Raw genomic sequence first — 71643 nt, forward strand, 5'->3', positions numbered from 1 at the left:
GAGTTTTACACAACATCTACATCATTTTTTGTTCAAAATATGTGACAATGGCTCGGACCGAAATGACATCTCGGTCCCAAAAAAAAAAATTCTGACTGAAATGACATCTCGGCTCTTATAATTTTTGTAAAAATCAAAACAATCTAGTTAGTTTGATCAATTTTTATTTTTTATTTATGGTTTTAAAAAAAAATCTTATTTCTATCATGTCAACACATTTTAAATTAATTCCTGTCAAAATTTATAAATTGTGTACGGATCATGTGGAAATACTTTGACCGAGTTTGGGGTTGAACTCTTTTAAAATACTTTGACCAAGTTTGGGGTTGAACACTTCTATCATGTGATATCATAATAGCACGTGAGTCCTGGTAAATGGTCAAAATGGAGACATTGTGCTCTCTTGAACTGGCTGTTCCATATAACCCTCCAATAGAATTCTTAGATTCAGGCAGTGTTGTAAATGACGGTATGTGTTTGAAAGATAAATATAATATTGTTAAACAATTAATTGATATGGAACTGATTAATTAGAATTTTACATATAATTTTATATTTTTATTAAAGTTATGTACATATATGTATACTCATTAAAGTTTGTTAATTAACTCATTAAACTTATTAAATAAATTTAATTGAACTTAGTTTCATTGTTAACTAATAAAATTTTATAAAATTGTCATTTAAAAGAACTCTGATAAAACAAAGCAAAATATAGTATAACGAATAAATGTTGAATAAAGAATAATAAATATGACCAAGTAATTAACAATATAAACGGAAAACGAATGATGCGTAACAGTTTATTCACTGCTAACAACTAATCGGCTGATTAATTGATTTTTACAACACTAGTTTCATATCACCTCAATTCAATTTTCTAATAAAATTCAAATCCATGTACAAATTACATACACTAAATAAAAAATTGTCCACATCATTAAAAAATGATCCTAACCAACAAAATACATGTAGTGTGGCAGATACAGTCACAAAGAATGGGATTAATTGATTACATTTTTCTTTAAGAATTGTGTGTTGATATGTGTAGTTTGTGCAAGAATATTTTAAACAACCTTATTTGACTACAATTTTTTATTTATTAATTTTTCTTGTTTTTGTTTAAATTGAAATATAGCATGCACTATGCATCTTCCTTTTAATTTTACAATTAGAACTCTTCGTTGTGAGATTTTCTTCACACCTTTTCTTTGAAAAAATAAATTAGTCGTTTTGTATTTATATTAACCCCCATAATTCAAAATTCTATCTAAATCCGATGCCCAACATCACATAATTTTGTTTCAGTGAGCAAGTTAATTTAGTCAATGTCACACTTCCGATCTGGAGGTACGACGATTTTATCGCGTCTATTTACCATTCAATATATGTAACATAAGGCATGAATCTTTTTATGCATTGCCAATAACATTCATTATTTTTGCCACATCCCAATTTATTTAACAAGAATTATCTGACATTTATTGTGGATGATGCTAGAGAAATATTCTATACATTATGTCAAATAAAATAAACCCAAATCTCATATATTTAGGTGGCCCTGCTATCAATTATAATCCGGAAGCGTTTCTCTGACTTCGCATAATGAATCTGTAACCCACAAGGGAAAATGAGTGAGAAATAATAAATTATTTTTCAGTGTTGATTGCCACTCAGATTACTGGATTCAAAGGAAATTCATATTCAGAATGAAATCACCGCATGAGAAACAAAAAGTTAATTTCATAGTGACGAATGCAAATGCTCAATAACAGTATCCAATTGAACAACAACAATTACATAAATAAATCAGAATTCTAAGAATTTTATCAGAATAAATAGTTTGGGTCAAAATGCTTAAACCATAAAAATATGGTAACATTTGGGACATAATCTTTACAATCGCTAAGTCTAGTAATGTTTGTTTTCTTAACTTTACAATTTCTAATTTGTAACACTGACAGATACCATAACTTGTATATGTTGTGTTAGGGCTTATACCGTTCTAACTATCCTGACAATTAACAATACAAAAATAATATTACAATACTGTCATTATCGGAAATAAAATCAATGATAAGACAATTACCACAGTTCATCAGTCTTACAGTCACAATTCACATTTACTCAGTATCCCCTACCCATCCGATACTGGGTTCAGATGGGACCATTCACCATATGCGCATAAGGGTCCTGGAGTAAAGTCTAGTAGCTAGCTAGACTTTATGATATAATAATAATTTTTTCTCCACTATATAAAGGTTCAAGGATTACAATATTCAATATTCATTCAATTCAATCACTGTGATCCCAATCAATCATTTGCAATAAAAATCAACCAATCAATAAACAATATCAATATGATAGTCAGCAAACTTATTTGTAATTCAGTTTCAATTGCATTGGGCCATGCATATGATGCAGTTCAATCAATGCAGTCAATCAACTATTCAAAATGCAGAGCGAGTTACGATTTATTTCCTAATCATAAATCTCAGACTAATCCAATAACTTCGCACATGATAACGTAGGACAATAGAGTAACCGATCATTGAATATGAATTGTTTCGAGTTGTCCCATCAAGTCTCGTTCTACAGTATCTATTCCTATAGCATAATAATATTTCCTCGATTAATACTTATAAATTTATCAGTACGAAACAATATATAAATACACTAACAATCAATTCAGGTGTGTGTTTCTTATTCATTGGTAATTAATGACTTTATCTATTAATTATTTCCTTAGTTATTAAACTTTAGCAAACTTCACATGATATTATTTGTTTCGGTTTTATTAAAGGTCCAACAATTCCAATCACCAACGCTTAAAGTACAAATTCAATATTCAAACTCTAAAATCCAATATTCAAAGTCTAATATAAATTTATAATTTTCCAAAATACAAGTCCAGTTCAAACTTATTGAGTCTCACTTTGATTTAATGTTTGAAATAAGTCCAAATCAGTGAATTTATATCCAACTTACTCATGCGTGCAAGTTGAATCAATTTCAAAATTTCAAGTAAGATTTATAATTCAAGTCAAAACAAATAGCACTTGTATGCTCAATTTGTCAAGATTATCAAAATCTTAGATTGGATAAGAAATAAACCAAGTGAGAGAGAGGAATATTGTATATTCGAATTAGATGGAGTTCAAATCTGTTGAAATCCCAACCGAATTTCAGGAACCAGAAATCTCTCTCCTCTGTGTCTATCTCTCTTCTCTTTCTCTCTCTTCAAAGATTTCAAGAGAGAAAAAGAGGAGAGAGGAGAGAGATAGACACAAGAAGAGGGATGATTAGATGTGCTGAGCAAAAGAAAGCACATCACTCAAGTGATTCTATCACAAGCATAACCAACTAGAAAAGGACCATTTTTTTTGTATTTTCTTTTTCTTTCATTTACGGGAGAGGGATGACCCCTTAATTGAGGGTAAAATAAGGTGAGGCTGTATCACTTAGCAGGGTCCGCGTGGCCTTAGTGCCACGTTGCCACGTTGATCATATATATTATTTTTATTTTGCATTTTCACATAATTGTTCTTTAGTTTTACAAATATTGCAAATTAGTCCAACTACTTAAATAAAAATGTACTAGTTCTTTGCATATATCTATATATCTCATATCACTTCTAACATTCAAATATTTATCTCTTAGTATTTAAAAAAAAAAAAAAATTCAATATGTAATATCCATCTTATAGCAATCAGTACATAAATCAAATTCGAGTTAGGACGACTATTTAGAATCAGCGCAACGTAGTCGGAATTCCAATCAAACATATAATCGAATAAAAATTCTTATCAATATATATATATTTTAACAATAGTTTACCTTTTTTACATTTCAAACCTTTAGGTTTCCTTATTTCACATTTAAGTCCAAAATAATTTCAAAAAAAATAAAATATAAAATTTACCGGGTGTTATAGTCAATTGCAAATTTCAGTAACTCATTTGTTGCTAAAAAAATTGGCGATCTCTAAATACTCCATGTTATTTTATATACATAATTTACATATCACAACTATCAAGTTAATTAAAATAGATGCTAACCTTTATATAAGAATGACTAATATAGAAAGAGAACTTCAAGGTAAAAATTATAAAGTAGAAAACAATGATAATTACAAGACGTTTTTTTTTTTTGTTAATTAATAAAAAAATCAAATAGACTACAGGTTACTTTCTTAAAAAGGAATAATTGAAAAACGCTTGTAGGTACATTTGCTTCCGGACAAAATCTACCGCTTTCTTCCTTTTGGGTAAATGTATTGACAGAGCTATTTATTCTTCATGCAGCGAACAGACATAAAATTTAAAAGCACTGCATATAACTCGTATGCTGTATGAAGCAAAAACTACTCCGTCAATATCTTCACCCGAAACTTCAGTGATAGATTAGCTACCTGAAAGCGAACATCTCCATTTTTATCAGACTGGAGAGGAGACGTTCAAAATCTTGAATGGGAATTAGCCAGTCAACAAATTGAAAATATTCCACCTGGGTTGGACTAATCTCTCCAGTCGTAACCTTACAGCACAATTATTTTATAGTACCAAAATTGAATTCCCCTTCAAGAAAAAGATGGAAAAGCCAACCACATAAGGCTATGAACCAAATCAACCAAATCGGACCGAGGTCCTGTCGCTATTCAAACAAATAAAATGTCATCATGTATAGATTTTGTAGGTACGATAATATATGTAATCGGTCAAACGAAAAGGAGCAACAAAAGTTTCTAATCGATACATTGTAACACGTAACCTTTTTCTAGATTAATTCAGAGTATAAAACAATTCAACCTTATTAATAAACATTAAATTAGGAGAGCAAAGTTAGGGTGTGATGTGCTCACTAAAAGATTGGTGAGCACAACTCCAAAAGTATATTGGATCGGCTTTAAATGACAAATTCAAACTGTTTAAATTCATATACTTCATGTGTGATGCATGCACATGTAAAATTTTAAAAGTTTTGAATTTATTTGCTACAAGGCCAAGCGGTTAAAGAAATAAACATTTTATAAGTTATTTTATAAGTTTTTTTATATATTTATTTTTCATCATTTCTTTGACCGCTTGATCTTGCAGCAAATAAATTATAAGTTTTCAAAATTTTGTATGTATCACTCATGAAGTACATGAATTTCAACGGTTCTGATTCGTCATTTGAAACTGATTCGATATACTTTTGAAGTTGTGCTCACCAAATCTTCTTAGTGAGCACATCACACTCTAACTTTGCTCATATAAAGATGAACTTAGACCAGAAAATATATATACTTTTGAGTATTGGGATCAAAAGACAAGACACCTTTGCAATTTGCACCCAAAATTGAACAGGAGCTAATTTAAACGGAAAGCCTGGAAACATGAGTCTTAAAGAAAAAGAAAAGTTCTAAGAACACAACCTCCACGTCCCTGGTAAAAATTGACGGCAGATAAGGGATGTAAATATATGGGGAGCGGTGCCGATCAGTTGCATTTTATTATTAATTGGGCCACGTATTGTATAGTGATCAAATCAGATTTTAATGTGTTTTTTCGTATTGTGATTAAATTTGAAGGAGCGATCACAACATGTTAGTCGCGTTGTGATCATAAGTGTCTTATTTAAACGTGACTGGTAACATGACCACATATGTCGTTTTCAAACTTATTTTTGTAATAGAGGTTACTTTATTTAAGATCCACTATTCGATAAAGATCTAATGATCTTGATCATACGTAACTCATATAGTCACGTTACATGTCGTGGCCGGACCAATTCGCGTTCCATATCATGCTAATTTTTTGAAAGATAATCACATCACACGAATAGTTATAGTAGAGAACACATGCCACGGCACGTGATTCGGCACACTTGCCTTGTCATGACAGAACTGTGCCACGATTATTTATCCGTTTATTTATGAAATTTGATGAATTTTACAATTTATTTGTGAATAATTGCTGAATAATTTTCAAACTTTTCTCTTTTTTTTCTTAATTAATCTTCATAATTATGATATGTTTGTATGCATTACCACAAAATGAACTATTTTCAAATAATTTTCGTATTCTAAAAATAGTCAAAATACAAATTTTTTAGCCTTACTCCAATTATGAATTTGTCACCTTTTTTTTACAGTAAAATCTGTAGGTGATTTTATTAATTTAAAGAGTTATAAATTAGCTGTTGCATAAAATTAGACAAGAAATGTTTTAGAAAGAACTCAGCTGTAAACAAACTATAAACGCGCAATGATATGTGGATCATGTTGACACAATTTTGGTCATTCTTGCTTGATGGAAATGATAGGAGCCTAGTGATAATTTCCTTTGTACGCATAGTTGTCTCGCTGGCAGATTTCAAATCAGACCGAAAACTGAATCAACTAGACCAACCAAATCACCTCTCAGAATTTGTCACTATTGCCTCGACTAATAAATAATTTAACTTGTTGCTAAGAACACAGTCTTGACAACAAGTACCTACTAAAAAAAAAAAAATCAAATATTAAATATGCCTTGAGAGGAGTTACTTGTGACCCAAATTAGAAATTTCCATGGCTACTCATGATTAGTAATCTTAAGATAAAATTTACATGACTCCTCGTGATGGTGTTAAGCAAATTTATAATTATAAGTTTCGTTTGAGTTTTGACGCAAAAGAAATTTTTTTCATACCGCATCATTTTGTTGTAATGCATTATTCATATGACCTTTTTCATGCAAAAGTAAAGTTTACATTGTCTGAAAGCAAACATAGACGGTGCATTTGCTTCTACTCAAACAAAACTTTGCTTTGAATTTTTAAAACTGGTGCTTCAAATGTTTTAATTTCATTATCATTTATATTAATATAAAAATTACATAATAGTTGCAGGTTTATGTTTCTGTTTTGTTGATGTTGATGCTGTTCATTTGGTCCTTAATTGATGTAATTTTTTTTTACTTTGTATGACATTATCAGGGGCTGGTACCAGTTGTTTGATACCAGTTCTCCGTTCAACGGTTTCATATCAATGAAATCGGTGGTATACCTAACACTATTAATACAAAAATTACATAAAACTAACAATTAGCAAGAAGTTATCTCTAACTTTCTCATAATTAACTGTTTTATTTATCATTATATTAAAAATAATAATAATAGGAGCACTTGTTCTAGCAAAATTAAATATATGGACTTACACGAATAAAATATATATTATAGTTGTAAAGACTTAAATATCTTTATATATTTTTTTCCTTCTCTAACATATTAAATTAGATGTCCATTTTGCTAGCAATAGTAACGAGTCCAGTGAATAATTCTTAACAAATCACTAAATTTGTAGATTTCAACAAAAAAAAAAAAAAACATAATACCAGTGGCTGTCAGAAACTGGTACAGTGAACAAATTGATGTACCACTAACAATGAGTTCAATTGATCAAATAATTTGATCATCAGTAAATTGGTGGTGCACATGCAACCATTTTTCTAGTAATATATCATTATTTAAAACTCTTTTGATTCCTCTAAAATTATCATGTACACATGTTAACAGAACAAGTACTATACCTGGGGAAGCTATAAAAAAAAGACTCCACTAATTCTAGAAATCGGTTGAGGTAAAAAAATCATTTTCTCCACCAATCCTATAATCAACACTATCGGTGGTCTGAAAATAGCTCCATCAATTCTAGAGATCGGTGGAGTCTTTTTTTATAACTTTGTCACAAACAGTGCTTGTTCTGTTAAAAAGATTAAAAACATCAACTGGCGCATGCAAAATGTATATATTTTTGTTTGTTTGACCGAAGTTTTTCCTCATCAACAAAAGGCATGCATACTTTGAGAATCCATAAACAATTAGTTATAAGAAATTCGACAATAAACCGAATGAATAAGCAAAGAATAAATATAATGCCAACTACCAGAAGTGCCAAGTAATTACTTGTTACCTGTTCTGAAATCGACATAATAAAAAAGTTGAATTTCTTATGGAATCCAGAAAAGAATCTGGCCTAATTTGTACCCGGGCTCACCGAACTCTGACAGCAGCCCAGTACTTTCGATTTCCACCTCAACAAAAAGCTCAGTCGGCACACACCAAGGCGGCCTTCCTGGAATGCAACGGATTAGATATTTTGATACATCTGCTTTTATCTTTCACATATATGGAGTAGAACTAAGGCTCAAGTTCACGAGAGCAGATCAATGCAGGAAAATCCTGCCCCCTCTATCTCTACGATTGGGACCGGTTACTCTTAAAGGGGTCGGTCATTGTTCATTTTTGTATTTGGGGTCCACTAACAATGACTCTGGGGACAGGAATTTCCTGCCTCCAAGGAAGCAGAGAATTTGATCTCTAAGTTCACCAATTCTCTTGAGTGGCTGTTCAGCAACTCCTTCTTACGTCTCCTTATAAGCTCAATCCGTTTGAATAACCTCTCCTTAGTGAGGATTAACTTTTGCTCCTTTTGCTCAAATTTCTAAGCTTAAGACCCTCTTGTCCCAATTCTTAAGACACCATTTCTCTTGGATTAAGCTTTCTTAGCATCTTTTTTTTGTCAACTTATCACATTTTTCTTAATCTGATTCTACCAAACAAGTGTTGCTTAGCTCCACTTAAAATTTAATCCCTCATGTGGTGCCGAACACGTGAACTCTCAAACCTATCGAATCGGTTTCAAATGACGAATCCGAACTATTAAAACCCGTCTACCTTACAAGTGATGTGTTTACATGTGAAAATTTTAAACATTCAAATTAATTTAGTATAAAGTCAAGCGGTTTAAATTAGAAGGTAAATAAATTAATTTTAATGCATTCATTTTTTGAAACTTTTTTGACCACTTGACTCTATGCAAAATTAAATTTTTTTACATGTAGACGCATCACTCGTAAGGTAGGCTGATTTCAACGATTTAGATTCGTCGTTTGAAGCCGATTCGATGAGTTTTAGACTTGAGTTCACCAAGAGACTTGGTCAACTTCAGAACACCCTAGTTCTACTCCACATATATGATATATATATGAATAGAATATTTAACAGAATAAATACACAATATTTTCTTATATTAAATTTATTATGTCATTACAGAATATATAAATACATAACTCATTAATAAGATTTAATTGTCAATATAGCTATATTTTTTAACAATAAATATTAGTAAATATATTTTTATCTAACTATGTATGATTTTAAAATAAATGTATAAAAAATTACAGATGTAAATAATTATCCAAATTCAAACAAACGAATATTCGAAATTTTTTAAAAATACGGATACAAAAAATTATCCCTATCCACAGAGCTTCCGAATCTAAAACTGTATTTGTATCTTAGAATTGAATGTATTAAAAGGACCACGATAATTTATTTATTAATCCAAAAATGACTTTTGAGCTGAGATCAATAACTCAAATTCAATTTTTTTTCTAGTAACATACAAATAATTTTTTTTATTTTCTTACAACCGCAAAAAATTCTGATTGAAAAAATATTGATCCGGATTATATATTATAGTTTTTCTAGTAAATTAAATTCATTTTATTCCATCTATTCAAAGAAATATAAAAATATTTCTAATATTCAATAGAAAAAAAATCATAAAATTTTGTATATAATTAAAATAGAAAAATCAGAAATCTTACAATTTATTGTTCAACTCTCGAATGATTTCAAATTAGAACAAAACGTTCATATAAAACTGCAAGGATTGTCGGCTTTCCTTTTTCTTTCAGAACCATCAAGGATTCCTGACATTTCAGAAAAAAGAAAATCAGGAATTCTGGCGGTCTGAGCATTTTTAAAAGTCCTAAAAAATCTTGGATATTTTTTTAATTAATTAATTAATTTATGGATATTAATAATAAAATCGGTAATTTTGCTAATGCTTAAGATATATTTGGAGCCGCCGCTAAATATACAGAACTATTCATGTTGGATCTATTAGCCATGTGAACTATTCATGTCTAGCAAACTTGAGCCCATTTAAATTGACATATATAGAAATAGTAAATCGTAAGAGGCCGTATTCTCAAATACAAAACGGGCCGGATACGGGTGTTATGCGGGTTTCAGGCTTATGTTTCTTAATGGGCCGAAGTTTGGTATTTATCCCACCCGCTAGTAAAATAAATGGGATTTCTTTTATGCATTGCTGAGCCAATGTGAAATACTCTGTTAGCGACAGCGTCAAGTAATTGTCCGTCAGTATTTTCTCCCTCTTTCTTTGGTTTTAAAAAGCGCTTCGGGGCCAGAGTTGCACCTCTGCCGTGGAGAATGCAAATTGCGAACTGAGAGAAAAAAATAGAATCAAGATTGAGTAGCTTTTGTGCAAAAATGGTGAGATGCTTTTCCTCTGTTCGAGTTCTTATTTCTAATTAGATATTTGATCGAGTTCTTTGCTTTTCCTCTGTTTCTAGCTCTAAAACCCTAAGCTTAGTTATCGATCTCCAAATTAGAACTAAACTATAATACTTGTGTTTCTTGTGATTGCAACTGGAAAAATATTAGAATATATGTAAAAGCTTTGTTAATTAATTGATTTTATTGTTCTAGGTTAAGAAGCTGTGTACTGAAGATCGTAATGGCAAAGTGAAAATGGATTGGTCGTTCCTTCCTGACGGCATTCTGGCAAAAATCGGCGAGGCATTGGTCGCTGATGATGTGCTCTCCTACATCACCTTTCGTGGCGTGTGTGGTTATTGGAGGAAGGCAACAGAGGATCCCACAATAACCGAGAGGCGCTTCTCCCCAAGCAAATGGATGATGATGTGGGGATCTAACGAGTATGACCCGAACCGTTTTTCTTCTAAGATGGAGTTCGGTAGCAAACTCCAACGCCAATTCCTAAACCCTTCGACTGGCAAGTACATACAGGCCCACATCCCACAGCTTCGCAACACCGTAGTTAATTCTTGCATGGAGGGCCTCCTCTTCGTAACAGGATGGATCAGGGGTCGAGTTACGAGTCGTCTTCTTAACCCGTTTACAGGTTCTATGATAGAGTATCCTGATATCTCCAGATATTTAAACACCCTTGCTAAAAGAGGAACTGATCAGCCACCGTCATTTACCTTTGCAACTTCTTCCTCCCTCACCATTCTGGTGATTGCATCTCATTCTGTGGCATATGCGGATCCCGGTTATGATGAATGGAAGTTCATTTCACTAGGACCTCATCACCACCACTCGCTCGTGTTCTTCCAAGGCCATCCCTATAGTTTTTCAGTTACAGGGGAGCTTGTGCGGTTTGATACTGAGAAAAGCCAGAAAAATCTGGCTGAATGTAGAATGGAAACCCTCATCGTGGGCCCACCAAGTGACATTATACCTATCAGAGGTGGAGGTTTTGAACGCTACTACATCGTCGAGTGTAATGGAGAATTACTTGCAGTCATTTGGTCACCCTGGACCCGAGCAAGCGAATATTTCAGAATTTTTAAAGTAGTGAGTCAGGAGATCAGAGAAGTTGGCAGTGGCTGTGAAAAGATTTCATTAATACCTGTGAGGAATATCGGAAACCATGCCCTATTCATACATCCATAGCACCCTGGCTTCAGTGTCTCTACTGAAAAATTCCCGTGCATTTTAACGAACTCCATTTACTTCTTTAAGAAAGGATTATCAACACCTAGAATTTTCAGTCCTTTTACTGAACAAACCCCGTTCTTGCCAGAGCTGAGCCAATACTATCGGCCTATTGAAGAACTTCACTTAGTTAGCAAACGATTTTCACCCTTCCCCATCCTAGTTTCGAGACATAGGCATCGTGGAGTTCGTGCTGTTGCTGACAGAAGCAAAAGTATTTTTCTTCTTCTTCATTTAGTTATGTCTTTTCTAGTGCTTTTATAATTAATTGCTGTTTCTCTTGCCATATATAGACTTATGTTAACTTTTTGCTTTGATATGGCAGGATTATGTTAATTATGCTGAGCAGCTGCTGTTTTCAGGAGGTGCATCACTGCTGGTTTATTTGCATTTGCTCTTCCTTCTAATTCAATCCCCATGGTCCTGTTAGTATCATTGGCAATGGTTTTTGTTCTTAAACTATCTTTGATATTTATATCTATATAGAATTTTTATTTGCATATTTCTGGGTTGTTTATCTGATAAATTGAAAATCAAGTGATCCCTCTCTTTTTTTTTTGAAAACCTGGCAGTGGCTGCCTAGGTGAAGTGATCCCTCTCTCTCTCTCTCTCTCTCTCTCTCTCTCTCACACACACACACACAACCACACTGATAAACAAACACTACTTAATTTGATTCCATTCATTTATGGCCAAAACTGCAATCCTGGACTTTTTGAGTATGTATCATCTCAATATACTTAAATACTTAATATAGGTTATCACATAACAGACCCCATTACAAAAACACAACCAAATCCGCTTTCGAAAACCATAATCCATCAATTGTGGTAAACTCAAGCAGCTGATATGAAGACTCCGCAAGCCCTACTACTCGAGCAGTGTGTACCGGCCAAATTCCATACCAGCACCTTGCCGCAGATCCACAATACGCATAGGTAAACCTATAGGTACATCCCACTCTCATCCTTTGCCTCTGTCCATTGAAAATTGTGAACTTGAAAAGCTTCACTGCCCACCAGATGATGTGAACACTCTGCAAGCTGCAAGCCATACTACCTGAGCAGTGTGTACCAGCCAAATTACAGACCAGCACCTTGCATCAGATCCACCTATACTCGTAGGTCAACTCGTAGGTACATCCCACTTTCTTCCTTTGACTCTGCCCATTTCTTGAAAGATGATACAACCCCGCCACTTCGTCTCATGCCGAGCTACCGGTGTTGAGCACCAACCGTTAGCTGAATAAATCAAGTCTAAAATAGAAAAGAACAAAGAATCGATTAGAAACATGAACAGTATAATACTTCGACTTGGGCCTAAGTGCTAATATAGGCTCAATTCCTGGGTAAGGCACATCCAACATCAGTTCTTTAAATGGCTCGCACCTCAAAAACTGGGAGTGCCAAAGAAAGAATGTTGGACATAAAGAGAGAGAGAGATCTAGGTTGCAACGTGAGCGCATGAAGTAATATTGGTTTTAATAATGTTATCGAATACCATGGTATTTAATTTCCCTCTCATTTCAAGCAATAGGTTATTCATAAACGGTGAAACAACACTCTCTCTAATCCTCCATAAAGAAGTTTCAGAACAAAGATCAGATTGCAATGCCGAACCTTGGTGGGCAGTGTTGAATCTGTCAGTTTACTCTTCTGAACTGAATATGCTTCTTAAGAAGTTTATTGTGGTCAACACTGTACTGCCTGCTATGTAGCAAGTTAATGTGGGACCTGGTAGCCACTGTGAGTTTGAGAGAGTTGCCATCTGATTATATGAATAAGAATAATAGCAACAATACAGCAACTGAAGTTTACACATTAGAAGTGATTTTTTTTTCCACCATTGAAATAGCTTTATTTACGGGGAATCAATCTGGATAAGCATCCAGAACATTTTTATTTGCCTAGGATTGTTGTTTTCCTTGAAATTTTGTGTGCTCCCTTTTGTAACAGAAAAAAGACAGCTTTTTGTGTTGCCTGAGGGAACTGACCCATCTGACCCACCATGACCGTCTATTGCATCTATTCACTCAAAAACATTGCTCTCGTCTGCCAAAAATGGAATTATAAATAGTTTAACCGACTGCTTAGGCTTAGCTCTAGAAACATTTGATTACTTACCTTAAAGGAGCATGACATTTGGCAGTTGAATCAATCCACAAAACTAACACATCTTGAAAGCCTTGAGCATTTTATCAAACTGAGATCAAATGATACTAACGTAGATAAAACCAACCAAGACTTTTGAATTAATAGTTACTACATCAAATACATCATCAATACAGGTGATGTGCATTGGATTGAGATGAAAATGTGCACAAATAATAGTTATGACATGGCACTATCTTCTGCTTCTTTGTAATAAATGAAGAAAGGTTGAAAATTCTTCCCACCTATATTTACTGTAATGGCTCGGAGTGGAAAAAGCAAAATGATCAATCCAAAAAAAAGGAAATTTTAATAATTAATCACTTATTTTGCTTCTTTCTTGCACTGGTACCAATACTGGTGGCTCAGTAATATCTGGTACTCTCTATTTCCAGGACAGATAATATGTAATACCAGTACTTGGTACCAACCAAAAGACATCCTGTCAAGCTGGTAAAACAATTGGGTCTTTGACATGCTAATTACTACTGTTCATTACCCAGAAAAAAATAATTAATACGACTAAACTGAACTTGCTGCATAAATATGTTAACCACACCATAATATATGATAACACCAACAGAAAATCTATGACTGAGATAACAAGGTCTTACATCATTAGAGAACAAAGATGAACCTGGTCCATACAAATTATCACCAATAAACTACATTATTAATTAGTGCAGATATGAATAGATTCATAATCGAGAACCAGTCTTTGGTCTAGTGGCAAAGGCAATGACCTCCGCGTGGAAGGTCACAGGTTTGGATCCCTTGTGGATATTAAATAGTTGGGTGGCTTGACCTCCAACCTTTACTCAATAATAGACTTATAGTCGGCTCTTCTTAACGGACCCTAATTCCTTGGCCTTGGCCCGAAGCTCATGCTTCTTGATCTTTCCTGTAGCTGTCTTGGGAAGAGCACCAAACACGACTGACTTTGGGACCCAATAACCCGGAAGCCTTTCTTTGCAAAACCACAAAATGTCATTTGCCAGGGATGCCTCATTGGATCTGTTGACACTCTCCTTTAGTGTGATAAATGCGCAAGGTGACTCGCCCCACCGCTCGTCTGCACGTGCGACCACTGAGGCTTCTAATACGGCTGGGTGCATATAGACCACCTTCTCCACCTCCAAACTGCTTATGTTCTCACCACCTGAAATGATTATGTCTTTTGCACGGTCTTTCACTTCAATGTACCTGTTATTTGAAAGATCTCCCTTTGTCATTGCCTCATTGGCATATCACAATTTCCAAGGGGCATATTTTAAAATTATTGAAGTTGGGTTGAATTTGAACCTGAATTTACCATACTGTGTCGTTTGTCAGGGTATTGGACAGTAAGAACTCGTATATCAAAGAGGCAGTTGTGGTACTAGCTTGAAGGGATACTTTTGGCTGGTATGAAGTACAAATATGTACAAGTCATTTGGTCTGGTACCAGGAAGCACCACATTGTACTGAGCCGGCCAGTAAAGGTACCAGTACAAGAAAGACAAAATTGGGACCAATTATAAACTTAAAAGACAACAAAAGAAAAAGAACCAAAAGTATTGATTATTCTCTTTAGTACCCGTCAGGGTGCTTCACTCCTAGGTCACCAGAATGAAACCAACCATTCTCAAAGGCCTCGGCATTCGCTTTTGGATTCCTCAAATACCCCTTCATGACTGCATTACCCCTCATCACAATCTCCCCTAAAGTGGTACCATCTGCTGGTATGGGCTTCATGCTCTTTGGGTCAACCACATCAAGGCATTCCAAACCGATGTACCTAACACCTTGACGAGCATGCAAACTTGCCCTCTCATTAGCCGGCAATTGGTCCCACTCAGGCTTCCATGTACACACAGTAGATGGCCCGTATGTCTCAGAGAGACCATAGGTGTGAGTCACACGAAAACCAAGGTGGGACATTGCAGCAAGGACTGAAGGGGGTGGGGCCGCACCATCACCTCAACGATTCGAGGGAGTGGGAGGATGGTATCAGTTGGAGGTGCATTCACGATCGTATTTAGCACCACAGGGGCCCCACAAAAATGGGTCACCCCTTGGTGAGCTATTGCTGAGAAAATGGCCTTAGCTGTGACCTGAATTAAAATGTAGGATTAAGCATTCCACTTTGAGTTAAGGCAATATACAGTACTTTAGAATCAACAGGGAAATTTTCATGTGTCGCTGTCAAGCCTGAAAAATTCTTGTACCGCACTGTCAATTTAGAGATATCCCATATCAATGTCATATTGCCACCTACCTACACCTAAACCTTTCTCTCCATTTCATTAGAATTAAAAGATGAGAAGGAGGAAGGAGGGGTATGCTTGGCATAACTTGAAAAAAAAATTGTATTCAAGTAAAAAGAAAGATGATATTTCCAAAATCTAAGGTGTGTGATACTTTATTTTTTTTTTCTAGTCTACACGTAAAATTGCTCTTTAAGAATACAATATACCTGTCGAAGACAAACACTGGTGCCACAAAGAGCTGCCAAAGTCCAAGCATAGCACCAACCATTACAATGAAACATTGGCAAGGTCCACAAATAAACCGCGCCTTCATTCATGCCCCACACAAGGGCCCCACTAAGAGCCATTAAATAAGCGCCTCTATGGTGCAGCACTACGCCTTTTGGGTTGCTAGTCGTCCCTGATGTATATCCCAGAGAAATACTCTGCCATTCATCTCTGGGAGGCTTCCACTCAAAACCTGGATCTCCTGTTTCTACAAACTTCTCATACTCCACTGCACCATTTTTTAAGGCATAATGCAACAATTTGGGATCACAAACAGGGTCAGGAATCACAATTAGTAGAGGCGGCTTGTAATTAGATTTCTTCGTTTCAGAGATTATTTTGAGGGAGTCTTCAGCTAAGGAATAGAATTCTTGGTCAACTATTACAACCTCAGCTTCTGAGTGGTCGAGTAAAAATGAGACAGTCGGGGCATTTAAACGAATGTTGACACAGTTTATTACAGCACCTGACATTGGTACACCAAAATGTGCTTCATATATTGCTGGTACATTTGGTGCTATAATTGCCACCTGATTAAATAAAAATTAATACATGACAAAGATACAAGTCCAGACTCAAAACCAAACCAGTTTGTTCTGCCATAAATATAAACCATAAAATATTGGTATTATTTGTAATAATTGTTCTAAATGAACAACTGCATCCTTTCTTTCATTAACATCAATTAATTTAAACATTGCTATCAGTTATTTTCCTATAATAGATAAATATACTACTTATCTAAGCAGTTTGACTTTCACATATTCATAATACCCTGCTAGGATCCTGCCCCAATTTTCTGAGAGTGGGGTTTTTATCCAAATGGCTTTGGACAAAGTCTTATCCAAAGCCGGACTTAAACCGTCCGATTTGTATCAAAATTCGTACAAATATTTAGATTCAAGGAGCCATTTAAATTTATTGAGTTTTAAATATATTTGCACGAATCTCAATGCAAATCCGACTTTTAAACTTAGCTTTGGATGAGGCTTTGTCCAAAGCCCAATCCCATTTTCTGAAGAGAAAAAAAACTACTAATCAACTCCTATAGTCCTATTGATACGTTTTTGCTACTGTTAACTACCAGCTCTAATGTCTGTCGGATATTCAAACCCAAATCTATATTATTTGCATTACTAAACTCAGGAACAAAAAATCCATGGTAATATACTCTCTCATGTTTAATCGCCCTTTTATTAAACTAAACTAAGCCCAAAAAACAAAGAAAATAAGTGGACAACAATATTCAAATTTAAATTAATATTTAATACCGTGCTTCCGGGTCCAATTGAACAGCGGGATAGAGCTGACGCCAGCTGGCGGCATCGACGGTAGGTATCGGACCAGGTGTACCGGACCGGTCCATGGATGATGGACGCTCGGTTCGGGTGAACCAGCGCGGCTCGCTCCAGGAACCAGAGAGGTGTCAGTGCGGTGTAATTCGCTTCGTTCTTCGGCAAATCGTCTATGTCTCTCTGCAACTGGGCCCCACTGGCCATTTTCGAATGCTCAAATTAAGCTCTCTCCACGAATTTAAAGCTCTGGGAGGTGAGGTGAGGTGAAGTAGAGAGCCAGACATTTCTCTGGAGAGAAAAAAGAAAGTCGTTATATACTAAAATGAAGAAATTCTTTGCCAACTCAATTAATTCTACATATCTACAGATCTCCACGAATTGTGCCTCTGTTGGAGGATAGATGAACCAATAATAATTCGCCACGTCAATGGAAAGTAATTGGTAGTGAAAATCTTGGCGTAAATTTGTGCCTCTTGTCCAATAACAGAATAGTTAATAGCTAGTGGAGCCCAGGAGGTCAGAGTCCAAATGGCAAGGTCCGATGCCCTAAAGTAACTCAAAAATTGAGATTAGATTTTAACCGTCCGATCCGAGGTAGAATTCACTGACCTTTTAATGGTCGTGCAGATTCTGATCGGACGGTCCAGATTTAAACTCAAATTTTGAGATACATTAGGGATCCAAATACTCCCAAACGCCGGTCAAAACTCAAAAGCCGATATCTGAAAAAACGGGATTAAATATTTCATCAACCAGGGGTGTTGCTGGCAACCAGGGGTGTTGCTGGTATTTATATTCGCTTATATTCTCCAAGAAAGAAGGGGAAAGCAGTAAAACCATGAATTGATTTCAGTAGTATTTGGAATTTTGGATCAGTTCTAAATAATTAGTTATAGTAAAACAAAAAGCTAAGCTACAGAGTAAAACTGTGCTACAATCACTATAGCGGTAACAGCGGTCTGTCATAGCGTGTAGTGCCAATAGCAGTCCGTTATACTACATGTGTTTATTATTATTATTTTATATTTTAAAGAGGCTTTAAAGTCCAAATCGAAATTAAATTATATGAGATTTTTTTTAAATTGAGAAGCTATATCAATAAATTTGAACATTGTGCGTTGGGCTATATCAATTAAATTATTTATATCATGCATTATGCAATATGCATTGAGTAGGAGCTCTTCAAAAATTAAAACAAAATCCAGTCCCTGTGAAATTGAAACGAACCGAAATCACTTGAAAGTTGAAACATAAACAAAAAAAAGGAAATTAAAGAGAGGTACGAAGCTAACGCGAAGAAGAAAGTAAAAAAGTTAGATTTCTTTTGTGTTTCAATATAAATATTATAACTTCTTAATTAATTTGATTTTTTTTCTTTATGTCACTTTAGATAATGTTTATTATTAGTAGAAATATAAAATATATTTTTGAAAAGAAAAAAACGTTATAGATGATAGTTTCAGTTATAGCTGCGCTATTTGCTAATTTTTTTTTTTTGCTGCTATAAACGCTATTTAGAATTTTGATTTGAATTATTACCCTCGGGGAGGATCTCGGTAGTAGCAACTAATGATTCATTTATAGTAACAAAAAGAAAAAAAACTAATGAATTTAATCTTAATTGATGTAGCTTGTACTCATTTGGACATGCCGACATGTCATATTTTTTAGACTCTGAATTCTCTGCTCTTCTGGATACAGGAATTTCCTGCTCTCTCAGTCACTGCGTGTGAGGTCGGTTACTATTAAAGAAGATCAATCACTTTTAATTTTTGAACTGAAGGCAATCTCGAACGTGACTCTGGTTGCATGAAATTCCTGCCCCAGGCAAGGATTCGGTTCCTATTTTTTTTATCCATAAACATCGGAATATAACACTGAAAGGTCTGCACATGGACACATGGGGAATTGTAAATTGCAAGTTGACTGACATGCATCGAAGTGCTGTTTTTTTAATTGGATTTCATCAGGGGAATTTTTTTTATCTCAATTAAAAGTTCAATTCGAATTTAATATTTAAGGAATCGCATGGTAAAATACTAAAATTTGAACAACAGAATATGGTGCCCTGCTTAAGATTGTTTTCTCCGTCTGAAATTGGGAATTGGTCCCAATTTTTTTTTTCTCAATTCAGTCCTCGATTTTGGATTTGAATTTGCCATTTTTGTTATTATATTTTACTTGTTACATTATTATTTTGTTTGTCAAAATTTCAGCATTATTCGCCAAAGACCTTATAGTTATAAATTTTCATAATACAAGTTCTAATCAATAAATTTTATTTATCTATAAATTTGAGTGTTTTTTTTTCAAAATTTGCATATATTAATTGATAATTTTTTTTTGTGCATTAGGAAAATAATATATCCAGTTGCTTTTAGTGAAAATATTCAATTATTAGACTATGGCATGCATTTATTAATTTTTGTATTTAACAATAATTAATATTGATATTTTACATTAATAATAGAATTCAAGACCTTAGAAAATTTTAAAACGCAATAAAAGTTTGAATGATTGGAGTTAAAATAGGATTAAGACTATTATTGTTTTAGAACAATTGGATGGGTTGTAAATTTTGGACCGATTTCAAAAGGAACTTGTGAGTTTTTAATCAAAATTTATTCTTAATTTAATTCTTTAGAAAGTCTAACGGTAAAATTAGAAAGAAAAAAATCAAACTCTTAAAAGAGATTGGCGTCAAACCCTATAAAGAACTAAAGCTAACGAGAAGTCATGAAGAAAATATTTTTCCAACAAAATTGTAATTTAAGATTATTCAGGGGTGAATCCAAAAAAATTGAATTAGGGAGCTAAAATGTAAAATATAATGTATCGCAAGTAAAATTTGAAACGCAGCTCCTTAAAGAAAAAATAAGGGAAGAAGAGAATGAAATTAGTTCACCTCTACTAGGGGTATAAACGGTCGGAAATAAATTGGTTAGTGATCAAATTGTACACTCAAATTGTATCGTTGTTGTATTAGTTTAGTGTCACCTCTATATTCGAAAAATTATAACGAATAACTATACAATTTGAGTGTCACCCCGGTATCGTTGCTGTAGTTTAGTGTCACCTCTATATCCTAAAAATTATAGTTTAGTGTCACCTAGTTATATAGAGGGTGTACTTTCTAATATGAATAATCAAATTGCTAATTTGTTTTTATGAAAATGGCTTAAATAGGCGTACGAATAAATTCGCCCCTGAGTAGTAGGTTACCCTGATCGTCAGTTCTCTTATTTTGCTACCTTAAGAGGAAGGATTATAGTGGCAATTTTGGCATGAGGCTTTTATACTTGTGTTTGCTTGATTCAATGGAGGCCCAACAACTTGTTAAACTACACCGGTAATTTCTTTCGATGCCAGGTCCAGGTGTGGAACTTGTCCAATTTCTCTAGAATATAAAAACTTGGACTGTAATATCAGGGAATATGCAAACAAGCAGCGAAAACAAAGTCTACAAATAATTTCAAAAGAAGAAAAAAAAATCTAAAGAGGGAAAGGCAATGCCATTTACATGTAGCATTTTTTGATAAATTTCTTATTACTTAAAAGTTAAAATTAACTTTATACCGAAGGAAAAGTGATAATAATTGTCACAACATCCACCCTCTACATCCTTATTATATAGGCTGAGAACTGAGAGATAAAAAAATACATATCTGGGTTGTCTAATTTTGGTTCCTCTTTTATTTGTTACAATTTATCTTTTGATCTCATAATACACCCCAGAGCTCATTATGTAATTAAGATTTTCATTTCCTATTTTTATTTCTTATCACAGCCGACTTTTTCTAATAGGTCCCAACTCCTCGGTCTTCTTACGAAGCTCTTCCTTCTTGATTTTCCCAGTTGCGGTCTTCGGTAATGGGCCGAACAACACTGATTTTGGGACCCAATAACCCGGCATCCTCTCCCTACAAAACCTCATGATGTCTTCCGCCAAGGCCACCTCGTCGGACCCATGCACCCTCTCTTTCAATGTCACAAATGCACATGGTGACTCACCCCACCGTTCATCTTCGCGGGCCACTACCGATACTTCAAGAACCGCAGGATGCATGTATAAAGTCTTCTCCACCTCCAAGCTAGATATGTTCTCTCCTCCTGATATGATAATATCCTTTGATCTATCCTTGATCTCTATGTACCCATCTGGATGCTTCACTCCCAGGTCGCCTGAGTGGTACCATCCATTTGCGAAAGCCTCGGCATTTTCACTAGGATTTTTCAAGTACCCCTTCATGACCACATTTCCGCAAAAAACAACCTCACCCAGAGTGGTACCATCAGCTGGTACAGGGTTCATGGTTTTGGTGTCAAGCACTTCAAGACCTTCAAGGGCAATGTACCGGACGCCTTGACGAGAATGCATGCGGGCTCGCTGATCAAGAGGAAGGCAATCCCATTCAGGTTTCCAGGCGCAGATAGTGGAAGGGCCATATGTCTCAGTGAGGCCATATGTGTGGGTCACTATGAAGCCGCGAGTGGAGAGGTCGGAAAGGAGGGTAGGTGGTGGGGCCGCACCAGCAACCATGACATGGACAGGACGTGGTAGAGGGAGGTATGTCTCACTGCGTGGTGCATTTAGGAGGTTGTTTAGCACAACTGGAGCTGCACAGAAATGTGTCACTCCTTGATCAGCAATGGCGGAGTATATTGCCTTAGTAGAGACCTAAAATAATGATCAAAGGGTGAGAAAGTGAGACTTATTTTGTTTTGTTAATGTTTTTGGTTGGGGAGAAGTAAAATTAGGAGTTCATTCGATAATGTAAACCAAGGTATATCGACAAGTAAATACAAACTGTGTTTAGGTAGGATGATCATGTTTCTTTGTAAAAAAAAAAAAACTTTTATCTACAAATTTCTTAACAAATTGGTGCCAAAATCTGAGGGGTTGTAGGAATAAAGGCCAAAGCTGGAATAATTTTACCAAAAAATTATTCTGCACCAAAATTAATTATATATCTCAAATAATTTGTGCTATTTCATAATAATACAATTTGTTTTCTCAAACAGCACCTACCCAAACTATACTCAATTTACTAACCAGATTTGTCTTAAAATACAATAATTTTTACTGGAGTAATACTGACAACCATAACAACTGACCAAGTAAAGAGAGAAAACTTTGTTCAATTTCAGAACAGTTTGGTCAATGATCCAATGCCAACAAAACTAAATCATTAATTTTTCAGATCACTTGCTGGATGAAAAATTGGTTTCCAAATTGCAATAAAAATTATATATAACCTATCTAAATTATAGAGATATGCAATAGGTCCCGATTTTCACGGATCATACCTGACGGAGGCAAATATTGGTACCACATAAAGCCGCAAGCGACCAAGTGTAACACCATCCATTGCAGTGAAACATCGGCAGTGTCCACAGATAAACGGCTCCCTCATTCATCCCCCAAACCATCGCCACACTAAGAGCCATAAGATATGCACCCCTGTGATGCAACACCACCCCCTTGGGGCTCTTTGTAGTCCCCGAGGTGTACCCAAGCGCAATACTCTGCCACTCATCCTTTGGTGGTTTCCACTGGAATGTGGGATCACCTGTTTCTAGAAACTTCTCATACTCAATCGCCCCTTTATGCAATGCGTCCTCAAGAGATTCATGATGGCAAGTGGGGTCACCGATCACAATCAAAAGCGGTGGATTGAATGAGGATTTCTTTTTGTCGGCGATGATTTTGAGGGAGTCCTCAGCCAAGGAGAAGAATTCTTGGTCAACCATCACCACCTGGGCGTCGCAATGATCTAGAAGAAAAGCAATTGTGGAGGCATTTAAGCGGACATTCACAGCATTTACCACGGCACCAGCCATTGGTACGCCAAAGTGTGCCTCGTACATTGCCGGTACATTTGGTGCTATTACAGCAACCTGATAAATTCAAAGTAAAAGAATTAGTAGTGTAAATTTTTACATTTTGTTCAAACTTCTTGACTGATTTATTTTCCCTCTTTTTTGGCACTATTTTTGACTGATATGGTAAAATACTTATTTTATCCATGTTGGAAAGTACTCAACTTAAACCTCCTCCACTGAAAAAACCAATTATATCTGGTAAGAAGCCCAGAGATCCCACACAATGAGTGATTTTATCTGGTCGGGCTAGGTAAATAATTAATCTTATGTACTATGATACCAAATAACAACTCAACTTAGAAAAATTAAAAATTATTTTCAGCATTTTTTTAAAGGACATTTATTTTGAGCAGTTTTAAAATTAAAATTTAGTAATGCAATTTACTTGTGGATATATGATACCTATAAGACTATAACACTTTGCCCTATGGCTGATTAATATAATTGAGCAGCTTATAATCCGTGTCCAAACCCAATTCCATAGGATCAACTTAGAAGCCACGAAAGTTATATAAATATAGTAATATTTCATTAATTAATCAAGAATTAACCAGCTAAACAAAGGCTAAACGTCCACGAAATTAGGATAGCCACCAATAGCTAGACTTGACAATCATATGGTAAGATAAACTATAATCTAACAACAAATTGACACCCAAAAGATAATTATTTGCATATTAACCTTATAATCCAATACTACTAATTTGCAATTGTATCCTTCTACTCTTCATTTTTGCACTAAGATCCATGTGCTAGCTCATACTATTCACAAATACAGCAGATTAGTACAGTCATAAACACAAATTCTTTTGTCCGACGATGTTCCTTCCCAAAACGAAAAAAAAAGAACGAAATAAGTTGCATGGGTTTAAAGTTAAAATTAGCGTCCGTACCGTGCAACCTGGTCCGATTGACCGGCGGGAGAGAGCTGAGGCCAGCTGGCGACATCGGCGGTAGGTATCGGCCCAGGTGAACTGGACCGGACCATGGATGACGGACGCCCGGTTCGGGTGAACCAGCGCGGCTCGCTCCAGGAACCAGAGAGGTGTCAGTGCGGTGTAGTTCGCATCGTTCTTTGGTAGATCGTCTATGTCTCTCTGCGGCTGGGCCCCCATCGTTTGTAAGAGAATTAATGACCCGAGAGTGCGCAGTGGAAGGGATTGAGATCGGTGCCGTATTTATAGTCGGGAAAATAGGAGCCCAACACGTATACACGATAGATCTTTTGGAGTGCGTATCCTCTGATATATCTCATATTTTGCGTGACTTACGTGTCCAGTGCCTATTCGTGGCTGACGTGGGGCAGTATTATTTTGACCTTTGAGATTCGTGCACAACGTATTGCAACGGTTGTGATTTTCCAAAAAGTCACGCAGAATATGGGATATCTCAGAGGATGTGAATTCGATCTTTTGAGGGTATTCTTTTGTTATTAATTTTATGATGTTACAATTACGACTTATTCTAAACTTATCCATATTTGTAAAAGAATTTTCATAAAAATATTAAAAAGTTTCTCTTTTAAATTTGGCTTGCATTGCTCTATTTTACAACGTTCTTTTAAACCTTCCATGTAAATAGAATTATATTACATTAACTTGTCCAACTTCTTTAATCTTAATTTTTAGTTTCCTCTCTAGCTAAAATATTAAATTAAATGAGAAAAAATTTAAATAAAGTGTAACTTGATAATTGTTTCGGATTATAAAATAATATTGTAATAATCTTAATAATTTTGATATTATTTTAGAAGAGGAATATTTTATTTGATAGTTTTTTAAAAAAGAGATATATTTTAGTCAATCTTTATAGTCGACAAATAGACGTTCCGGTTCACTTGTCGTCACTTGTTGGAAATCCACTTGGCCAGCTGGCAAAATTAGAACCGCATACGAGTTATTGGATTGGATCCAAATATCCAATAAACCCTGAAGCCCATTCTACTGATCTGACAGACTGACACGGTGACACCATCCTGGGTTTTCTTGTTCTCTTTTATTAATATTTAATAATAACAAGTTTAATCCCCTGCTTGATTAGTGTGGATGTAATTTTGCAGCAGTGCCATCGATACTGCTTTTTATTTTTGTTTTTATTTTGCAAGAGATTAATAAGAGAATCCCGGGTTCATTTGGATACCGGATATGGATCCACATGTCATACCAGTACTCTTGACGGGTTAGGCTTCTATTTGGGTACTATAGTCTACCCTGCTTCGAAGTTCAAATTCAATTTGAATAATGATTTCGGTGGATTTCTGGACTGATCCTGATTTCGGATTGTCTGTCTTGTAAGAGCATTCATTTTATTTTTATCAAAGCATCTAATTTATTTCTCAAAGTACATTAACATATATATTCTTGTGAAGAAAATGGATACATCCAGTACAAACCAAAATGGACATCAAGTCACTCCTAGAGCAACGGCACCTACAGCTCATTGTCCTTCATGACAGAGAGTTATGCTTATCAACAAGAATGAATTTAACCTTAGCTAGCTAAAGTTACAATAGTGAAACAGTGAAATTGTAATTAGGGTTTTCCATTCTCACTACTATAAATACACAGCAATTGTAATCTCTGGATAATCAAGTTTACAATGAATGAAATATAATTCAAAACCCTTCTTCTTCTCTAACTTAATAATTCTACTTAACGTAAATTAAAAAATTTAGGTGGTCGTATTCAGAAAAAAAATAAAAATAATTCTAGGATATTTGAAAACTCAGTAGTAGCTATCAAGATTCGTGAGGGAGAATCGAACACTTGACCTTTGGGTATAATAATTCTATGACATTTTTCTAACCAATTGTGCTATCTCCTCTTTCTCAAAAAAAAAATTATTGTGATCGACATAATATCATTTGGTTTCTCGAAATTAGGGACCACCATTTTAGACCCTTTATTATTTAAAAAAAAAAGTAAATTTACAATTGTTTTGTGTATATTATCTTAATTATCTCAACTAATAGAAGAAACTTATGAACCTTTTACTAACTAATTTGCTTATCATTTTCCCGAGGAGGAAATTTAAGCATGTATAATGAGTTTGACTAGTATAACATCAGTGTTATTTTTGCCTATATAACACAAACTCTAAAACCTATCAAATCGACTTTAAACGATGAATCCAAATCGTTCAAACCGATCTACTTCATTAGTTGTGCGTTTACATACAAAATTTATAACTTTTTGAACTTATTTAGTATCAAGTTAATCGGTCAAATGTGTGAGTTTAATTTTAAAGTTAATTTTAATACATTCATTTTTCAACATTTTTGCTGCATGATTTGATACTAAAATAACTCAAAAATATAAAAAAAATTGCATGTAAATGCATCACTCATAAAGTAAATCGGTTTGAATGGTTTGAATTAGTCGTTTGAAGTTTATTTAATCAATTTTGAAGTTAGTGTCACATGACACAGATGTTATACTAGTCGGACTCATGTATAATCTATCAATTATATTTTCCTTTTTATTTAGTATATTAAATGTTGCTGCAAAAACAAAATGCTATCAATAAATGAAAAGGTATTCGTAAGAATGTAAAACGGATGGATAAAATTACCCATAAAACAACCGATTTTTTTTTTTTGTGCTGCTATCCGTTGAAAATGAATAAACAAAGTTAAAATGATTTTAGAGAAATTGAATATATCAGGGATACATATGTGTCTTTTTAAAGGCAGCATAGAAACAACGATTTCTGACTGTTTCTTTCTAAATGGCAGCAGTGGGGGGGACGCATCTTGAAATTCATGGTCAATTCACATGAAATATCTTCTTGAAATATCATATATTACCGATTGGAGTGGCCAGTGGGACCTCCCGGAATCCCAATTTTTTTTAATGCCTTATTTGGTAGCAACTATTCACTCTCACTAACTTGTGTTGCCCCAAATATCACTGATATATTGTGAAAATTCTATAATTGGACATTAAACTCATAAAGTTCATTTCAGCTTAATTCTCAGCCGGATTTTTGTCGATTCATCTACCAAAAAAACGTGCCTAATTTTCTTCAGTTATGAATTTCTGATATTCAGACACTTGTCTATTAGCAATGTACACTATATACAAATTAGAGTGGGCAGTCTCATGAGCATCATATCAAATTTAATTTAATATTTGATTAAAATCGTCTGATTCACATTAATATTTGTGTACACTTGATCTTGTACGAAATTTAAAGTTATCCTTATAAATTTTGATATTGATACAGATCAGATGACTCTAACCTGATATCAGACCAAGTTTAAATAATCTCCAAATTAATTGAGAAAAGCTCAGGAGGCCACTTGAGAAGGAATGGACAATTCCGGTTTAAATTTAAATGGAGGGAGACTATGACAGATTGGATGCATGCATCAAGGCTCAAAACTGATATAAGCACTGACGCACGGATTAAACCCCGGGATGACGTCATCCAAGTGCCGGTGAGGTGGCAACCCGGCAAGTGGTGAGGAAGGCTGTGGAAACTTAACCTGTCCCATTGTACATTGTATCCTCTGCATGAACTCAAAAGGGAATCTTTTGAGTTAATAAATTCTGTATTAATATTAAAAGATCTCTTATGTTATAAGCGGATACTGAATTGGTTCCGTTTAAAATCAGACAGCTCAAATTCATTAACTCAAATAAGATACCATAGTTGATTTTGGAAAAATGATATTTGGAAATATATTTAGAAATTGTTTAGCAAAAATTCAAGATTTCATATATTACAATTTATCACTAATTTATTTGAGATAGTTAATTATTTGATTTGTGAGCCAAATGTTGCTACCCTTAATGTCTGATATGACTCATATGAGTATATGACCTTTTTGTTTAAATATTTACAAATACTTGGACATTGTATCCTCTGCATTAGCTCAAAAGGAATCTTTTGAGTTAATGAATCTCAACCGTTCGATCTATTTTAAGATTCATACAAATTAGATCTGTACTAATATTGAAAGATCCTCTATGTTATAAGCAGATGCCGGATTGGTTCCGTTTAAAATCAGACGGCTCAAATCCATGAACTCAAATAAGAGACCATAGTTGATTTAGTAAAAATGATATTTGGAAATCTATTTAGAAATTGTTTAGCAAAAATTCAAGATTTCATATATTACAATTTATCACTAATTTATTTGAGATAGTTAATTATTTGATTTGTGAGCCAAATGTTGCTACCCTTAATGTCTGATATGAGTATATGACCTTTTTGTTTAAATATTTACAAATACTTGGACATTTATGCTAATTTTGATAGGTACATCAACTTTACTATATAATGAAATGTAGTGCAATAAATTCAAAAACAAGTCACATTATAGAAATACTCACATTTTAGTTAATTAATTATAACCACTATTTTCGAAATATCAACCAAATCAATAAATAATCTTGAAAAATCACTAAAATTGATAACTAATCTCAAAATACCATCAAATACTTTGAAGTGTTGTCCACTTGTCAAGTATGATAATTCAAAACGAGGCATTAACTTTTGTGCCAACAAATCTGAAATACATTTTCTAACTAACTTTTCACGAATTTTTTTTTTATCACAACATGACCAACATCGTTTCACAAACTTCAATTTTATAAATATGATATTTTGATTTTGGAGGGAAATATATGTCATTTTGCTACTTCTAAAAACATGACAATTGTAATATTTTAGAAAGATAAATATGATACTTAAATTCATAAAAAAGAAAGTAAATGTACACTCATTAAATTTTAGCCTTTTGGATATTTCTCCATTAAAATGTAAAATTTGAATATTTGCTCGTTCATATTTAAAGATATTATATATTATTCACGACATGATTAAACCTAATTAGATTGATATTTCTATCTTCTCTCCTTTTCTCTCTGTACAAGAACAAATTTCTTAGAGTGCATTTAAATTGAGAGAGGGATTAATAAGGTTGGTCATTTGTGGCCAATTCACTTGATCGGAATAACCATTAAATTTTTTTACGATTGAAATAGCGAAACAACAGACACCAGTGGCTATTGCGAACAACTATCAGTTAGATATATGTAATTTTTTAATATTTTGTTTGAGTAAATTTGCAAAACATATATTAATTTAATTTAACCATTACATGATTTAGTGAGTTTGTAGGTTCAAAGATTTAATTACATGATTATGAAGAATCAAAGATAGATCCAGAGCTTTAATTATAATATTTATAATGAAGAACCAAGGTTCATCAAGTACTAAATTTTAAAATTATTTTGATGAATCTAAGGAGTTAACAAGACTTTACGAAGCTATAGATTTATATAATAATCACCGAAATTTTTATAAATATCCAAAAAAAAATATAAAATTACAGAATCTACCCACTGTTTGAATGGAATTCGAAAAATGCTCAATCCAGTTATCCAATAACTGGATTTGGAACAAATATCCGGTCAATGGTTTCCCGGACTCAAAGTTGCATATCCGGTTAATCACTAATCGGAAAGTTGTATTTTGCTTCTTCTTTTTTTGTAAACAGAAAATTTTAATTTTTTTTATTTTCTATATTAAAATATTAGAAATGTTGAATATATTTCTTTGAAAATAGATGGAATACAATATAATTTGATTTATTAGAAAGACTACAACAAATAACCTGGATCAATATTTTCCAGGCCGGATTTTTTGCGGCTGTAAGAAAAATTAATATATTTCTTTGTGTTATTGAAAAAAAATAAAAATGCTTAGATTTTGAGTTATTGATCCCGGTTCAAAAGTCACTTCTAGGTAATCTAGAAAATATCGTGATCCTTCTATTATATTTAATTTATAAAAAGTTGTATCTATTTTGAAATTTTTTTTGAATAATAATTGATCCTGGTTCATCACCGTGCAACCTCTGCTCAAACTCACCCCTTTCTAATAATTTAGTCTGTGCAAAGACATGCTAAGATATGTATATTAAGCATTGAACACTGCATAATTTGTCAGGTGCTCAAATTCATCACCGTGCAACCTCTGCTCAAATTCACCCCTTTCTAATAATTTAGTATGTTTAAAGACATGCTAAGATATATATATATATATATATATATATATATATATATATATATATATATATATATATATCTGCATAAATTCCTATGGACTTAAATTAAAAAAAAATATTGAATTCGACATAATTAACAAAAAGATGCAAAAATTAATGTCAGCGTCTGCTCGATCCTTCTTTCTTTGCTGAATTTCTTCTTGACACCTTATCATTTGAACCAACAATTTTGTATTAGAGCCCAGGTTCAGCTTTGATTATTTTAAAAAAAAAAAAATTCTGAACAACTTTGGGTTTAGGGGTGCTTATTATCTAAAAGTTATTGAGAAATCCATGACCAATGATGAATATAATATATAACTTTTCGGAGTCAAGAATTTTGTTTTCAGAACTTTTCTTTTGTCTAGAAATAAAATTAGCAACATTCTCGAATCTAAGAGCTTTGCTAAAAGTAATAACTAATGTGAGCCAGTCTCTAATGGCTGATGGAAGACAAGTGATCTTTATATCCAATCTTCTAGTCCCTTCACTATCGATTTTGGCCTAAAAATCAGATTCATATTTAGACTTTTTTATGTCTATATTATCGTTTTTAAATTAAAAGAAATGAAGAATGAGAGGAAGAACAAAATATAAATACAAACTCTTTTTCTCCTCAGACATTCTTCTTTTGTCATATTAGTTTTCTCCAATATTTTTATTTTAAAACATATATTTATTTGTTAAAACAATTTAATAATGATCTTTATTTTACATGCATTATATAAAAAAAGTAATTGCTGAAATATAAATAATAGACATATCACATAAATAGTATGAATTGTGATTGCTTGTCACACAAAATGTGTTATTATACCAACTCATAGTTTCAATTCATAACAACACAAATTTATATCTCACGTTAATCATGCCATACTCATGTTGCGCAAAAAAAAATCTCACAAATCTTGTAAAAAAGACTCACATAAACCATGCAAAATTATTAAATTATATAGTATTTGAATCCCTATTCATAAGGTTGCAATGTCTATACTTTTGGAAAATATTTAATATTTGTACTTTTGATGGCCATACTTTGTTTTATTATCAATAATTCAAATTTAATTTTAATTAACCATACTTCTCGATCTTATTCATAAACGAAATTAATACATTTTCTTTTCAAATTTTATGTTATTCATAACGAGATCTGCCAACTCTTGATATAATGCTCAAATAATATAAACATAACAAAAGTTTGTTAATGTTGATATATATCAATTTCGTCAGAAGTCACTTCATTTCAATTTTTCTTTGAATCACTTAGCATTAACTTAGTTGCCTCTAATCACTAAATTTTAGTACCTATTCAAATTTAGTCACTTTTATTTATCCCAATAAATTGGACTTTTTCTCTGTTTTTTCAGTTTCTCTCTTTCACTCTATGGACCTCCCTCCAGTCCTCTCCGTTGTCAGGGGCAGACCCACATGATCTTAGGGAGGACAATTGCTTCCGTCATATGAGTTTTAGTGGAGATCAAGATGCTCTGATTGACTTTGCCCCCCTTCCTCCCGAATTTTTTTTTTGTCCCCTTTGGATGTTTGATTTGTAATTTAGGTTATATTTAGGATTAAAATTAAAATAAATTTTATGAATTATGATTGGTAATTGGAATTATAGGTTAGAGAATCAGAAATTACAAGACAGAATATTGGAAATATAAGTTAAAGTATTATTTTTTATCGAGTATCTAATTAGTTAATGGGTTTAAACTCGATTAGCTATTTAAATCCAATTCGACAAATGCTGGATTTCACATCACTAGTGTTTTCTCGATCTTCGATAACTTTTTCTCTCTCACTTGAATCTGAGCTCTTATGTGCTTAAAATGGATGGACTCACAGTAATCCGAAATGATTAAATTTTTATAAGTAACAATCATATACTTTTATTTAATAGATAGATAAATGTAGTTAGCACATAAGAAGATAAACAATTAACCTCTTTTCTTCATTTATAATTAACTCACAAGAAGCTAAATTATCAACAGAGGGATTATAGACCTCCAGAATAAGCTCAAGTCGCTCTGGGAACTAGCAAAGTATGATAATGCAAATTTTTATTTTATTTTATGGATATTTGATTTGGAATTGGTCCAAAGTTTGTCTGGTTATGTATTACTCAACTTTTTTCTGTTCATTTGCCAAACGCTAAACCCTGAAATTGGAACTTTAAACTCCGTGCAAGAGCTTGATGAGGATCATATGAATCGATGCTATATGAATGCTCTCACTGTGATTACTAAAAGAAAGATTTTTTTTTTTTGTAAATAACAATAATTTGAATTTTTCTTGGCATCTTGTTTTACTGAAAACCATCATGGCCTTGCACTCTCTTTTTTAGCAATGGTGAGTGACCCCAAACTCGGTCTCAAATCTCAACTCCGCTAGTGACGGGTTTTGAAATAGTTTAGTGAAATTAGAAATAATTTTGTAAGAGGAGAGATAGGTTGCTCTGATACCACTTGACGACAGCACGTTCCAAACTCTATTCCGCATGTACAGGTTTTGTTTGAAATAGTGAGATATTGAACAATAAAAAAAGAATTTAGACAAAGAAAGATAAATCACAGGAGTGAGAAGATAAGAAAACATTTCATATATTAATCAAAGTCTAAAGAAAAATATGACATGTCACCTCTTCTTATAGGACATGTCACATGGACATCCATCACATAATAAATAACTTAGAAAAACTAAAAGTCCAACTTAGAAGTTAGAAACTAACACCACATAATGAATTTAAAAGTTCTAGCAAACTCTTAAAAATTCTAACATAATTAAAATGACATAGAAAATATAAATAGTCAAACTAAAAAATAGTAACATAATGAAGTCTCATAGAAAACACAACATCATTTAAAATTATAATTATTTATCATAGAAAATAATGAACTAGTGGGGCCCGTGGGATCCATTCATGAAACTTATGCTTCAGTCATAAAAGAAGATTGAAAAATAATTAACTTATACCAAGTTCAAATTTGAATTCGAATCCGAAATTGAGTCCAAACTTTGGTCTTCGTCAGTGAGCTTAACCCGTAAATATTACTAAACAATTGCAAGTTGTTGATTTTCTCACATATCTTGACAAAGGAAAGAACATTTTTGATTATTTGAAGAACTTCTTATCTCATACATACACTTGAAAACAAATGGACCAAATAACTTCTCTGTAAATAGAATTTACAATGGCGTACTAATGCATGCCACAAGATGTGACACCTTCGGATACATTTCATGTGGCCACATTATTTTCATTTGTCACCTAACTGGATTGATACATTCAATTCTCATGGCGTACTAATGCATAACACTAAACACAAGCACTCGCTAAATATTAAAAATTAGTACGCCTAAATTAAGCATGATTCCTATTTAATTTATTATAGTTTTGTTCTTGAAGGGCTGCTACTAATATGTAAGTCTCATCTTGTTGAGTTGTATATACGATTGTTGGGTCTATTTTGTTGTCATTTTTGTTTTTAAATTTATATTTTTAAATACTCAAGAGAAGGTGGTTGCAAGCGCACAATCCAATTGAGTATTATTAGAATTGAATTCAAAGTCAGTGGGAGACAATAATTTTACTAATTTAAACTAAAACTAAAAAGTGCAATTAAAGTAAGGGGTGTTGGTTGCAAATGATTGATTTTGGGTTCAATATTCGAAAGAGGATTGTGTTTTGTGATCAAGTTGGAAAGTCTAAGGGCTATTAGTCAGCCAATCAATTTGCTCAGTTGGGTTCTGATATTCATGTTTGATAATATATGGGTTTCTAGTCCTAATGTGGTAACGATATTCACTTTCGCGAGTTGATACCATGCCTAAACTATTTGAAGATTTATAATTAAGTTCATCACCTTACGGGTCTAGACCATAAATATCGACTAGCCTTATTTACTTGATAAACTAAGAGTCCCAATTAAATGCTAGATTTCACAATTAAGTACTTCACTTAGATTCAAGTTTTGGTTCTTGTGGTTCGGAACTAAATGTTGAATTTGGTTCATATTAAAATGTACTTGAAGATCAAATTTTATGTTTTTTGAAATTTTGTTACTATTCTTTTAGATAGATACATAATCACTGTTTTCAGAAAATTTTGTACCATCCAAAACAGTGATTAGTGTAATAGGCGCAGCTACCGGTACTTGCAGTGATTGGTATAAAACTGAAATTTGATTTATAAGTTAATAACTTTTTATACAAATTGACAATTGATTTTATTGTTACTAAGACTGTGCTATTGTTTCAAATCAGTGTGGTAAAAATGACTGTTTAGGTGGATTAATTAGCTGATTAGTCGTTGGTAGCGATTAAACCGTTACGGATATTTCTGACTGATTAATTATTTCCGATTATTATCAATTATTATAAATTAATTATTTGACGATACTCTATTCATCCAACAAGCATTACAACTTACAACAATGTTTCAGACAATCACTTTACCTGATCAAATTCAATTTCCAATGCATCATTCTTTACTTGATATAGGAAAGGAATAATATAAAAAAGGAATAACATAAAATGAAGTATTAGAGGAAGCACTGACATAAACCTCAAACCATTAGGCATGCCCCTACAAAATTGAGAATTGATATGCATCCAAAGGATAATTTCGTCCATAATGTTTTACCATGGAATTTTAATGTTGATTTAATTAGTTTTAAGCAAGTTGTACGGAAACATATATATTTTCGAAATATTTGCAGAATATGGTTTTCTGTAATTTTCAGAGTTTGATTAATTTACTCATTTACATATTATTTTCATCTGCTCTCATTCTCTACAAGATCAAAACATGGGAAGATCAAATGTCAAGATGCATTTGTATTAAGGCAGGCCCAGTAAACTATTGGGCTTATAAAATAAATATTGGGCTTTGTTTATTGTATGGCGTTGTTTGGGATTATGGGGTTAAAAGATACTAACAGGTTGGCTTCATGCAGCACAATTTTTTTATTTTGTCTCAATTGATTATCCGGAACATGAAGTTAAATTAACTTTGTCAATATAAGTCCAACTATAAAAATGAATAGCTCTTTTATTTTTATTTTTTTTCTAATCAAGATGAAGGTCAAATTTTTTTAAATTTATTTATCCAGATATCAAACTTGAGACCTCTCACATAGACAACTTTGTTATTTGCAACAAGAGGAGGGTTCAAATGCATCCAAATTTTTGTGCACCCAAATGCATCCTATCATTTTTTTTCATTTTCAAAGTCCGAATAGTCAATCCAAATAGTTAGATGCGATCTATATATTAAGATGTGCTTGGAGACCAAATTTTACATTTTTTGGAATTTTTTTACTATTTATTAAGCCACTTTGAAAATCGCTGATCCAATGGTCCAAAAAATATAAAATCAGTGATTTTCAAAATAGCTTAATAAATAGTAAAAAAATTTCAAGAAATGTAAAATTTGGTCTCCAAGCACATCTTAATATATAGATCGCATTTAACGATTCGGATTGACTATTCGGACTTTAAAAACAGAGAAAAAAGATTTAAAAGATAGAGTGCATTTGAGTGCACAAAAATTTGAGTGCATTTGAACCCTCCTCTTGCAACAAATACCTCGTTTAATTGATACTGAATATTTGGCAAATTAGGCTAGGTACAAAGGCAGGCATGTCAGGCCTGCCGAGCACGTTATATTTTGCTTATTCCATCTCATTTAAAATGTTCATGACGTGGCAGTCCGAATTTTTTATTTATATACCATAAAGAAAAAAAAAAAAAAACCAAAACACCATTGTTTCTAGAGAATTTCATATTTATCCAGGTCGCAGAACCAATCTGCAAACTCAAATACCGGAGTTTGCACATACAATCTGCGGCCTCAAATTGAGGTCTGCAGATTCAATTTGCGGTTCCAACAATATACTTTTTTTATAACTATTTTTACAGAATATTTATTAATAAAAAAAATACTTTGGCATTATCTCAGTGACCGCAAATTTCAAATTTTGGTTGATGCTCTGAAAATTGATAAACTTTGGCAGTATGCGAATTAAAAACTTTGGTTGATGCTCTGAATGCGATTTTCAAGAAGAAAAAAAAAGCAAAAGTAAAACTTTTTAGTGCGGATCCCACTCACCCACCAAAAAAAAATGAAAAACTGGAGTCGTAGATTCAATATTTGGATCTTTTAGGACTGCGGATTAATTGTGCGGTCTCCATTAAATAGAATTTTTTCAAAACAAAGATGTTTTGGTTTATTTATTTTTTAATTATGGTATTAAAAAAAAGTCGACATGACAGTCACAACCTCTTAATTCCTTGGTCTCTTTAAAAAAAGATTAACAAGGCAAATTGGAAACATGTCTACCTTCACAGGTTGCTTTTTATTTTTTTTCTCTTGGCTTCTCGGTTCGGCATAGCTATTAGCTAGAGCCAGCTTATCTTGGAAGCAAATGATATAACAAATGGTGACAATCAAACAAACAAATAGATTCTGCTTCTAAGCTAATGCTCCTATAAGTCCTAACTAGAATAAACAAACTAAATGCAAATCACACGCAATCAATTTTAAAAAGCAAACACCTTTTCTTACCAGACCCAATTAATTACCAAATTTCTCCACAGAGATTACTTATCCTATACATTTCAATTTTTTTTTTTTTTACTTTTAGTTAAGAAATATAATAGTTATCTCTGATTCCTATCTCCCAAAATACCCTCCAACGGTTTGGTCAGTATATTGATTCAAAAAATAAAATGAACAGGCTAGTATGCTACAATAGCTAAATGTGTATCATATAATAGTCAAAATATATTTAATTAAGTGCGTATTTTGAAAGTACATAAAAAAACTGAGCGTGAAAGTTCAAAATAAAAGTGCATGTTTTACAGTACCAAAGCATGCATTTTGGTGGGTTTGAATAGGAATTTGAAAGTTGAAGACAAATGTATTTTATTAGTAAAGATTAGAAATCAAACCATGTTCAACCATTTAATATTCATACAAAAAATTTTATTCTTGATTCTGAATATGCGATCTAACTCTCATACGGAGAACAATATCTCTGCTGTTAGACAAAAGGGTAGTTCTTAGTTTAAGTCAAATGCTAAAATGTGTTTTGATTTTGATAATTATCAATAATTGTGTTTACAGTGAAGTAAACAAGTGCACATTATACAAAAACTGAATGTGTGCATTTTAAAATATGCAAATAAATTTATAGGCAGTTAAGTCATGAAATCTTATGTGGATCAAAATTGGTATTGATGATGTAACTAATATTTAGTCTAGTAGCAAAAGTCGACACTTTTTGTATGGAAGGTCATGAGTATAAAATAATATAAAAATATTTTATGGATATTAAATGAAAATTAGTAAACTAGATTTTCACCTTTTATATACAAATATATATATATATATATATATTGATGCAACATACTATTTTTCTTACCCATCGTACTATATATGGAAATTAAACTTGTAATGGTATCAATTACCTATATTATCTAAGATACATCAACTAATGAAATTATTCTAGGATGGTGAAATCACCAATTATAGCCATTAGTATGACATTATCATATATCTCAGCACTACTTTTAATCAAGAAAATTCACTAATTAATTTTAGATCAAATATTGATCAGTAGCAATATTTACTTTTCCTTTTAAGACTAGATATTAGTAAAAAAAATTACTAATCAATATGGATTATAACAAAAATATTTTTATATATATCATTGTCGTTTGATTATAGAAAAAATGAATAACATAGTCTAGTCACTCAATCAAAATAATATGAACCTTAAAAAAATTGTGTAAACAATTTTAATTTTTTTATTACGTTTTGGTAATATCATCATTACCAGCGAGTGCATGTACTAATAATTCCCTAAGATCTAGTATTTTTTAAATAAATTTACATTTAAATTTTTAATTAAATCTCGTAAATTAAGCTCCTACTTTTTAACAAGTAGCATATAGTATAGTATATATACTAATAAAGTATACACACACACCTAACACCTTGTTTGAAAGAGAAATGCAATTATAATTTGTAAATTTATATACCATTAATAAAATTTTACATAAGTACATTTCAACTAAACAACTACTATACAAATTAATACAGCGATGTGCGGCAAGCCAACAAAGTGTTGCAATTGGGTATGACTTTAATTACATGTTACCTATCCTTAAGCCTTTGCAATAAATTCCATCTGCCTGAAATTATAGGTGTTTGCACTTTCTGTTTCTTGTTGCAACAGTTCAGTTTCAGGATCCGTAAGTATCCTCCCAGGTACCTGATTCAACACAATTGAAATGGACGGTCCAGATTTAATTTCAGCCGGTGGGTGCTCGGGATGGCGTTAGGGAGGAGTATTATTTGTGCTTTGAGATTCGTGTCAAGTTAAAAATTCCAATTTCAGACCGTTCAATTCAATTGTAGTCAGTCAGGTAACCTGAGGGGATGTGAATTCTCAGTTTCAGGTATGCGCGCCACCGCAGCTAATATGAACCTCTTGTCACTGACAGCATGGACCCACACACTCCTTTGCTAGCTAGTGACATGCCGCACATCGCCGTTTTTGTTCGCTAGAGAGAACTCGACTGTTTGTCGATTGGATTTGCATTTGCTGGTATTTCCTTTTGGGTAGTATCAGCATGAAATCTAAAGGAATATGTGATATGTCAGATCAAAATTAGATGCTTGAGATAAATCAAGATAATAGCACTGAGAAATCCAGCAATGTATATGTTCTTTTGGATACCAGGTCTGTACTATACAAGAGGGATATCAGCAAATACAAATCACACTCGATTTCGATCAGAACAGCCAATGGGGAACCTTCTTTTGTGATCCAGTTGTCTCGACAATTGTACCGAGAGATGGTTTCCACCCCTTGCAAGACAGTTGTCGACTAACCGTCATAAACTCCGGTACCTCTTCTAACACACCGGCAATCATTGGACTTGTCTCTATTTCTACCACTTCTGGAGATATCGGTGCAGAACATGATCGGGTAAGCCGCTTTGTGGACCGTGCAGAGGCCAGAACCCGCCTGGCCTCCTCAGCTGAAAGCTTGCCACGTGTCACAGGGAGGAGCAAGTACACCTTATTGGGATCTAATACGTGATCTGCCGGTAGCGGGTTAAGTTTGGTACCTTTAGTCGGTACAAGATGCGAGTCGATCACATAATGATTTGGGTGGTTGAGCATGATTTCGGCGACTGTAATCGGCTCAGTGAGGCTATCAGTGGTTCCGTCTGAGAAAATGAGCTTCCCTCCTGTACTGACCCATGACTTGGAAGAAGAGACCAAGTTCCCCATTTTCAGAGAGAGAGAGAGAGAGAGAGAGAGAGCTTGGACCTGCCAAGGTTTCAGAGAAAGAGAGAGAGAGATGTAGGGTGTCTTTTGGCCGGGGTTGTGGGGTTTATATATATATACACGAGCTAGAAATATTGAATTGAGTTTTTATAGAATTAGTCCATAAGTTGATTTGGTTACAGAACTTGAAGAGATACAGTATTATTACAGTTGGAAATAGGAAATAGGAAGCTTCTTGTAAATGCCAAGTCAAAACACAGAACAGTTCATTTGCCAAAAAACATAAAAAACAAAACAAAACACAGAACAGTTTTCTTAGCAAATAAAAACGTGTCACGTATGAACTTGGACTAGTTACACAGTAAGGAGTGGTTTTATCTCCGATCATAGTGGTTGGGAAACGGGTCAAAAATTAAAAAATGATACAACCCAATAAAAATAATAAAAGGGGGTTCATGAAGGGGTTGGACTTGAAAAACTAACTACAATTGGTCACTAAATATTTAAATTTTGATTTTATGTGGTAAAACCCAAAACCTATAATGTGTAGCAGTTTACTGACAAAGGCGATCGATCCGTATTTTTGAAACCCGCTTCCTTAAAAGTTGCTTTGTATCTTCCGCAGAGGATCTCAAGTATATCTTATGGGTTTGTTCAAACTGCTTCGAAATTACGTGATCAAGTCAATGCGAGCAACAAGAGAGCAAGTACAAAACAAAGAAAGAGTATTACGCGTTAGGATAATTCACACTGTCTTTATGAAAAAAAAAAATTCACACTGTCCTATCATGTCGTGCCATGTGTTACACGCTAAGTGGGACCCGGTAATCAGTCTGTCAGTGAATCCAAGAGGTGGAGACGAAGCAGGTTAGGACGTGTAAAGTGTCTATACAATCGGTGTCGGCGATTTCTTTTGTCAGATTTTTATTTACATTCTTTTAAAAATGTTTTCTGAGTTGAGCGTTGACATTAGATTTGACCAACGAGCACCACGGACTTATAGTGAAGCCTTGTCAAGTATTTATATCCCTTGAGAGCTATTAATTTAGCAATGTAAATTGAACCAATGTGAACCATTCAACTTAAAATAATTTCAATTTAAATGAAATTAATATTTATGTAGGATAATTCTAACGTATATCTAACTTTTACGGGACATCAAAATTTAATACTGCATATATTTGAAAATATTATTATATTAAAAATTAAATTATATATTTATGTTGTTTAATGCAAGGCTAAATATTTAAAATCATCTCAGATTTAATACACATTCTTTGTAAATAATTCAAAACACATCTATAGTTTTTAATTTTTTAATTTTAATAGTATTTTCTCATATATATACCAAACCAGTTGGATTTTTACGTTTGGCCGAATATAAAATTGTTTGTTATATTTACTGTATTTTGATATAGCATTCCTTTCTCTCTCTAATTTAAACCGTTTTTCTTTTTTCTTTTTGACCTGATATACTTCATTTTATTTGGATGCTATCAGTTTACCTTTTTTTTAAAGAAAAAAAAAACGCTACACAATCAACTAAATAGTTCATTTTACAGGGACGAGTTAGTAAATTAAGGTCTGGTAGAAGCAATAAGGTAAGAAACTAAAGAATAGCATAAATTGGGCTGTTCTGGAAGGTTAGAAACTTGGAAAAAAAGTTGGCTTTTATAGTTTTATGATTGGGACATGCTAACATTGTTCTGGTCTACTTCTAATAATTGCATTTTGTTTTGACAAAACCAGCGAAAGTTCCTCAATACAAAAGAATTAGAACTAGTATATATAAAATTCAACATCTGGGAACTAATGAGGACTTGACTAGGAGAGGAGAGGATATAAAATTGTCTCCGGAACAACCAAAGAAAACGCTTCTTGTGAAAAATGCATCACATTGGCAATTTAATAAAGTTTTATTTTTAATTTAGCATGTTTTATTCATATCAAATGTTAGTTATGTCATTGACCTATCACACTTTATTTAATTACTTCTTTGCAGGGTTGGCAAAAAAAATTCGTAACTCGTGGCCCGTTCGAGATTGACCTGGAAAAGTTCGTAATTAGTTTGTTCAATTTTGACTCTGTTCATCATTAGCGAGTTCAAGTTTGACTCAGCTCAGCTCATTACTCATCTTATTACAAGAAGATGATAAAATTCTTTGCTAACTCTTTTATAATTTTTCTCTCTGCTCATTATGAGAAGATGAAATTTATTGCAAGAATAAGATAATTATTTTCTTCTTGACTCGTGGTTAAATCGACCAATTTTTTTTTTTTTTTTTTTTTTTATGTGCAACTCACAGTATGAACAAGCTGACTCGACTCAGACTGTGATTGATTTGGCTAAAATCTAGCGATTTGAGACAAGCTGAGTTTAAACTTGGTGTAGCTTGACTTGATCTACTTGTTTGCAAATTTAGAAGTTATTGCTTGGAGTTTCCAGAAAATAATTGAAATGGTAAAAATTAGTGTACAAATTACTGAATAGAGAGGCATGGTAATACTGAGTCAAGGATCGATGCATCATTCTTATTTTCGAACAAAAATTAATGTAAATCATAAATACATTACGAAAGTGTTGAGATGGTCAACTCCTCGGAACATGTTTCATCATTGGATCTCATGCAATGATATATAATCTTCCTATTTTGCGGCATTAGCTTAATTTTGTTTTTAATTTTAATTTTTCGTTAGCAATGATCTAAGATGAGAGAAAATACATCAACTGCCCTCACAAGCGCTGTTTTTTAAATTACAAGTCGTACATTTTGACGGATCAAATTATATATAAATCTTATACAAATTGACAGATCAGATTAAGTTTATACTCTATACAAATTTGAAAATAAAAATAAGATTATGTATGAATCTTAAGCAAATTTTTGTTGCGATTATTAGCTGATCTCATTTATTTATACCATCCATTATTATCTTCTCTTTTTCTTTTTCTTTTTTTTTTTTTTTTTTTTTAAACTTACCAGTTACCACCCTTTCCAGATATAATGTACAATAGCATCTCTTTATTTTATCAAATATATTTATGGGACTCAATTCCTTAATTTGTATATAAAGTTTAGTGTCACCAGCTATTCCAACATCTTTTTTCATAAATTTAAAACAAATAATGAAATCCGAACCGTCAATCTTGTCAAGGAAAGCTTTTATATAAAGTGTTATAATCTTTTAGTTTTTCATACGATGGATAATTTATGAAACAAATGGATCAAGTTGCGTTTATTTTTAAGATTCTTGATCTTGTAAGCCTTGTTTATAAAGGAGAAAATAGCTCGAATTTTATCATTTTAAATTTAAATTTTTATAACATTGATAAAAATAAAAGATTATACAAGATAACATATAAAAAAAATATATATATTAATATCTCCAAGCTGCGAGCCTGCGATAGATCTACGATTAATATATTAATACTTCAGTCGAATCTCGAATGAATTAATGATTGAACCAAATATAAAACTTAAATTTCTCTTCGGGAAAATAAATAAACAAGAGAAATGAACAGGAATTCGAGGCTGAAATCTGTTAGGTTCATCACCCCAATCAAAGCTAGTGAAAAATATACAACTTCTCTGAAATTGGTCGGTAGGCTCGTTAAAATATAAGTCAGCTTACTTCAAGGTTCGTGCATACTTGATTCATATCAATTCGAATCTGACCACTCTGATCTGATATCGGATTGAATTTGATACAATGCTCATCGTTCCATAAATCTTAAGAAATAAAGAAACGGTACTAAATTAGAAGAGACGTTAACTGAATTGGAAGATTTGACTGAAATTGTTGAAGGAAAATATTTCTCAGAAAAGGGTAGTGCCATGTTCTTGAATTAGGGCTGCCAAAAAAGTTCGTAGTTCGTGATTCGATTGACTTCAATTCAAAAAAAAAAATCGCAATTAACTCGTTCAATTGAAGTTCATTATGAAACAAATCAAACAAGTTGGTTCGAATCTTATTCAAACTCAAACTGGGTATAAGTCGTTCGAAATTGGTTCACGAACTATTTAGGTTTAAATCTCAAATTAACATGTACCGTTCAAATTAAAGCAACGCCAGTGACTCAGTGCAAAATCAAGGATTCATTTCAAATATGTACAAATAGGTACCTGATATGATCAGATAAGATCCAATGCAATGCTTAGTTTAAATTATCCAATTTTCAAAAAATAACTAAGAGCAGTAGGGCTGCCAAGAAAAATCAATTTGGTTTGAATCTTATTCAATCTCAAACTCAAACTATGGTAAATTTGATTTGGTTTGATTCGTTTGCAGCCCTACCTTGAATACATCTTTGACAATAATAAATTGAAATATCTTGCATGCTTCTTCCTACTTCAAAGGGCTGTGACTAGTGTGTTGCGAAATCAATGAACTATTTTAGCTGGATGGAGTGTTTTATTGTGTTATTCCATGTGCAAACCTCTCAGAATCTCAGTGTTGTTATCTTCCAATGTTTATGGATAAAATATGACATGTCCAGTGTCCAGAAGATTAAAAGCTGGAACTGGTAATAGGCCGTTCCTGTAATCAAAACTCTGGAGAATGCAAAACTACATCAACTAAGACTAAATGCATCATTAGTTGCTAGTACCGAGATCCTCCATGAGAACAATGAATCCGAATACTACTGAAATCAATTCATGAGTTCCAGCAACACCACTCACTGGTTAATGAAATATTTAATCCCATTTTTCTCATATTGGCTTCTAACCGGCGTTTGGGAGAATTTAAATCCCCAGAGTAAATGTTAATACAATTTATATCAAAAGTCTGAGAGCACAACCATCAAAAGTATATAAAGCAACCTGTACTAACATAAAACATATAGACAAACAACCAAATTTGAAAATTTTCGATAGTTTGGAGGAGAGGATTTCCTTGGAACAACCAATTAACTCGATAAGCTGTCTATAAGATGGGGCAAATGAATGACATCCTGTGTTTTTGGATGTTTCAATATATGGACCAAGTAACCTTTACTTGAATCTCACCAGACGGACTGCTTAGTTTCCCCACATCAGAGTCGCCATAATACTCCGGCGAGAAAAGCAATGCACCACGTACAAGGGGTTCGTTGGTGTTAGAATTCCAAAGATCAACCTTAACAACGAGGGATGAGCCATGATCGCAACAAAACAAAGATCTAGACAAAGAGATGGGCTCCAGAGACTTGATAGTGGAGCAATCATCGATTCTCTTTCTGAAAATAAAGTCTCTTAGGTATGGCATATTGTTAATGTAAGCAACCATATCACCATGAATTCTGAAACCTTCTACTGTTTCATCTTCAGAAGACTTGATTAGTTTCACATCAAGCTCAGCAAGCCAAGCACGATCCATCACAGCAAATGTCAAATGGACAGAACCATTCCCTCCTTTATACTCGTAACACAACCACTTGTCCATGGGATGGCCAACATAACGATTAAATGTCGCAACACCTTTACATAGTAATTTGTCATCTATGTTGAGGTCAAAAAAGATCCAAATCCGATCGTAACCCAAAGGGGCTGTTTCAGGACCCTTTAACGGCAAAGAACCCTACAAGAATGAAAAGAAATAAATGTTGAGAGAGAGTGAGAAAAGGGGGTGTGGGTATGTGATAGGATATTAGTAGTGTACTGTTGTTACCTTTTCATGAATCATCAGTGCACTTTCTTTGTCCCGATCGAAGAGGTCTATAACGGCCGAAGTGCAGTCCATGACGATCGTACCATGGATTTTTCCAGACGTCTTCCCGCATAGGTCCACTTTCACGTCATAAATCTCTATCAAAATATATGCATTCACAAGCCTCTTCCTCCCTTCACCATCTGTCTTCACATTTATTGGTTTCCAAATGCCATTTTCTACAGGCATGGAAGGTCTCCATGATTGTTGTGTATCTACTATCTTAGAAAATTCCTAAAGATATGAAGACGATATCTAACACTATTAAAACTGCATTATGAAAAGATTGAAAAGCACCAAAAAATTAAACACATTAATGCAAACTCCTAATCAAATTTGTTAATCTAAAGGGTAGTATGACAAAAAGGCCCTTGTGCTTTTACTAGCATGCTTGCCAATGCAAAGTAAAGGAGACCCTTTTGGTTCCTAAACAGGCTTTGTTTTAAATCAATTCTTTAGGTTTCTTTGGGAAACATATACTGTCCAATGACGAAACTGCTCTAGCTGGCTTGAAAATACCATATAAGAACATATTTTGAGGGTGACCGCATGAAATTGAGCTCTTGTTGTCAATTGTGTTACCAAAATAAAAGTCTGATTCTAGTAATATAAAGATTAACTCCATTTCTCATTTGATTACTAGACAAATTATTCCCAGCAATCTAGATAACATTATAAAGGACATCAATAGTCTGAAATTTCACACATATGTCATGTTAGTTCTGAATATCCTAAATTCCAACTGAGTAATCTAATTATTTACTTTAAAGCTGTACTCCCCAGCTGGTTCCAAACCCACCCTTGGGACCATACAGTAGTTATCGGAGTTGTCATTGGAATCTGTACTCTTCTCCATTTTGTCCTGCTTACTGTTGGATCTCCGGCTGTCTTTAGCAGGTGCAAAGACCCGAACCCTTTTCCTCCTTCGAAATTCGTGCAGAAAAAAATTCCAAACACCCCTCCTAAAAAACCATAGACGCGGGCCTACACGAAATGCCTTTCGGGGACCAGACACTGAGTCCTTCCTTGTTAATGTCCTACCACTATGGCGGACCAGACACTTATTCTTCTGTGATGGTTGTGTATCTACTCCGTCATAATAATCCTACATATATGAAAAAATTGTCTAACAATGTTAAAAATTGCATCATGAAAAGGTTGAAAAGCAGCAAGAAAAAAAAAACACACACACACATTAATGCAAACTCTTAGACAAACTTGTCAATCAAAGGGCAATATGACAAAGAGGATCTTGTGCTTTTACTAGCATGCTTGCCTATGCAAAGTATATGAGACCCTTTTGGTTCCTATATTGGCAAGCGGCTTAAATACCTACTAGGGGTTGTGGTGATAAATAAATATTTATGTTTACCCATTCTTTAGGTTGTTTTGTGAAACATGTACAATGTAATGACACAACTACTATAGCTAGATAACATTATAAAGGACATCAATAGTCTGGAATTTCACACAAATATCATTTCAGTTCTAAATATCCTAAATTCCAATTATTTGTGCTCGTGTGCAGAAACCTCAACAGACTGGTGCTACAAATCATAGCCTGTAAGAGTTGGTACCGAAACAAATGCAATACCTCGATGTATACCGGTTCATCTCCACTAGTCATTTTTTCAGATTTCAGTTTCTGGTTGGACTTGACTTGGACCCCTTTCGATGCCTATAAATCAAATCAAATAGGAAACAATAAAAGACAAACATATAAACATATAAGTAAGAGATTTTGACGTCAAGCTAATTAAGATTTTTAAAGTTGATGAAATTCAGATAATGTGACTTTTCCTTCTCCTTCTCCTTGTCTTCTTCTTTATAAGATTGCTCGGAGGGTTTCTCGGGAGCGTTGAGAGTTTTTTCGCCACCGCGGGTTTCGGCATGGAAAAAATCACACTGTGCAACGAACTGCTTTTCAAGGGTTTCGATAGGGGAAGGAGCGCGCTGCGCAGCGAAGAACAGCTCTTCGTCGGAAGAAGAGTTGTCGTGAGATGTTGGGGACATTTTCTCCTTCGCTGTTGCCATTAATAACAGAACGACAAAGAAATAAGGGAATTTTTTTTATGAAAGAAATAAATAAATAAAAGGAATTTTTAGAAATTAGAGCATACCAATAAATAGACGTACGCGGTTGTCGGAAACAGAATACTGTCAAATGATTAATTGATTAATTGGTATATAATTAGTTAATTAGAATTACGCAAATAATTTAATATTTTTATTAAATTTATATATATATCATAATTTATTAAAAATAACTTATTTAACTCATTAAACTTATCAAATAAATTTAAATTAACTTGATTCTATTATTATAACATAATATTATATATATATTTTTTTTAACGTATAAGCATTTTACATATGTAATAATAAGATTTGAAATCAATTGACAATGTTGGCAATCACTATAAATAACATTTAAACTGGAACCATTCATTTGAATTGTAATATACACTATATGTAATATACGTATATGACAAAAGATACAATTTGATGAAAGTTTGCCATTCATAAAAAAAAAGAAAAAAAGAAGAAGTTCGTAACGGTACATATTTAATTGCCTTTGATGTACATGGTATTTTATATAAAATCAATTCATAAGGCTAACAACATGCCTACAAGCTTTTCTTCTATTTTTCAAACCTTTTAGTTTGATTTAAGAACTATTTTCAAATCCTCAATTGTATCCAATATTACTAGATTCTGACTCATTTTACTAGGATCTTATATTTTTATAAAAAAAAACCTTTATTAGGATCTTATTAGTATATGTTAATTACATCACTAAGACGTTCATTTTATTTACTGTTGTATTCAAGGTTAATGAAAAACTTGAGAAGTACTCTTCCTGCATTTCAAAAGTGCCTCATTTTTCATGTGGGAAAAAAGTATTCACTCAAACTGAATTTTTGTTTTTGTTTTTTTTCCACATGATCAGTACAAAATCAGTTCAAAATTTTTTTAATTCCAATCACATACCCATTCCCAATACGGAGCCGAACAAAGCCTTAACAATATGATACTTTCCTATTGAGCCTGGCTTAGGTGTTGGATTAGTCTATCATTTAGATTTATGTTTTATGTTTGCATTTATCATTATAATATCTTCTTTTTTGTCATATAAATAAGAAGGTTTGATATCGGTGGAGGACAACCAACAAAGCGAGGCATACAACATATATCTAGAACAACTGCCGAAGCAAAACAAGGAATCACTCTAGTTTTTCATAATAGTTGATAATGCAGTCATTCATGAAATTTGTTAGATGCTTGAAAATTGTAGTTATGTTATTATAATATAGGTATCTTAGATAAAACGAATATCCTGAGTTTTTTTTTTATTGTATAATGTAGATTAATGAAAGAAATATTGCATATAAATAGGTTAATCGGACATTATTTGGGTAATTACTAATCATAGTTTACTTGGAAAAATTTAGAAGTCTATATAAACAGGAGAACTTACAGAAATTTAGATATGAGTGTGCATTTATGTATGTATTTATCTGATTTCTCAATTCAGTTTTTCAATTTCTTATTTCTATAAAAAGTTTAAATTGTCATTAAAATTATTTCAGATTCAAAACTCTCGGAATATAGTCACATGCAGTCAAACCTTTGACCTATACCAAATCGCGTCTCAGTCGGGTGATTTTTTAAATATGATCATGCTTAGTCATGTGTTCGGTAGTTCGGTGGTCAGACTGGCGACAGGCTCAGCACATTTTGCCTGGTAGTATCTGGTGATACCAGAACGACAACTAGCTCTACCATCATTAAAAGAAAGGGAAAATCCAGACGATATTTAAGAGTACTCATTATTAGAACGGTTACAAATCCACTGATTAACCATAAACCAAACCCAGAATTGTGTTCACTGTTCTCAACCCAAGCAAAGAATAGCCTAAAAGATTCCAATATACGCTCTCTGATAAGACTCATTTAATCGATGTACAAGAGATAATATGAGATTCTGACAAGTGACAAGCACTGAACAGCCTCTCAGTAACCCATAATAGAACTCTGGTAACTAACACCAAGTAGTATTAAACTCCACTTTGCCAGATGTTTTAAGAAATCATTACGTTTTATCACCAACACAACAGACCTATAATAAACAAAACAGTAAAAGAAAGTTCTACAATTGTCATATATCTCGGTAACCGAGCCACCGATCCTAAATAAGGACACCCAAGACATGCAGAACAAAAAGGGAAAACCCCAAAAATGCCCGTTGGTACGATTCCGACAGCCTTTTCACTTGATGTATTGCGAGAGCCACTTGAAGGCTTCACCATAACCCATCTTGCGTACGACGCTGCACATAAAGACCTCCATGGGGCGCACATTGGAGTCGGCGAGACTGACATTTCCCTTGCCGGTGGTGAAATTAGTGAGCCCCAGGTAGTAGCGCAGCTCCTCTTCTGAGGATGCATACGGGATGTCAATCTTGTTCCCCAAAATCAGGAAGGGTACTGTTGCGAGTGACTCGTCTGAGAGGAGAGCATCGAGCTCTTTCTTTGACTCTGCAAACCGCTCCTTGTCGTAGGCATCAACTAGGTACACCACAGCATCCACCTGTTAAAGCCAAATCAGAATGAACTTCAGTAAGATACTTGGGAATCGCTGGATAGATATATTAGACTTTCAGGATTTAATAATTTCAAGTTAACAAAATCAAAATTGTTCAATCTTTTGATTCAACTAAAAAATGGACTGACTTCATGTCTTACCAACAGGCTTGAAACGTCTCATACGTGTTTCACCCCTAAACTATTACAAATAGTACCCAAACTGTATATTATATGTATTCTTCACAAGTATCAAAATTAGTAAATTGCTCCTATATTCAACTTTGTTAGTACTGGTGTTGAGGACAGAAATTGATTTTGTCATTTTGAGCAAATACAGAATGTCAAAACATAGTATAGCTCTTAGATGCTTTAGTAAACTTCACAACACAAGATAAATGTGCAAACTGAAGGCAGATGGAAACACGAGATTCTACTGCTAAATATAATGCATATTCCTTATAAGAAAAGAAACAAATGTGAAACACGCTACATTCTTCAAAACATAGTAATTCTCACCCATTCCCCTCCTTCCCCTTCTACCCCAATTCCATCAGAAATTGATTTTGTCATTTTGAGCAAATACAGAATGTCAAAACATAGTATAGCTCTTAGATGCTTTAGTAAACTTCACAACACAAGATAAATGTGCAAACTGAAGGCAGATGGAAACACGAGATTCTACTGCTAAATATAATGCATATTCCTTATAAGAAAAGAAACAAATGTGAAACACGCTACATTCTTCAAAACATAGTAATTCTCACCCATTCCCCTCCTTCCCCTTCTACCCCAATTCCATCATAAGTATTCAAATTAGTCAATTACCAATCTATTTTTTCGTAATCTTAAGGAATATAACATATAACATATTGCATATGTTTTCTAGGTGTCTGACATTCCATACATTTCTAAATGGTGAGTTATAATTGCAAAGTAACTAAGATTTTTACAAGATATGTGGAACTCAGTATAATAACAGACTACTCGAAAAAAAAGTAATCCCATAACAGAACAACAAACCTTGGCATAGTAGTCCTTCCATACACGGCGTGCAATTTGATGGCCACCAAGATCAAAAGCCTTGAACTTAATCTTTCCAATGCTCAACTCCTCTGATGTAGGATGTTGCGTCGGCTGGTGCTGGACCAATCTCTACATAAACTAAACAGTAGTTGAGTAAATAAAAGAAATATTTATTACAATGGCTCTTCTGAAAAATGACAATGCTTGCTCAAATTGCAACATTGCCTCCAATAGATGATCTACTATTGTGTAAAAACTATTAACAAAATGGTAAGAGAAGGAATTCATCATGCATGCCCTGAGAAATGAACTCTCAATTTTCAACAACTTGAGAATGAATATCAGTTATATCTGCACAACTTTGGTTTTAAAATTAAAATTTTCAGCTGAAATGCTGAAGTTAACAGAATCCCTACAACATAGATCAATGGCAGTACACGAAATTACTCCTTTATCAAAGGGCAAGTAACTAGAATTCGAATTTGGAAATCATCACATAACAAGATATTGCATCCCAACATTAAAAATGATATTGAACTCAAATAAATAAATACATCTAGAAATTTCAAACTATACCTCGTCTTTCAGCATGTGAAGAAGCGTGGTTTTTCCGGCGTTATCTAGACCAAGAAAGAGAATTTTCGCCTCCTTCTGCCACAAACCGAGCGAGGCCAGGACACCATAGAACCAATCCACGAGAAACATCTCTATTCAGATCCGACCCGATCCGATCGAATCCGTACAATTCCAACCCTGCCGGATCCGATCCGACTCCACGAGCTAGAGAGCGAGAGAGAGAGAGAGAGGAAGGCTACGGTTGAGAAGGGTACCGAGAAAAAGAGCCGTACAATTCGTGAAAGGAAGACCACCGACTTGCTTCTCCTTGAACCTCTCCTCTTACCCTGTCATAGTGTTAGCATCTGATTGGATTCTGTATTTATACTAAAATAAATAAACAACAAACCGCTCTGTAAAACATACCGGTTCACGAGAAATTGATTCGTAGACCTAAACGGCTCATCAAATTAACTCAGCTGCTCTTTCGTGGGTCCCGCAGATTGTTATGGTTGACAGATACTGTCTTTTGTGGACCAGTTTCAGGTACAAGTCGGAGCGCATTCCCGGGCAATGGATCGCTACTGGGCTGCCGGCTGCGACGTCATTGGCCATTTTTCAGCCGTCCGATTTCTCTTTTGTTGCTTTTGGACTTTGGAGTGCGGGTGCAACGTCATTAGCCGGTTCTCCGTCGTCCATCTTTAGCTAGCTCAGTTCTGACCGTTAGATTGCTTCTGAGGGAACCGCTGTTCTCCGCCGTTAGATTTTGGAGTGCGGGTGCAACGTCATTAGCCGGTTCTCCGCCGTCCATCTTTTGCTAGCTCAGTTCTGACCGTTAGATCGCTTCTGAGGGAACCGCTGTTCTCCGCCGTTAGATTTTGGAGTGCGGGTGCAACGTCATTAGCCGGTTCTCCGCCGTCCATCTTTCACTAGCTCAGTCCTGACCGTTAGATTGCTTCTGAGGGGACTGCTGTATTGCCACGTCAAAGTAATTTCTCCGCTTGTTCTCTTACGGCAACTTATATTTTTCCACCGCCTGTTTTTCTTTATTTATTACAGGAAGTCCTCATGTTAGGTATAATATTTTTCTTTCCAAAGCTGAGGTTAATATAATGTTGTGTAATTAGACAGAGGAGGGTTCCAGTAGCTCATGTATTTGATATCTCATCATATTTTATATTTTTATTTTCAAAATTCAAATTATCGATCTGAACTGTTCAACATGATATCTATATTAAAATATGTTTAGAGATGAAATTTTATAATTTTTATAATTTTTTTTACTATTTTTTAAGATGGATAGGAAATTATTGTGTTTTGAGTGATCTAAAAACAGTGATTTTGTACCTATTTTAAAAAAAATTTCAAAATTTCAAAAATTATAAAATTTTATTTCCAAACATATTTTAATATAAATATCATATTGAATAGTTCAAATCGGCAGTTTGAACTTTAAAAATAAAGATATAAAATATAAAATATGATAAAGAATGAAAAATATGTGGGTATTAGATACCTCGTCAATTAGATATTAAATATATAATATTCTGAGTAGAACTAAAGTGTTCTTAAGTTCACTAAAGTGTTTGATGAGCTTAACTCCAAAACTCATTAAAACTTTTTCAAATGACCAATCCGAACCATTGAAATCCGCCTACCTTACGAGTGATGAGTCTACATGTGAAAATTTTAAACATTTGAATTAATTTAGTATAAAATCAAGCGGTCAAAAAATATTCAAAAAATGAATGCACTAAAATTAATTTATTAACCTTCTAATTTTGACCGATTCACTTTATACTAAACTAATTTGAATGTTTAAAAATTTCATATGTAAATGCATCACACGTAAGATAGACGAGTTCCAACGATTCGAATTCGTCATTTGAGATCAATTTGATGAATTTTGGAGTTAACTCACCATGCACTTTGGTGAGCTTAAGAACATAGTTCTACTCTAATATTCTTATCGCAAGAAGTGTCAGGGACATTGTGTTTGTGCATCAAATGGGTCAAAGGATGCCAGCTGTTTGATAGAAGAGTTGTGTCTGTGTGCTTTTGGGCTTGCCCCAAAATGTTTTCTGATGAGCTTATGGACCCTAATCTACAAAATTTCATATACGGTGGCATGATGTGTTATAGCAATCTTTCACCTAATGAAATTTCAATTTTTAATTTAATTTGGGCAATTTCGTCAGATTAACAAGCTAAATTCAACAAAGGTAAATTAGACTTTTATTCATAACCGTCAGAAGTTGAAGAATAATAAACGCTCCATTTTACAAACTTCTGGCTTTATTTTTAACCCTCTCTTATTCTATTCTATCCCCAAAAAAACAGCAACGTAGCCCCATGCTACAATTAAGATCTTAAACAAGTTTATTAAGTTGCATCTTTTCTAGCAAATAAACAACAAATATACATAAATTTTTCAATCCTGATATGACCCGTAAAAATTTCACTTAATCATGATAATACACAACACGTAACTCAAATTACCGTGCGACTAATCACAATACGGCACAAATTTGCATCCCTACATAGCATACAGAAAGCAAATTATCTCTGTATACTAATAAAGTCTCCTGTATATATCATGGGCAAAACTATTATGTTGATTAGAGAACTATGAATTAAAAATTTACACTTTGATTTTATCATTTAAGCAAAATTAGAATGTGATGTGCTCATAAAAAAGAATTGGTGAATATTTATATATTTTAATCTCTCTTATAAAATAAAATTACACTACAATAACTTATTAACTTATTAAGTCCCCTTTCCAATCTCAAATTTCTAGTTCCACTTCTGACTTTTTGTTTGGCAAAATGTTGTATTCTGATTCCATATTGCAAAGAATTTAATATATTTTATGTAAGCTGCGTTGTATGTATATATATAATATATGCATTCTATAAAGAAAATAAAATAGCTTTTCAGATAGGAAAAGGAAAAACAAAACTACAATATTCTACTTGTTTTCATAATTCTTCTGATTTTAGATCATATATTAAAAAATATTGATTATTTTAATAAAAAAAAAATCTCCTTGCTGTTTGATATACATCATCTAGAAAATTTTAAGATGAGGTGTTCGAATTAAATAACAAAAAATGCAAAAAAGACGAAAATGTCCTCCAACATTTAGGTGAAATAAATGCATAAACTTACTTGAAATTAAATTAACCAATACATACATAATTAAGTATCACAATTACAACTCCAAGGCAACATTCAAGGAAAAAAAAAAATACAAGGTCTTCAGGTTCAAGTAGCCGGGCGCTTCACAATTAGAACCGGGCACTCTGCGTTTTTGGAGCAGTAATCACTTACACTGCCAATCAGGGCCCTGAAAATAAATAAAAGTACCAAGTAATTAATAACACTTTGCAAAAATTTAACAGTTTAAGTTCTTACTTTCCTCAGTAACGCACTGAACCAATATGAATATTAATTTGGGTAAAGATTTCAACAGAGCAGTTTTTGCTTCATGCAGCACACAGATTATAGAATCAAAACAGCGTCGTATATGGTTCATACACTGCATGAAGCTAAAATAACTCTGTTAAAATCCAACACTGGCAAATACTGGTTGATATTGTTTAAGTGAGACATATAAATGGAGTAGAACTAGGGTATTCTTAAGTTCACCAAGTCTCTTGGTGAACTCAAGTTCCTTGGTGAACTCAATTTTAATCATCGAATTGGCTTCAAATAATGTATCTGAACCGTTGAAATCCGCTTACCTTACGAGTGGTGTGTTTACATGTAAAAAATTTTAATTTTGAAATTAATTTTGTATAGAGTCAAATGGTCAAAAAAACGTTCAAAAAATGAATACATTAAAATTAATTTATTAACATTCTAATTTTGACCGCTTGACTTTATACTTCGAATGTTTCAAATTTTCACATGTAAACGCATCACTCGTAAGGTAGGCAGATTTCAATTGTTCGGATTCATCAATTTGAAGCCGATTCGACAAATTTTAGACTTGAGTTCACCAAGGAGCTTGGTGAACTTAAGAACACCCTAGTTCTACTCCATATAAATGAACCACTCATTGAATACCTCTTGATGAAGCCATAGCCATGGCTTCCCATTACAAGGACGTCAGCTTTGATCCTTTCTACTGTTCCGCAAAGCACCTCTCTGGCATCTCCTAGTGTCACCTTCACATCCACTTTCACCTTCATTAATACTAAAGGTTAACAAGGCTATTTATGTAAATTGTCAAGCATAGTGAACATTACATAGCATGGTATTTTTTTTTCTTACATTATAGTCTTTGCATATTTTCTGAGCCCTGTCCATAATAGAATCGGCAAGGTCTCTGCTATACTTGTCAAGAGAAGCTGTAATTTCCGCTGAGAACATAATAGCTACAAAGTTTGACATGCATAAAGAATTTAAAATCAAATTTTGGGTAGGATTGTTGAATCTAATTTGAAGAAACATGTGAATCTATAGCTCAAATCACCTGTCTCAGCAGGTACATGGAAATCAGGTACAAAATCAATTTCAGTGCCAAATAAATGGTGCTCTCTTCCATTGGCTGAATAAATTTTTATTCAAGATTCACAATGTTATCAATTGCAACATTCACAATATACCAAATCACTACTTAACATAATATCATAGTCAGAAAAACATCTATACCAAAATGAAATTTGGAAATGAGAGATATATTAACAATCAAATCATTTTGACAATCACAACAATCAACATCAAAATTAACCGAAATTGACAATCAAACTTATCAATGCGTACTTTATCATTTAAGTAACCAATGTATCAAATTTGATGCAATTTGAAGATCATTGATCGGATGTCAGAAAAGCTAAATTGTTGATTTTCCAAATAGCACTATGGGGACAAGTTTTTTTTTAAATATATTTGTTGGTAACTTAAAAAAAGTATATTAAAGAGAACATATGCACTGTTATCCCATATTTTTTTATCATGAGAAGGGTTAAACATATTATCACCGTTCTCAAATAAGTATTTAATATTGATATAATCAACCCGTTTTTTCTACAAACAACCAGAGGTCCAGAGCTTACCAGTTCCGTCCATTGCGGCGTACACTGGAGGGGAAGGTCTAGCATAGACAAGCACCAGAGTATCTCTGGGACTTGAAGTGGTCGCCGAACTGGAGACGAAGTTGCGGAGGCACCACTGGAGAGCAAAGATGCTCTCCTCTCCGTCATCCACCGCCACCACTATCTTCCTCCCTTCCGATTCCACCACGTCAGCCATTTGATCGATCAAATTCTAGGGGTTATTCGAAAACTAAGTGCTGATTTCAGTTTAAAATGAAGTGTGCCTTTATAGCATAGAAACTAAGACTAAGAGCAGCAGAAGCTGGTTTTGGAGCGCAGACCGCTGTTTAGTGTGCGGATCGTGGTTTTGATGTCCAGCGGTCGCTCTCGACACCTCTGATATTTTTTGATCCTCTGATATTGGATTAGCATGTATGGAGGGATGTCGGATTGGATCTCTTGTTGCTACACCAAACAGGGAAATGTGTCAAGGTTGATCTGAGCTCAGAATGGTAACGGAGGGCCCAGTGGGCTCCAGCCCATTTATTATAAAATCTATTTTTAATAGAGATAATTTTCTAAGAAAAGATGATTATTTTTCCTTATGTACATTTTGTACGGCCATTTTTATTAATATCCCTAAAAAAAATGAAAATTTTAAAAATAATTCTGTGTACCATTTTTTTTTATTTCTGCCCTGACCACCAGACCCTGGGGGCGCCCCATAAGGCTAGTGAGGCGCCAGCCCCACGGTTCTTCTTTTCTTTTTCTTTTTTTTTAGAGAGATCTTAGTATTTTGATTTAAATAATTTTGTGAAGGAAAAATCTTCTTGTTTAGTGTGTATGCCAAAAAATAAGACAATAGTTGATTTGAAGTATATTTTAAAGAACTAAATTATTGATTTGATTCCTTAAAATTTATATGCATACCAAAATCATTAAACATAGACAATAGTTGATATGCAATATAAACTCAAAAGGATCGAATCAATTAGAAGAAGGTTATATTATGGTTTCCACTAATTTTATGGCCTTCTTTTTCAGTCACTGCATTAGTTTATGCGTCAACTTTCATAGGTATAAATACTTGAGAAATAAGAGATTAATACTTGCAAAGAAAGATATTAATATTTTCATGCGTAACTTGATATGATGATCTCTCTTTTCAGTCCTCCAATAGTCTCATCATCAATATTCCTCTAATGAAGTAGTGGGGATTGATACAGGGACTAAAATGCAAAAGTGATTGCACCAGCATGTAGAGCATTCAAAAATACACAGAATTGATATAAATTTCAACTTATTTGGATTTTTCTACAGTTAGTTATGAATTTTCAAAGTTTAATTTTCGAAAAAACTTTAAACAGCCATAACTTTGGCTAGGAAAGTCGGATTTACGCGTATGAGCACTTTTCGGAAAGGGGAGGACGAGACGGATCCGATTTTCTATGTGTATATATGTATATGGGTATATGTGTATGTGTGTATATGTGTATGTGTGTGTATGTGTATGTATGTGTATATATGTGTATGTGTGTGTGTGTGTATATGTGTGTATGTGTATATATGTGTATGTGTATATGTGTATATATTATACATATATTATAAAAATTGAAAAAAAGAGATCAACAAGTTGTTAAAATTTAATTTTTTTTGAATAAAAGCGAAGTCCTTAATTAGTATTATATTTAGACTTGTGATATCCAACTGACAAATAAAATCAAAGTTCACAAAAAAAAAAAAAAAAAAAAAAATCATAGTTATAAAGAGTTACGACATTATTTCATAAAAATACAACTATTGTCTTATTTTTTGGCATACACTCTAAACAAGAAAATTTTTTCTTCACAAAATTATTTAAATCAAAATACTAAGATCTCTAAAAAAAAAAAAAATAGAAGAACCGTGGGGCGTCCGGGGGGCTGGCGCCGCACTAACCTTATGGGGCACCCCAGGGTCTGGCAGTCAGGGCAGAAATAAAAAAAAAATGGTACACAGGGTTATTTTTAAAATTTTCATTTTTTTAGGGATATTAATAAAAATGGCCGCATTTTGTAAGAAGGGTATATGAATATGTTATGTATTTATTATGCCTGCTCATTCATCGAAGTTCGGTTAATATCTCCAATGAACATGCTCAATGTTCATCAATGTTCGGTTAATATCACTTGTTTCAAATGAACATGCTCAATGCTCAACCTTTTTTTGGGTTAAAGATGAATATGATGTGTTTTTCTAGTTGTACTGGGTCGTTTTTTTTTGTTCTGTTCTGTAAAAATAAATTAACAAATAATTATATTTAATTAAGCATATTTTTTAAAGTGAAATTATTTGTTGAAATATTATTTTGACAAACTGGCAATACTGATAATACTGATAATATTGATAATATTGATAATTAATAACTATATTATATGTTGTAATATATTTATTATATAAACTATACTTATAATATTAAATTTTAAGATTTTCTTTATAATTGTGCTTGTCAAAAGAAACAAGATAGAGAAAAGTAAGCCCATGTTGTGTTTTACTCTGTTTCTCAGATATCCCAATGTGCAGATTAGGTCTTAAAAAGGAACTCAAGGTTAGAATTTGATCGATTCAATAGCATAAACCTCTTGCAATGGGTAAATACCTAGGTTTCAATTTATTTCTATATCCCGAGAAGCTAATTTTCCATAAATCTGGTTTGCATTTCCTTTGTTTAAACATTTATTGTATTATGTTGATAGGGATTAATGCACTCTGCTACTTGTCTTCCTGATTGTTGAATATATATTGTTATATATTGTTCTATGGCAATCATGTAAAGTGTATTATCCTTATAAACAATTTATTTTTAGTTCTGTGAATGGTTATGAAGATAATCTTGCTTATAAGGAGCATGTGCCTTCTAATTTGTAGCATTTCAAGCCCTGAACAGATGGTTGTTTCTAAATTTAAAGAAAATTTCTGGTGTGCCCATCTAAATGTTTGAAATAGCTAATATCCCATCAAATTACCATAATATCCTATATACCTACTAAAAATTAATTTTCTTTCTTCTATCCCTATTTATTTATTTATTTTATCTTTTATTTAATTATTTTTAAAACTAAATTGACTATTATACCCCTTATTTTGTAAACGGAGATGTCCAGTTATTTATTTTTTTATTTTTTATTTTTCTAATTGCCTTCTTCTTCGTTCACTAGCGATATCTCCCAAATCTCAAATCACCAGCCACGATCCCCATGCTATCCCTCCTACGCCGACCTCCTCATTTGCGCACTGAAGTCATCTCACCCTGACGCTCCTCCACCAGTGTCTAACACTTCTCCGAGGTAAGTTTTCTCTTGCTGTTGCTTTCGTATTACTGATTCTTTTCTCCATCTCTTCTCAGATCATCCCTCTCTATCAATGCAGAAATTGAAAATAAAAAGTGCAATTAATAGAGTACTTGGTTCTTTTGCTTTACCCTTTCTGATAATCAAGTCTTCACTTCGTTTCAGTTGAACCATAGTAGTAGTTGTGGTCTCATTTTCAAGCTCTTAGTATAGCAATACTGTTACATATTCAAATCAATTTGGTCTTTAATTTTATCTCTCTTTTTTTTTCATCAACAGAGTCCTTATAATCAGACAAAATTAGATCATAGCAGTATATAAATGCAAAAACTTGTTTCAATTAAAGTTAAAGGATGAGATGAATTGATTAGTGTCATGGATCTTCAGCTCAAACATTTGGATAGAGTCCCTGAATCTTCAGGGGGATGATGGTTCGAATCCATCAAGATCCTTAATAATACGTAATTTGAATTATACAATTTTACCCTTGAAAAATAAGTTTCAATGACAAATTTACCCTCATATTAGAAAATGAATCAACAAGTCAATACTACTGTTATTTAAAAGCTTTCACCTGTATCATCCAATTTTAATTGAACAGTCAACATTGATTAATGATGTATTTAGGTTCTCATACTAGTAGCATACAAGAAACCTCAGGACGTCAATACTACTGTTAGTATAACAGTACTGCAGTAATTGAATTGTTAATGATTGAAGCACAAAGGCATGTTCAAGTAGAGTATGTATGCATGAAGATTTTCCATTGCTTCAATTTGCAACTTGTTGGAGGTAGGAGAACGGTTTGTCAAAGGCAAGAAGCACACTGACAAATACGAGGGGCAAAAGGAAGATAGACATCCAGAATGAGTTGTGGCTATATAGACCCCTTTGAGGGCATTTAGGTCTGAATCTCTCTAGTCCTTCATGCAAATCTTTGTGATTCCAAAATAACATAAATAACAACAAAAGGAATTATGCAGTAAGAAAATTATGGGTTCTTATTTTTTGTGACATATGGAATCACAAATGAAGCGAAGTACTTTTGGGTTGAGATAGCCATAAAAGGGATATCCAAAATACCAGTATGTGTCAGACAATGGTAACATCTTAAAATTACCCTTTTTATATCTTTTTTTTGTTACCAGCATAAGTATATATACAAAGTCAATTGCCTAAACTTTTTAACCATTTGAAGTACTGTAATACCAAGGTTCTTGAATCTTCACAAAAAATTGTAGAAAAATTCAAAAAATGTGAAACTTGTTTCTATGTACTCATGGGAATGTCCTCTATTATTCTGTGAAACACTTTGGCTAAATTCAATCCCTTTTTAATTTATGATTGTAACTGATCTGATTTTGGTTTTTTTTTCTGTGTACCAGTTTTTGTCTTTTTAAAAGTTGAATTTTGAATCTTCACCAAAAATTGCAGAAAAATTCAAAAAATGTGAAACTTGTTTCTATGTACTTATGGGGATGTCCTCTATTATCCTGTGAAACAGTTTGGCTAAATTCAATCTCTAGATGCCTTTTTAATTTATGTTTGTAACTGATGTCTGATTTTGGTTTTTTCTGTGTACCAGTTTTTGTATTTTTAAAAGCTGAACTTTGAATCTTCACCAAAAATTGTAAAAAAAAACCAAAAAAATGTGAAACTTGTTTCTATGTACTCATGGGGATGTCATCTATTATCTTGTGAAACAGTTTGGCTAAATTCAGTCTCTAGATACCCTTTTAGTTTATGTTTGTAACTGACGTCTGATTTTGATTTTTTTCTGTGTACCAGTTTTTATATTTTTAAAAGCTGAACTTGAAGCTTCTTCAAAAATTGTAAAAAAATCTAAAAAATGTGAAACTTGTTTCTATGTACTCACGGGGACGTTCTCTATTAGCCTGTGAAACAGTTTGGCTAAATTTGATCTCTAGATGCCCTTTTAATTTATGTTTGTAACTGATGTCTAGATACCCAGCTTGATACACTGATTATGAAGAAAAGAAGTCATGCTCAAATAAAAAAACGGAATAACAACACAGGTACAACAGTAATAATATAACAAAATAGATTAACTTTAGCATTCATACAAAATATATTCTTGTACATTCAAAATCTAAACAAAATCTAAACAGGAAGCAAAAAAGTTAAATATCTTAGGAATCTAACTCATTTTTGCGAGTCGTACTATAGTGACCAAGTTCATGACATATACCACATTTTCTTTTTTTCTATTTTGGCAAGAGCCATACCTACTTCGAAACCACCTTTCAACCTTCTATTGCTTGAAACCTCTTCCGGGCGTACTTTTGTGCATCCTTTTTGTTTTCGAGAATTGTGGATCGACAATAGGTATACGGGGAGCATCGAGTCCGCTTTCTTCCACTTCATTGACTTGTTTGGTAGAATTCTTCAATTTTGAAATCTCTTCATATGCTTTGTCCATTGCATCCACAATCAATTGATAAGCTCCATCACATTCATGCAAGCAAGATAACAAAAGATTTACTTTGCGGTAAAAGTGCATTCTGCGCATCAAAAACTAAATTTATACATTTTAGTCTCTCTTGTAAAATAAAATTACACTATAATAATTTGTTTAGCCCGACAAATTTCAAATTTTTAGTTCCACCTCTGACTTGTATGTATTCTTTCCAATATAATAGATGCATAATATAAAGAAAATAGCTTCTCAGATAGGAAAAGGCAAAAAAAAACACTACAATTTTCTACTTTTTTCATAAATCTTCTGATTTAAAATCATATATTAAAAAAATATGCTTTTTGCAGTTTGATATACATCATCTAGCATAAGAAAAACAAATGATGTCCGAATATTTCAAATGGTAAAAAAAAATTGACTATTTGACACTGACAACATGATGCTAGAACAAAAAATTTAGCATCCGTCACCGTCTGATTTAAAAAGATAACTGAAGTCTTTTTTATTTATTTTTTTAATTTCGTGCGACAGATTTTTCTCTTTTCCCAAATTCCTAATATGTCTCATTATATATTTTGTTTTCTAACTCGGAATTAAATAAGAGTCCACAGAGATCCGCAGCCTTTTTTAGGGTGCCACACTAGGTAATTCAAAAAAGAAAATTTCATAAATCTCGTGAGGTTTTCAGCTGAGAAAAAATTATTTTCCAAAATTATATGATTTTTTTGAATATTAATGATGTATAAGATGAGGTGTTCGAATTCAATACCAAAAAATGCATAAAAGACGAAAACGCCCTCCAACATTTAGGTGAAATAAATGCATAACTTATTTGAAATTAATTAAACAATATATACATAATTAAGTGTCACAATTACAACTCCAAGGCAACATTCAAGGGGAAAAAAAAATACAAGGTCTTCAGTTTCAAGCAGCAGGGCGCTTCACAATTACAACCGGGCACTTTGCGTTTTTGGAGCAGTAATCACTTGCACTGCCAATCAGGGCCCTGAAAATAAATGAATGTACCAAGTAATTAATAACACTTTGCAAAAATTTGACAGTTTAAGTTCTTCCTCAGTAACGCACTTACGCACTGAACCAATATCAACATTAATTTGGGTAAAGATAACAACAGAGCAGTTTTCGCTTCATGCATCACACAGATTATAGAATCAAAGCAGCGTTGTATATGGTTCATATGCTGCATGAAGCCAAAATAACTCTGTTCAAATCCAACACCGGCAAATACTGGTTGATACTGTTTAAGTGACATATAAATGAACCACTCATTGAACACCTCTTGATGAAGCCATAGCCATGGCTTCCCATTACAAGGACGTCAGCTTTTATCTTTTCTACTGTTCCGCAAAGCACCTCTCTGGCATCTCCTTCTGTCACCTTCACATCCACTTTCACCTTCATTAATACCAAAGGTTAACAAGGGTATTTATGTAAATTATTTAAGCATAGTGAACATAACATAGCATGATATACATTTTTTTTTTCCTTACATTGTTGTAGTCTTTGCATATTTTCTGAGCCCTGTCCATAACAGAATCGGCAAAATCTCTGCTATACTTGTCAAGAGAAGCTGTAATTTCCGATGAGAACAAGACACCTACAAAGTTTGACATGCATAAAGAATTTAAAATCAAATTTTAGGAAGGGCTGTTGAATCTAATTTGAAGAAACATGTGTGAATCTATAGCTCGAATCACCTGCCTCAGCGGGTACATGGAAATCAGGTACAAAATTTCAGTGCCAAATAAATGGTGCTCTCTTCCATTGTCTGGATATATTGTTATCAAGATGTTCAATTTTTCATATAATCAATTGCAACATTCACAATAGAACAAAATTTCATGGTCAGAAAAACATCTATATCAAAATGAAATTTGCAAATGAGAGATATATTAACAATAAAATCATTTTGACAATCACAACAATCGACATCAAAATTCACCAAAATTGACAAACAAAATTATCAATGCGTACTTTATCATTAAAGTAACCAATGTATCAAATTTGATGCAATTTGAAGATCATTGACTGAAAAAAAAGCTAAATATTGATTTTTCAATTAGCTTTACGGACGACAAGTCGGATTTTTTAACTATGCTTGTTGGTACTTGGTAGATTTTAAAAATATTAAAGAGAACCTATGCACAATTGTATTTTTATTATGACAAGGGTTAAACATATTATCACCGTTCTCAAATAAGTATTTATTATTGATATAATCAATCCCTTTTTCTATAAAAGGGAAAACAAGTAATATAAATTGCAGTAAAACAACCAGAGGTTCAGAGCTTACCAGTTCCGTCCATTGCGGAGTACATTGGAGGGGAAGGTCTAGCATAGACAAGCACCAGAGTATCTCTGGGACTTGAAGTGGTCGCCGATATGGAGACAAAGTTGCGGAGGCACCACTGGAGAGCAAAGGCACTCTCCTCTCCGCCATCCACCGCCACCACTATCTTCCTCCCTTCCGATTTCACCACGTCAGCCATTGATCGATCAAATTCTAGGGGTTACTCGGATAGGTAGATGTAAATTTAGTTTGGATTAGAGTGTTGATTTCAGTTTAAAATGAAGTGTGCTTTTATAGCAGAGAAACTAAGACAGAGAGCAGCAGCAGCTGGTTTTGGAGCGCAGACCGCTGTTTTGGTGTGGGGATCGTGGTTTTTGAACTTTTGATATCCAGCGGTTGCTCTTGACAGTTGACACCTCATATTGGATTAGCATGTATGGAGGGAAATCGGATTGGATCTCTTATTGCTACACCAAACACTGCCTTTGGTTGTAACTTGTAAGTTATGCAAGGAATTCTTTGTTAGCTACAGGAATTTGGATGCGTGCATTTGTTTTCGAACTAGTTTACATTTGTGAGTCACGCATAAACGTACGAATTTTTTCTTTGTAACTTTGTTCTGCCACCACAAATAAAACACACTGGGATAAGATGAGAGGAGAGAAATCATATATAGTGAAGGAGAGATAAAGGTATATTTGTTTATTTTATTTTTGAAATAACTAAATAATTTTTTTTTTTTTAAACCTCTGTAGAAGCTACAAAGTCAATTAAATAAATAGTTCAATAAAAAAATGGAGATAGAAGAAAGAAAAATAAATTTATATGAAGATATTGGATATTATGGTGTTTTTATGAGGATATTAAATGTTTTGAAATTTTGTATGAGTAAACTGAAATTTTTTTCTTATTTTTAACTCTCTTATTATAATATCTTAATTTTCAATGAGTTCTCACATCAGCGATGAACAGTAGAACCCCTCTTTTCTGCCGTCTGATTGGATTTTGATGGACCTGATTGATTTGAGATGACGTCCGCTATCGTCACTTAAAAAAAGAAAAACTCTTTCGTAGCTAACGAATTCTCGAATCTCTCAGATGTACGCCGCGTGGCTCCGAGGTCGACGCCGCGTGCCCCCACTTTCCAGCTGCTATTTCCCTCCGTCACCGCCAATCCCTCCTCCTCCTCCATTTGCGCCGTTCAATACATCTAAGCCGCCTCCCCCAATATATTCCAATTTCCAGCTGGTGCCCTCTTCTCCAGTCAGTCCTTCTCTCGTCCTTCTCCTTCGCCGGTCTTCCACCTAACTGACCTCAACGCCGTCCTCCTCTCTGCCTCCTCGGTCTTCCTCTCCCTTATTCAGTAAGTTATTCTCCACTGTACCGCTGCACAGGCCCAATTTATTTCGAACGGTAGCTCACTGAACGAAATAAATGGATTATGTGAGCACCAGCTCGGTTCTAAGGGGAAAAAAAATACCCCTTTTGTGCGTAGTTTGATGATAGTTAAGATTTTTTTTTAATCTATTTTAGCACAGATCAGAAAAAGTACGAAGGATAATATCCATCCTGCTTATTACTAAGAATCTGTTACGAGGCTAATTTATCTATGAATCTGTTTTTTTTTTTTAATTATTATTACTATTTTTCACATGCATATTGAGTCTGTTTTTGAGCTAAATGAACAAGAAAATCTTATCATCAGAAAAAGCACAAAAATGATCATTTATATCTCTGTTTATTTTTTGCCATACTAAAAGTAATTTTCTTGTATTTCTTTATTTTTTCCTGTCATTAAATAATTTGTTTAAAAGTTTTCCGCCCAATGTATGAGTTACCAGAATAGTGCTGTATACATCTGTATGTAAAAATGACACATACAGTATCTATCAGGTAGATAACTGCTCTTTCATCACAGCATTTTTAAGCTGTCTCCATTTAGTTAGGTTTATTTTATTGATATTTTCCCCCGCAAAACAAACTATCAGTTGATATACTGTCTCAGCTTTGCTTTGGTGCTGTACCAAGCACCTTTGTTCATACTTCATACTATATCAATTACTATACAGCATTTCAACTTTTACTTTCTTTATTTTTTTCTCTTTCGAATATCGCAGTTTGAAATCCCTCCGGAACAGGTTAAGGAAGTCAAACCCAGTAGGCCACTGCCACCTCCACCTCCGCCTTGACCACTTGTGACCAAACCTGATTCGCCGGAGAATCATCGTACCACAACTAAAGAAGAATTACCCTGCACTTCAGCTTAAGTTGCTCTTTGTTGTTCCCTTTCTATCCTATCGATGATTATTTTTTTTCCTAAGATAGAGCACAAAGGTATCATTTTTGTTCCGTTTTGGTCTTGGTTAATTTCCAATATTTTCTCGATTTACACCAAATTTTGAGAAGGTACACAAGTTACCAGTAGAGTTTTTACTGGTACCGTCATGCTCTGCCTAGAGAGTATGAATGCTGACAAATATTATTCTTTTTGCTGACTAGAGAGTTCTAATAGAATGGTAGCACACTAGTCAAAAATCCATGTTCTCGCTGACCATCTGTTTCTCACTAATTCTATATCTAACTACAGACTAACTGTGGTTTACAATAGATGCGTTATTTGGTCGTATCAGAAATTTCTGCTGAGGGACTACCTTCACAATTCGACACCATCAGTTGCCCATCAGCAATGGTATGATATTTCTGAACCGTTTTACATACTTGGCCTGTAAAATAGTTATGGCCATATGAAACCAAATCTACAATTCTTATTGGGTTATCCGAATTACTACAAGCTGTTTGATACATTTGGTAACAACATTTCTCACAAAACTACAAATATTGCTTAGATGCCTGAAGTCTGGTGCCATGCTACTTTTCTACTCCTTCCACTTTATCACTTCAAATTGAGTCTTAGATGTCAAATTCTGGTCAAAAATAATTCCTTCAATTAATATCCTTCTCAGTGTTTCTTTCCTACGGAATACAAAACCGCATGAAGCAGCAACAAGAAACCTAAACAACAATGTATGGGAGGAGATATACAATTTTGAAAAGTGTCTCCTAATAATGTTTGCCAAACAAAAAAAGGATGTGGTTCTTCTGGAGGCAGTGATTGGCCTGTCAATACCTTCTCATCACTGCAGCGAAGCTCCTGTGTACTCCAAGAAGGTTCATTTCCTTTTCCTATGCCCTCACAGTTGAAAATATTATATTTACTCTTTCATGTTGCTTCTTTCTTAAAAATGTGGTAATTGAAAAGCAGAAGGTCATACTTGCCTAACAAATTTGAGTAAAAAAGGGCTAGAGTATTTATCAATTTTATTTCTCTTAAAAATGCGTGGGTAGTATTGGCCTATTGGGGGTGTTGGACATCTTCCTCTTTGAGGGCATGCACAATAATACTGTTAAATTCAGGTGTTTTGAAGGACAAAACTTACATGGAATAGAAGACCTTTTTAAAGTTTGTTTGCTTCCTGCATAGTTACAGCATTCTTAATTATTTCTCCATGTTAGCATTCATTTATTCTTCGAGAACAACAATTAGTAAATAACTAAGCACTACAGCAACATATTAAGAAAAACAGCTACAAATTTTAACTGGTACAGAACCAGACAAATACTAGCAAAGAGATAACAAAGTTTTCACATCTTACACCTTCAAGTGAAAAAAAGAAGAAGAACTTAAACTCTGAACTGGTTCAGTAACAGAAAAGTACCAGCAAAAGAGTACCTGGTAAAGAGTGACAAAACTTGCAACTGAAAATTTTCTTACATCTCACATTACATCTCACATTGTACAATCCTTGAAACATTTTACTACATGATGGATTCCAGTGAACTAACAACTAACATTTTACTGCACGATGGTAAGAAAAAGGACGAGATTCTAAGATAAACTGAAAAAAGAGGGCCCTCCATTTTTATGTCTGATTGGATCAGATCAACTGATGATCTTCAAGGGAGACTCTTGATGTGATCTGATCTGTTTGTTCCAGATTAGACGGACCGGACATGAAAAGGAGGGTCTCTTGATGTGATCTGGTCCGTTTGTTATAGATTATTAGATGGAATCCCTGTAATAGAGCATTTGTCATGCCTCATCATTTCCTAAAATAAATGATTACTTGCGTTGACTTTTCTTTTTAATTTCGAGATTGACTGAGAAAAATAATTCTATTGTTCAGCAAAACAATAGTCTTCGGCAGGAGTTGGTCAGTGCCTATTATTTCATTTTCTCTGCGGAATAATTAAAGCAACATGAGATTGAAAATGAATATGAAAATTTCTGATTGTTTAATTGCTCCGGTCCTTTCCTGATTTTTACCAAGTCAAGTTGTATCTGTGTCAAATATTTGTCCTCAGAACAACTCTAGCAAACCAAACTGCTGCTTTTCATGTTAGTATGGTTTAACAAATTTTGAAATGCAGGCAGACGAGAAGTGAGCAAGAAGCAAATTGGTTTTCCTATAGCCATTGTGGCGGTGGTGGCCTTGATAGGAATCCTTCTAGGCTATATTTTAAAGAAATAAATTGGCGTGTTAACTCCTCCCACATTATTTGTTGTAGTTATTTGTAGTGCTCGATAAAGTCATAGGGTTTAGAAGGGTTGCCTTATTCGGGAATATTCAAAATAGGTAGTTTAGGATGTGTTGGTCGATAATGGATCTTAACACAAGCTGTGAGAAGACTTCTCATGTTGTCAGTGTGATTATAACTAGAACCTCTTTTGGTTTAGATGTTTGATTTCTTTTGTGCACATTCAGTCAAAAAGATTTCTTCAGGAACAAAACTTCCTGGAATTTTGTATTAGTTGTTTTTGTGTGAATTGTCGGAAACTAATTTGGAACATCTGTCAGGCTATATTGACTAACTTTTTATTTGCATTATTCTCGCTGATACATTAACTATGATATGGATAACCGAAGGCCTGGACTGAGGACTTGCAAGCTGAAATGCTGATTTAGGACGTGCCAAGGTGCTGATTGAATTTGCTAGAATAATTCTTAAGACAATAATGCAATATTCCGATTAAGGCAAGATTACAAATAGTAGATTGCGATGTTAGCTAGAATGATGAGTGAGGTTATGGTACTATGTATTGTATGTGTTGAGAGGGGAAAAAAAATGGACAGTGATTGTCACACTCCAAACCAGGAATTCTGGATTAAGATGTGATCAACCTCGCCTCGTGCTTAATTAATCATTAAGCACGCAAGGCTAACCATAAATAATAAATCAAACAGCAGCGGAAGCAAAAATAATATAAATATCAAGCATCAGTCACATAGCAAATAAATAAACATACACATACATAACATATAATTTGATCCATCTCGGAATCCAAATAACACCATCTATAGAAGGGGATACATGATCTATCGAGCTCGTATATATAACACAGGAAATACGAGACTTGTAAACCTAATCAAAAGTCTAACTCTAGCTAATCAAACGGTGTGGCCATCGGGGACAACTCCTGACAACTCCTGCTGCGGATCGCCAGATGCTGTACCTAAAACCCACGAAACAACTTGTGGGTGAGCGACGAATCGCCCAGTATGTGACCCAGAATTATCCCCTCAGGGATCCTCTATGGTCAAAGCACTTTTAATTATAAAATGAATACGATTAAAAATATGCACATGTGTGAACCTATATTAATAGCTAATAGAATTTACAATACTTTTGAATGATGCCATGATGCTATTATTCTATTATGCCAACATGCAAAATAAATCCAAAATAAAATCAAGGTGTAATATTGGATATAAATCAAGTCGGAATCCAGCACTCCTTGCACTGTGTGCCCAAATACAATAATAATAATAATAATATGGATAAAGCAATGCACCATAGCCCATCTCATTACTATGGTGCATTGCAATGCATGGACCCTCTTATGCATTGCACTCTAAATCATGGATTTAAAGTCCAAACGACCAATCCGAACCGTTCATCTTGTTCTTCATATTAATATGTGCTTGGGGACCAAATTTTACATTTTTTGGAATTTTTTTACTATTTATTAAGCAATTTTGAAAGTCGCTGATCTGATGGTCCAGAAAATTTTACTGTTTTTTACTGTTCACAGCAAAACACCAATTTTTAAAAATACTTAATAAATAGTAAAAAAATTCCAAAAAATATAAAATTTGGTCTCCAAGCACATTTCAATATGGATTAAACATCTAACGGTTCGGATCGGTCGTTTGGACTTTAAATCCGTGATTATAGTGCAATGCATAAGGGGGTTCATGCATTGCAATGCACCATAGCCCATTTCTCTCTCTCTCTCTCTCTCTCTATATATATATATATGAGTAGAACTAGGGTGCTCTTAAGCTTACTAAAGTTTTGGTGAGCTTAACTCTAAAACTCATCAAATCGATTTCAAATGACGAATCCGAACTGTTGAAACCCACCTACCTTACGTGTGATGCATCTATATGTGAAATTTTTAAACATTCAAATTAATTTAGTATAAAGTCAAGCGGTCAAAAACGTCCAAAAAATGAATGCACTAAAATTAATTTATTAACCTTCTAATTTTGACCACTTGACTTTATACTAAATTAATTCGAATGTTTAAAAATTTCACATGTAGATGCATCACACGTAAGGTAGGCGGGTTTCAACGGTTCGGATTCGTCGTTTGAAATCGATTTGATGAGTTTTAGAAGAGCACCCTAGTTCTACTCTCTCTCTCTATATATATAATCAAGGTTCTAAATAGCGGTTATCGTGTCATAGCGGGAAGCCTACAAAAAAAGGTATAACAAATGGTGTCGCTATAACGAGAACTGTACTACATAGCGTTTTCTTATTTTTATAAAAATTATATCATATATTTGTACTAAATATCAACATTATCTAAGTCTCATAGAATAATAAA

General features: G+C 33.5%; 7 protein-coding genes, 1 long non-coding RNA gene and 1 pseudogene across 13 annotated transcripts; 2 read left to right on the forward strand and 7 right to left on the reverse strand.

The window, feature by feature from the left end:
* Positions 1-10044: 10044 nt before the first annotated feature.
* LOC144555917 (uncharacterized) lies at positions 10045-12088 on the forward strand. The gene is made up of 2 exons (XM_078304357.1): positions 10045-10330; positions 10547-12088. The coding sequence occupies exons 1-2, from the start codon at positions 10328-10330 to the stop codon at positions 11534-11536; spliced, it is 993 nt and encodes a 330-aa protein (XP_078160483.1). The 5' UTR covers positions 10045-10327; the 3' UTR covers positions 11537-12088.
* Positions 12089-14297: 2209 nt separating this feature from the next.
* LOC144555198 (acetate--CoA ligase CCL3-like) lies at positions 14298-17966 on the reverse strand (annotated as a pseudogene). Its single transcript, XR_013511995.1, has 4 exons — positions 17516-17966; positions 16184-16774; positions 15305-15821; positions 14298-14931 (listed from the first exon to the last, which is right to left on the reverse strand). The product of XR_013511995.1 is annotated as an acetate--CoA ligase CCL3-like (transcript).
* Positions 15799-24577, reverse strand: LOC144555196 (acetate--CoA ligase CCL3-like). Of its 2 annotated transcripts, XM_078303438.1 has the most exons (4): positions 24316-24577; positions 22847-23437; positions 21325-22217; positions 15799-15814 (listed from the first exon to the last, which is right to left on the reverse strand). In XM_078303438.1, the coding sequence occupies exons 1-4, from the start codon at positions 24535-24537 to the stop codon at positions 15811-15813; spliced, it is 1710 nt and encodes a 569-aa protein (XP_078159564.1). In that variant the 5' UTR covers positions 24538-24577; the 3' UTR covers positions 15799-15810. The 2 variants fall into 2 exon arrangements, with proteins under 2 accessions (XP_078159564.1, XP_078159563.1); XM_078303437.1 differs by lacking the exon at positions 15799-15814 and having other exon boundaries at positions 20983-22217.
* Positions 24578-38491: 13914 nt separating this feature from the next.
* Positions 38492-39887, reverse strand: LOC144555567 (multidrug resistance protein ABC transporter family protein). Its single transcript, XM_078303953.1, has one exon. It carries the CDS (start codon positions 39778-39780, stop codon positions 39277-39279), a length of 504 nt encoding a protein of 167 aa, XP_078160079.1. The 5' UTR covers positions 39781-39887; the 3' UTR covers positions 38492-39276.
* A 4629-nt stretch (positions 39888-44516) lies between these two features.
* LOC144555063 (uncharacterized) lies at positions 44517-47331 on the reverse strand. Its single transcript, XM_078303264.1, has 4 exons — positions 47060-47331; positions 46229-46570; positions 45427-45699; positions 44517-45336 (listed from the first exon to the last, which is right to left on the reverse strand). Exons 1-4 carry the CDS (start codon positions 47090-47092, stop codon positions 44749-44751), a joined length of 1236 nt encoding a protein of 411 aa, XP_078159390.1. The 5' UTR covers positions 47093-47331; the 3' UTR covers positions 44517-44748.
* Positions 47332-49518: 2187 nt separating this feature from the next.
* LOC144555341 (small COPII coat GTPase SAR1A-like) lies at positions 49519-51995 on the reverse strand. Its single transcript, XM_078303637.1, has 3 exons — positions 51651-51995; positions 51072-51203; positions 49519-50055 (listed from the first exon to the last, which is right to left on the reverse strand). Exons 1-3 carry the CDS (start codon positions 51777-51779, stop codon positions 49735-49737), a joined length of 582 nt encoding a protein of 193 aa, XP_078159763.1. The 5' UTR covers positions 51780-51995; the 3' UTR covers positions 49519-49734.
* Positions 51996-54772: 2777 nt separating this feature from the next.
* On the reverse strand, positions 54773-56972 carry LOC144555563 (universal stress protein PHOS32-like). Of its 2 annotated transcripts, XM_078303947.1 has the most exons (5): positions 56693-56972; positions 56110-56184; positions 55908-56011; positions 55701-55819; positions 54773-54978 (listed from the first exon to the last, which is right to left on the reverse strand). In XM_078303947.1, the coding sequence occupies exons 1-5, from the start codon at positions 56886-56888 to the stop codon at positions 54897-54899; spliced, it is 576 nt and encodes a 191-aa protein (XP_078160073.1). In that variant the 5' UTR covers positions 56889-56972; the 3' UTR covers positions 54773-54896. The 2 variants fall into 2 exon arrangements, with proteins under 2 accessions (XP_078160073.1, XP_078160074.1); XM_078303948.1 differs by lacking the exon at positions 56110-56184 and having other exon boundaries at positions 56693-56965.
* A 6270-nt stretch (positions 56973-63242) lies between these two features.
* On the reverse strand, positions 63243-65128 carry LOC144555564 (universal stress protein PHOS32-like). Its single transcript, XM_078303950.1, has 4 exons — positions 64755-65128; positions 63952-64058; positions 63738-63856; positions 63243-63446 (listed from the first exon to the last, which is right to left on the reverse strand). Exons 1-4 carry the CDS (start codon positions 64948-64950, stop codon positions 63365-63367), a joined length of 504 nt encoding a protein of 167 aa, XP_078160076.1. The 5' UTR covers positions 64951-65128; the 3' UTR covers positions 63243-63364.
* Positions 65129-65845: 717 nt separating this feature from the next.
* LOC144555565 (uncharacterized) lies at positions 65846-69599 on the forward strand. Of its 3 annotated transcripts, none has more exons than XR_013512060.1 (5): positions 65846-66114; positions 66869-67085; positions 67339-67440; positions 67715-67919; positions 69180-69599. It is a non-coding gene; the product is annotated as an uncharacterized LOC144555565 (long non-coding RNA). The 3 variants fall into 3 exon arrangements; XR_013512059.1 differs by having other exon boundaries at positions 67360-67440; XR_013512061.1 differs by having other exon boundaries at positions 66890-67085; positions 67360-67440.
* The last annotated feature ends 2044 nt before the right edge of the window (positions 69600-71643 follow it).

The sequence above is a fragment of the Carex rostrata genome, chromosome 6 (genome assembly GCF_964058835.1).
Source record: "Carex rostrata chromosome 6, lpCarRost1.2, whole genome shotgun sequence".
Lineage (NCBI taxonomy): Eukaryota > Viridiplantae > Streptophyta > Magnoliopsida > Poales > Cyperaceae > Carex > Carex rostrata.

Bases quoted from the DNA above. Each gene is read 5' to 3' on its own strand.
- LOC144555196 (XM_078303438.1), bottom strand. From the start codon at position 24,537: ATGGGGGCCCAGCCGCAGAGAGACATAGACGATCTACCAAAGAACGAT. The intron at 23,438-24,315 runs GTACGGACGCTA...TGAATTTATCAG, and splicing joins CAATCGGACCAGGTTGCACG to GTTGCTGTAATAGCACCAAA. The intron at 22,218-22,846 runs GTATGATCCGTG...TCATTATTTTAG, and splicing joins CCAATATTTGCCTCCGTCAG to GTCTCTACTAAGGCAATATA.
- LOC144555567 (XM_078303953.1), bottom strand. From the start codon at position 39,780: ATGGGGAACTTGGTCTCTTCTTCCAAGTCATGGGTCAGTACAGGAGGG.
- LOC144555063 (XM_078303264.1), bottom strand. From the start codon at position 47,092: ATGACTAGTGGAGATGAACCGGTATACATCGAG. The intron at 46,571-47,059 runs GTATTGCATTTG...TCATATATGTAG, and splicing joins ATGAACCGGTATACATCGAG to GATTATTATGACGGAGTAGA. The intron at 45,700-46,228 runs GTAAATAATTAG...TCATATCTTTAG, and splicing joins CTGGGGAGTACAGCTTTAAA to GAATTTTCTAAGATAGTAGA.
- LOC144555341 (XM_078303637.1), bottom strand. From the start codon at position 51,779: ATGTTTCTCGTGGATTGGTTCTATGGTGTCCTGGCCTCGCTCGGTTTG. The intron at 51,204-51,650 runs GTATAGTTTGAA...TAGTTTATGTAG, and splicing joins TTCACATGCTGAAAGACGAG to AGATTGGTCCAGCACCAGCC. The intron at 50,056-51,071 runs GTTTGTTGTTCT...TGGCTTTAACAG, and splicing joins GGAAGGACTACTATGCCAAG to GTGGATGCTGTGGTGTACCT.
- LOC144555563 (XM_078303947.1), bottom strand. From the start codon at position 56,888: ATGGCTGACGTGGTGGAATCGGAAGGGAGGAAGATAGTGGTGGCGGTG. The intron at 55,820-55,907 runs GTAAGAAAAAAA...GTATTAATGAAG, and splicing joins AAATATGCAAAGACTATAAT to GTGAAAGTGGATGTGAAGGT. The intron at 54,979-55,700 runs GTATTCAATGAG...ATTTATTTTCAG, and splicing joins GGCTATGGCTTCATCAAGAG to GGCCCTGATTGGCAGTGTAA.
- LOC144555564 (XM_078303950.1), bottom strand. From the start codon at position 64,950: ATGGCTGACGTGGTGAAATCGGAAGGGAGGAAGATAGTGGTGGCGGTG. The intron at 63,857-63,951 runs GTAAGGAAAAAA...GTATTAATGAAG, and splicing joins TATGCAAAGACTACAACAAT to GTGAAAGTGGATGTGAAGGT. The intron at 63,447-63,737 runs GTGTTCAATGAG...ATTTATTTTCAG, and splicing joins GGCTATGGCTTCATCAAGAG to GGCCCTGATTGGCAGTGCAA.